Consider the following 72089-nt stretch of genomic DNA (forward strand, 5'->3'; position numbering starts at 1 on the left):
CCAGCTCTTGTCCCTAGTCTATACCTTGACCATATTTTCTTTTTTTATCTACCAGTAACAAATGACTAACCTAGCTATTGTCCCAGTAGTGACGAATATGGGCCTGACTTTGGTGTTGGAACCCAGAATAGAATAGCACATCCATCATCTCCCTTTTCCTCTCTACTCACTACCACCTCCTCCTTATCAGTCAAAAGTATGCAGAAGAGATGTAGCAGATCCATAGCATCTCAACACACACAAAGTAGATTTGCCTCCCAAATGTCAGAGAAATGGTTGGGAAATGGTGTGCAGATATAAATAATATATTGGCTTTTTATTGGCAATTTTTAAGAGCAAAACAACTTGATGATTAAATAGGATCAAGTTAATGATTAAAAATAGTTTGAGGGCAGAGAAACAGTTAATGCTTTTCATTTGTCCATGACTTTACTTTCTCTTGCACAAATGATTACAAGCTGTCTCTAAATAAATGTTTCTATTTCTATTAGTGTTTGAATAAATCTAACAAGATTTTTGGGAAACTAACAGTCATGCTAGCATAAAAGAGTACTGACAAGGAAATAAAAAAACAGTTAAGTAAAATATTTTTATTATTAATTGAATTTTAAACGTAAGAACCCATTGCACAGACTAATTCATTTTAATCAAGTCAACCTTGAGAAATAGAGCTTACAAAGTAAGATCAAAAATGCAAGATCTTCCAGACACTGGAAATTTAGTACCCTGGAGGAAATATGTCTACCTTAGAAAAGTGTATTTAAATCTGACTTTTCAATGGGTATTACTACCTTTTTCCTTTTCTTATTCAAATTAAAGAATACACAAAGTTACCCGTCTTCAGTTGGTTTTCTCAAGGTGATAATGGGCAAATCAGAAGCCACAGAGCCACCCATAGATATGACTTTCTTGTTATTTGCATTTCTTCTCCCTTCATTGCTGCTTTCGTTCGAGATGTTTTTCAAACAACCAGACCATGCTGTGCACCATGAGTTCACATTTTCACTCTCAGCTTCCCATATTGAGAACAAAAGTTACTGGTCCATAAGTTATCTTGTGAGCATCTTTTATCATTTTCCTACTTGCATGGATATACAAAGGAAATAAACAACTCTAATAGAAAGGCGAGATTTACCCTACCTGGAAAACAATATACTACACAGCATGATCAAAGCCAATAGGTATAATAGATCTTCCTAGAGATGATAAGTGGTGTCTTCCCACCTATAAATCATAGGTCACACTATCCAACCTCCTCCATTCCTTGAATGATGGATTTCACAGGGGGGTGTGCATCATATAATCTATATACTAGTAGTTCTTTCACTTTCACCTGAAAATGGAGCTGACAAGGCCATCTAAATTTGGTTTTGAGAAAAGTGAACATAGAAAACTTGCTTAGAGAATCAAGTTGCTGCATTTACATTAGTTGAGAAGCATTTTAGAGTCTACCTTAAAGTAATTGTCATATACTCACTTTAACCTAGATCAAACATGACAGGTCTCTGTTAAATGCAAGACAGACCAAACTGAAGATGACCAAGGATCAGGAGACAAGACTCATTCATTAGTAAATAATAGAGATCTAAACAGCAAGCCAGAAAAGGTACTGCAGACAGGTGGACAGGTAGTGTCAGCAAGAGCCAGCGGGTGATAATAGATATGATCTCTGAAAGTAGAGGAAGTATGACATTAGGAAAATATGAGTTCAGAATTATATTTCACCCTTAGTGTTAGAGACTCAAAAAGTATTGGATTACATGAGATTTATTTTCTGTTTCATGTAATTAAAAATCTAGCAGTTTTTATGGCAGGGCTGGTATGGCAGTTCTTGGCGTCATCAGAGAACCAGTCTCCCCTATTGCCTTCATTTGTCATCCCTAGAGTGTGTGACCCTCTTCCTGAAGGCTACATAATGGTCACTGAAACTCTAACTGTTACATCTGCTTTCATAAAGGAAGAAAAGACTAAATGGGGAAGGACACAGCAAACCCTTTCAAAGAGACTTCCAAGAAGTGCTGACTACTCTGCTTACATGTCCGCTTTTAGCACTCCTATCTGTAAAGGAGACTGTCACATATAATTTTTCATCTTGACACACTGCCATCCCCAAATGTAGGAAAGTTCTGTTTGCAAGGAGGAAGGAGAGAGACTAGAATATTGGGTAGGCAACTAGCAGCATCTACAACAGTTTAATGCAGTATTCAGTGGGAGACCTTCTGTTCAGTGATTCAAGGATTCAGAATCCTTCTACCCTACAAGCTGTTTTCAACACATGGTTCCAGTGATCATCACAAAAGGGGAAAGACAGGGTGAGGAAGACACTACCTGCTTCTTAATCACATTGGCACTGAGTCATATACCTCACTTTTACTCACATCTACAGGTTAGGTACACCCTGGGTGGTAATACACTTCCTACAGTAAAGAAGGGTAACATTGATATTTGGTGGATAGCTAGTCATATCTGCTACAGTAGTTGACATCAGGGAGACTGAGCAACAGAAATAGGAACTCAGCTACAGATACAGGTTCAAAGAGCAGGATACTACTCTATGAAACAACTACTGGAGTGGCTTCACATCTTGGCTGCTCATTAGATTTATTGGATACACCAGATCTTTTAACAAGTATTAGTGCCCAGCCCCAAGCCAAATATGATGGAAATGGGCATCGGTACTTTTTTTTAAAGTCTTCCCAAGTGATTCTAGTGTTTAGCCATAGTGGAGAACCATGCTGTGAGAAGGATACGACTGGACTTTAGACTCAGAAGCATTGAATGTTAGGCAAAGATTGAAGATAGAGACTTAACTAATCTCATAAACAGATTCATGAAATTATGCAGCAAAACAAACTTGATACTTAATTCTAAGATCCTGAACCTTGAGCTACTTGTACAACTTTATCCATATCTGAGGTGAGGCTGATATAAATAGGGGTTATATGGTTCCAGCAGTAAAGTTTAGAGGACCCCCAGGCAGGGAGCCAACCACCACAAAAAAGTTTAACCTTCTAGAATTTTTGAAGTATATGCTACATACATGATGGTCTTTAACAATTTCATGTATTAGCATATTCCCAGTGCCGGAACAGACCCAGACCTAGAGCAGCAAATATTTTTTTAAACTTATAAACTAACAAGTATTTAGGGAGACTATGTACCATATGTACATTGCGATTCTCCATACTAAGAAAGGTGATTTAAAAAGAAACATTGGAAGGATATAAAAAAATAAGTAATAATTGCCTCATAAATGAGAGAGAGAGAGAGGTAGAGAGAGAGAGAGAGGAAGGAGAGACAGAGACAAGCTTTAACACATTAAGCAATAGAAATCAGACAAGTGGGCCGGGCTCAGTGGCTCACACCTGTAATCCCAGCACTTTGGGAGGCCTAGGTGGGCGGGTCACCTGAGGTCGGGAGTTCGAGACCAGCCTGACCAACATGGAGAAACCCCGTCTCTACTAAAAACACAAAAAATTAGCCGGACGTGGTGGCGCATGCCTGTAATCCTAGCTACTTGGGAGGCTGAGGCAGGAGAATCCTTTGAACCCGGGAGGCAGAGGTTGCGGTTAGCTGAGATTGCGCCATTGCACTCCAGCCTAGGCAACAAGAGTGAGACTCTGCCTCAAAAAAAAAAAAAAGAAAAGAAAAGAAATCAGACAAGTGGTTGCCTGCTGCTGGGGATGGATTGATGGTAAAGGAGTATGAGGGAATTTTGGATGTGATATTAATGTTTTATACCTTAATTGTGCTGATGTGTGTAGTTGTCACAACTCATCAAGCTATATACTTAAAATGAGTAGATCTTATTGTATGTGAAGTATAACCTATATTCGTTTTTCAATGCCACATAACAAATTACCACAAACTTAAGGGCATAAAACAACACTCATTTATTAGCTCATGGCTATGTAAGTCTGGTTACAACATGACTGAGTTCTCTGCACAGGATCTCCCCAGGCTAAAATTGAGGTGTCTGGCAAGGTGTGTTCTCATCTGAAGCTCAGGATCCTCTTCCAAGTCCACCTGGTTGTGACATAATCAGTTCCCTGTGACTATAGAACCGAAGTCCCCATTTCTTTTTTTTTTTTTTTTTTGGAGACAGAATCTCACTCTGTTACCCAGGCTGGAGTGCAGTGGCGAGGTCTTGGCTCACTGCAAGCTCTGTCTCCCGGGTTCACGCCATTCTCCTGCCTCAGCCTCCCAAGTAGCTGGGACTACAGGCGCCCACCATCTCTCCTGGCTAACTTTTTGTATTTTTAGTAGAGACAGGGTTTCACCGTATTAGCCAGGATGGTCTCGATCTCCTTACTTCGTGATCCGCCTGCCTCGGCCTCCCTAAGAGCTGGGATTACAGGCATGAGCCACCGCGCCCACCCTGAAGTCCCCATTTCTTTGCCTGATATGACTCAGTGGATGCTCTAAACTCCTAGAGCACATATTTCCTGCTGCATGGACCCCTACATCTTTAGACCCAGCAATAGAGAATTTCTCTTGTATTGAATCCCTGTCCTGTTTCAAATGTGTCTCTCCAGGAAGAGCCCATTCCCTTTTAGGCGTTCATGTGATTAGTCAGTTACAATGACAAATTCCCTTTTGCCATAAAACGTGACATAATCACGAGAGTGATGTCTCACACATTCGTGGGTTTTACCTGCACTCAAAGGGAGGAAATTATAAAAGGGAAAGCGTCATTGGGTCATTTTAGAATTCTGCTTACCACATCCCTCGGTAATATTTATCATAAAAGTAGATTAACACATAGGAAATTAAGGAGAATTTAATATTGACCTTTAGCTACTTATTCCCAAGGCCACATCTTAGAGTTTATTATCATCCAGAATTGCTCAATTTTTGAAATCTTAAATTGAGACATCCTACTATCTGTCTACAGCCTGTTATCTCCCCAGTTTCCTCACTCTGTTTCTTCCACTTTGTTTGATCTTTGACCTTGCAGATCCTCTAGTCCCTTGACAGCTCGATGGTTTTATATCTACTATCATTCTTCTATGTTCACTTTCTTCTCCCAACCAACTTAGATGCTATGATGCATCATTTCACTCTCTTGTTTCTCTCCATAATAACTCCTATTATATTGTGTTGCTATTTGTCTATCTCCGCCACTGGACTGTAAATTCTAAGGCATATACTTACCCTGCTATAAGATAGCATCTAGCAAATAGAAATACCTAAATAAATGTTTGCTGAAAGGAGAAATGAATGGTTGAGATACTAACCATATATATAAAAGGAATTCAGGGGTGGCAGGAAGGGAGAAGCCCAGTGGGCTGGAGCAGCTACAAAAGACTTAATACCTGTGGTAGAAATTGAACTAGGCCTTGTGGATGGAATAAAACTTGAATAACTTGGAGCTAATTGGGGTCATTCCAGGATGAGGATTATTAGTACAAGCACTGCCTTTCACTAATTTTGAGTAAGAATGTGCTTCATGTATGAAGTGGGGCTACAAGAAAACCAATTTGTTTGATTGATCGGGAACAGTGGGAGCGGACAGGAAACTGGGACACGTAGCCGATAAGTAACAGAAAGCCTTGAATAGGAGACGCATTCCTAGTGGGAGACACTGTCATAGATGTCAGCAAAGGTGATTAAAAAAAAAAAAAGAAGTCATGCATAAAATCTATAAGTCTAATAAGGGGAATCTAAAAGCTAGAAAATAGGAAAGGAGTAAACTATTGGGAGCCAGAGTGCTCTATCGTGTATCTAAGACTGGGAGTTATTAATCTGCTTCTGCTGATTATCTTTCTCAACAAGGACAGTTTTCACTAGACTTTCCAACTCTTGCCCTCTCACTTTAAAAGTCTGCCTAGCATCTGACACAAAAAGTACATTTCATTTTTTAAAATTTATTTGATTTTCCATAGGTTATTGGGGAACAGGTGGTGTTTGGTTACATAGATAAGTTCTTTAGCAGTGATTTGTGAGATTTTGGTGCACCCATCACCCGAGCAGTATACACCACACCCAATTTGTAGTATTTTTTCCCTCACCCACTTCCAACCCTTTCCCCCTGATTCCCCAAAGTCCACTGTGTCATTCTTATGCCTTTTTATTCTCATACCTTAGCTCCCACTTGTGAGTGAGAACATAACGATGTTTGGTTCTCCATTCCTGAGTTACAGCACTTAGAATAATAGTCTCCAATCTCATCCAGGTTGCTGTGAATGCCATTAATTCATCCCTTTTTGTGGCTGAGTAGTATTCCACCATATATATATATATATGTGTATATATATATATATATGTGTATAGATATATATCTATATATGTGTGTATATATATCTATATATGTGTGTATATATATATCTATATATGTGTATATATATATATATCTATATATATATATCTCACATATATATATATACACCACAATTTCTTTATCCACTCATTGACTGATGAGCATTTGGGTTGGTTCCACATTTTGCAATTGCAAATTATGCTGCTATAAACATGTGTGTGCAAATATCTTAAAGTACATTTCCAAATAAGTTGGAGATAATATTGGAAAGAAAAATAAAGGGCTGGTTATGGAAAGCCTCAGAAACATGGAAGGGAAGTTTAGATTAAATGTGACAGTAAACCAAGTGGATGCCTGTTTCTTAACCAAGAAGGTGGCAAAATAGAAGCTATGTTTTAGGAACATTTTTTAAGCTGGGAAATGTAGGATGAATTCATCATAATAGATTTTTTTCACCCTAATTTGAAATTAGTGTTGGGGCCGTATTAGCATTTTCTATAACCCAGGAACAAGTGATTTCTTAAATAATATGTCAATTTCTTGAAATAAACCATAGAATTCATCCTTTTTCTGTCTAATTTTCTCAATCCCAAAATGTACTTTCTGTTACAGATACAAGTTGGATTTTAAAAATAAGCAGTTATGTACTAAAATGAGAAGGATACACAATACATTCACGCTTTTTTTGTTTTATTTTATTCATAAACATGGTACTATATATTTTAAAATCAATTAATTGACCTAAAGTGCAACAAATATAGAAATTAATGATTTCTTTAAGGCTTTTCCATCTGATTTGAGGGAAGAGATCAAACCACCAGAGAGAGAAACTTTCACTAAATGATATAATCACATTGTATGATATGGAAAAAGAGGCTTGGTGAAGACTTTAAAAGTTGTCTAATGTGGCCAGGCATGGTTGCTCACACCTGTAATCCCAGCACTTCAGGAAGCCGAGGCGGGCGGATCACCTGAGGTCGCGAGGTCCAGAGCAGCCTGACTAACATAGAGAAACCCAGTCTCTACTAAAGATACAAAATTAACCGGGCATGGTTGTGCATACCTGTAATTCCAGCTACTTGGGAAGGCTGAGGCAGGAGAATCGCTTGAACTCGGGAGGTGGAGGTTGCGGTGAGCTGAAATCACCATTGCATTCCAGCCTGGGGAACAAGAGTGAAACTCTGTCTCAAAAAAAAAAAAAAAAAAGCAACAACAACAAAGTTGCCTAATGTAACAGGTGGGCCTATATTTAAGAATACAGGTTCTATTCCAGCAGACTGCCTCCTCAAGTGGGTCCCTGACCCCCGAGTAGCCTAACTGGGAGGCACCCCCAAGTAGGGGCAGACTGACACCTCACATGGCCAGGTACTCCTCTGAGACAAAACTTCCAGAGGAACAATCAGGGAGCAGCATTTGCAGTTCACCAATATCCACTGTTCTGCAGCTACCACTGCTGATAGATACCCAGGCAAACAGGGTCTGGAGTGGACCTCCAGTAAACTCCAACAGACCTATAGCTGAGGGGTCCTGACTGTTAGAAGGAAAACTAACAAACAGAAAGGACATCCACACCAAAAACCCATCTGTACATCACCATCATCAAAGACCAAAGGTAGATAAAACCACAAAGATGGGGAAAAAACAGAGCAGAAAAACTGGAAACTCTAAAAATCAGAGCACCTCTCCTCCTGCAAAGGAACGCAGCTCCTCACTAGCAACGGAACAAAGCTGGATGGAGAATGACTTTGACGAATTGAGAGAGGAAGGCTTCAGAAGATCAAACTACTCCGAGCTAAAGGAAGAAGTTCGAACCAACGGCAAAGAAGTTAAAAACTTTGAAAAAAAATTAGACGAATGGATAACTAGAATAACCAATGCAGAGAAGTCCTTAAAGGACCTGATGGAGCTGAAAACCACAGCACGAGAACTACGTGACAAATGCACAAGCCTCGGTAACCAATACGATCAACTGGAAGAAAGGGTATCAGCGATGGAAGACGAAATGAATGAAATGAAACATGAAGAGAAGTTTAGATAAAAAAGAATAAAAAGAAATGAACAAAGCCTCCAAGAAATATGGGACTATGTGAAAAGACCAAATCTACATCTCATTGGTGTACCTGAAAGTGAGGGGGAAAATGGAACCAAGTTGGAAAACACTCTGCAGGATATTATCCAGGAGAACTTCCCCAACCTAGCAAGGTAGGCCAACATTCAAATTCAGGAAACACAGAGAACACCACAAAGACACTCCTCGAAAAGAGCAATTCCAAGACACATAATTGTCAGATTCGCCAAAGTTGAAATGAAGGAAAAAATGTTAAGAACAGCCAGAGAGAAAGGTCGGGTTACCCACAAAGGGAAGCTCATCAGACTAACAGCTGATCTATCAGCAGAAACTCTGCAAGCCAGAAGAGGGGGGGGGCAATATTCAACATTCTTAAAGAAAAGAATTTTCAACCTAGAATTTCATATCCAGCCAAACTAAGCTTCATAAGTGAAGGAGAAATAAAATCCTCTACAGACAAGCAAATGCTGAGAGAATTTGTCACCACCAGGCCTGCCCTAAAAGAGCTCCTGAAGGAAGCACTAAACATGGAAAGGAACAACCGGTACCAGCCACTGTAAAAACATGCCAAATTGTAAAGATCATCAAGGCTAGGAAGAAACTGCATCAACTGACAAGCAAAATAACCAGCTAACATCATAATGACAGGATCAAATTCACACATAACAATACTAACCTTAAATGTAACCGGGCTAAATGCTCCAATTAAAAGACACAGACTGGCAAATTGGATAAAGAGTCAAGATCCATCAGTGTGCTGTATTCAGGAAACCCATCTCACATGCAGAGACACACATAGGCTCAAAATACAGGGATGGAGGAAGATCTACCAAGCAAATGCAAAACAAAAAAAGGCAGAGGTTGTTTATCCTAGTCTCTGATAAAACAGACTTTAAACCAACAAAGATCAAAAGAGACAAAGAAGACCATTACATAATGGTAAAGGGATCAATTCAACAAGAAGAACTAACCATCCTAAATATATATGTACGCAATACAGGGGCACCCAGATTCATAAAGCAAGGCCTTAGTGACCTACAAAGAGTCTTAGACTCCCACACAATAATAATGGGAGACTTTAACATCCCACTGTCAACATTAGACAGATCAACGAGACAGAAAGCTAACAAAGATATCCAGGAATTGAACTCAGCTCTGCACCAAGTGGACCTAATAGACATCTACAGAACTCTCCACCCCAAATCAACAGAATATACATTCTTTTCAGCACCACACCATACCTATTCCAAAATTCACCACATAGTTGGAAGTAAAGCACTCCTCAGCAAATGTGAAAGAACAGAAATTATAACAAACTGTCTCTCAGACCACAGTGCAATCAAACTAGAACTCAGGATTAAGAAACTCACTCAAAACCACTCAACTACGTGGAAACTGAACAACCTGCTCCTGAATGACTACTGGGTACATAACGAAATGAAGACAGAAATAAAGATGTTCTTTGAAACCAACGAGAACAAAGACACAACATACTAGAATCTCTGGGACACATTTAAAGCAGTGTGTAGAGGGAAATTTATAGCACTAAATGCTCACAAGAGAAAGCAGGAAAGATCTAAAATTGACACCCTAACATCACAATTAAAAGAACTAGAGAAGCAAGAGCAAACATATTCAAAAGCTAGCAGAAGGCAAGAAATAACTAAGATCAGAGCAGAACTGAAGGAAATAGAGACACAAAAAACCTTTCAAAAAATCAGTGAATCCAGGAGCTGGTTTTTTGAAAAGGTCAACAAAATTGATAGGCCACTAGCAAGACTAATAAAGAAGAAAAGAGAGAAGAATCAAATAAATGCAATAAAAAATGACAAAGGCGATATCACCACCGATCCCACAGAAATACAAACTACCATCAGAGAATACTATAAACACCTCTACACAAATAAACTAGAAAATCTAGAAGAAATGGATAAATTCCTGGACACATACACCCTCCCAAGACTAAACCACAAAGAAGTTGAATCCCTGAATAGACCAATAACAGGCTCTGAAATTGAGGCAATAATTAATAGCTTACCAACCAAAATAAGTCCAGGACCAGATGGATTCCCAGCCGAATTCTACCAGAGGTACAAGGAGGAGCTGGTACCATTTCTTCTGAAACTATTCCAATCAAAAGAAAAAGAGGGAATCCTCCCCAACTCATTTTATGAGGCCAGCATCATCCTGATACCAAAGCCTGGCAGAAACACAACAAAAAAGGAGAATTTTAGACCAATATCCCTGATAAACATTGATGCAAAAATCCTCAATAAAATACTGGCAAACCGAATCCAGCAACACATCAAAAAGCTTATCCACCATGATCAAGTAGGCTTCATCCCTGGGATGCAAGGCTGTTTCAACATATGCAAATCAATAAACATAATCCAGCATATAAACAGAACCAAAGACAAAAACCACATGATTATCTCAATAGATGCAGAAAAGGCCTTTGACAACATTCAACAGCCCTTCATCCTAAAAACTCTCAATAAATTAGGTATCGATGGGACATATCTCAAAATAATGAGAGCTATCTATGACAAACCCACAGCCAATATCATACTGAATGGACAAAAACTGGAAGCATTCCCTTTGAAAACTGGCACAAGACAGGGATGCCCTCTCTCACCACTCCTATTCAACTTAGTGTTGGAAGTTCTGGCCAGGGCAATCAGGCAGGAGAAGGAAATAAAGGGCATTCAATTAGGAAAGAGGAAGTCAAATTGTCCCTGTTTGCAGATGACATGATTGTATATCTAGAAAACCCCATCATCTCAGCCCAAAATCTCCTTAAGCTGATAAGCAACTTCAGCAAAGTCTCAGGATACAAAATCAATGTGCAAACATCACAAGCATTCTTATACACCAATAACAGACAGAGAACCAAATCCTGAGTGAACTCCCATTCACAATTGCTTCAAAGAGAACAAAATACCTAGCAATCCAACTGACAAGGAATGTGAAGGACCTCTTCAAGGAGAACTACAAACCACTGCTCAAGGAAATAAAAGAGGATACAAACAAATGGAAGAGCATTCCATGCTCATGGGTAGGAAGAATCAATATCGTGAAAATGGCCATACTGCCCAAGGTAATTTATAGATTCAATGCCATCCCCCTCAAGCTACCAATCACTTTCTTCACAGAATAGGAAAAAACTACTTTAAAGTTCATATGGAACCAAAAAAGAGCCCGCATTGCCAAGTCAATCCTAAGCCAAAAGAACAAAGCTGGAGGCATCATGCTACCTGACTTCAAACTATACTAGAAGGCTACAGTAACCAAAACAGCATGGTACTGGTACCAAAACAGAGATATAGACCAATGGAACAGAACAGAGGCCTCAGAAATAACGCTGCATATCTACAACTATCTGATCTTTGACAAACCTGACAAAAACAAGAAATGGAGAAAGGATTCCCTATTTAATAAATGGTGCTTGGAAAACTGGCTAGCCATATGTAGAAAGCTGAAACTGGATCCCTTCCTTACACCTTATACAAAAATTAATCCAAGATGGATTAAAGACTTAAATGTTAGACCTAAAACCATAAAAACCCTAGAAGAAAACCTAGGCAATACCATTCAGGACATAGGCATGGGCAAGGACTTCATGTTTAAAACGCCAAAAGCAATGGCAACAAAAGCCAAAATTGACAAATGGGATCTAATTAACTAAAGAGCTTCTGCACAGCAAAAGAAACTACCATCAGAATGAACAGGCAACCTACAGAATGGGAGAAAATTTTTGCAACCTACTCATCTGACAAAGGGCTAATATCCAGAATCTACAATGAACTCCAACAAATTTACAAGAAAAAAACAAACAATCCCATTAAAAAGTGGGTGAAGGATATGAACAGACACTTCTCAAAAGAAGACATTTATGCAGCCAAAAAACACATGAAAAAATGCTCATCATCACTGGCCATCAGAGAAATGCAAATCAAAACCACAATGAGATACCATCTCACACCATTTAGAATGGTGATCACTAAAAAGTCAGGAAACAACAGGTGCTGGAGAGGATGTGGAGAAATAGGAACACTTTTACACTGTTGGTGGGACTGTAAACTAGTTCAACCATTGTGGAAGTCGGTGTGGCGATTCCTCAGGGATCTAGAACTAGAAATACCATTTGACCCAGCCATCCCATTACTGGGTATATACCCAAAGGATTATAAATCATGCTGCTATAAAGACACATGCGCACGTATGTTTATTGCAGCACTATTCACAATAGCAAAGACTTGGAACCAACCCAAATGTCCAACAATGATAGACTGGATTAAGAAAATGTGGCACATATACACCATGGAATACTATGCAGCCATTAAAAAGGATGAGTTCATGTCCTTTGTAGGGACATGGATGAAGCTGGAAACCATAATTCTCAGCAAACTATCACAAGGACAAAAAACCAAACACCACATGTTCTCACTGATAGGTGGGAATTGAACAATGAGAACACATGGACACAGGAAGGGGAACATCACACACCAGGGACTGTTGTGGGGTAGGGGGAGGGGGGAGGGATAACATTAGGAGATATACCTAATGCTAAATGACGAGTTAATGGGTGCAGCACACCAACATGGCACATGTATACATATGTAACAAACCTGAACATTGTACACATGTACCCTAAAACTTAAAGTATGATAATAATAATAAGAAGAAGAATATAGGTTCTATGATATAATGGAAATCTGTTGACATTAGTGGATTCTATAATTGCTTAATTGTGATTTTTTTTCTTACTTTCCAACATAAAAGTTATACTTTTCTAAAGGGCATAGATTTACTTGAGTTCTGAATCTGAACATTTAATAAGTGGATTCCAAGTGTATTTGTATTATAAGCTGATGACCAAAGTTCCCTATGTTTGGAATATAATAACATAACCAAATTTTAATATTCTAATTATGGTCATTATTATATAGTCTCAATAAAATTGTTTCTAAAACAGATGTGAATATATCCAAGTCTGTGAAACCACACAACTTCCTAGATATAAATGCAGATAGACACACTATACTTGTCAATACAAACGGAGCAACTACATGATCAGCTGGGCCAGGTGACAGAGAGGCTGAGCTACTCCTTCAGGCATTAATTTTACTGTCATTATAGTTGACACATTTGCTTCCTTTTCATTCTACTGGGATCACATTCCAGTTGTCAGAAGAGTGTGCGTGGGAGGTAGGATTTACCAGCACTCCCTTAACTACCTCTTACTCCTGACACCAGTGACTGATCACTGGTGAATTCTTTTCAGTTGTCAAGAACTTCTCTCATTCTGTGTGTGCAAGTGTGTGTATGGGCACACACACCCATGGCAAAAAGAAACTTCTGGACTTATGACCCAGTGCTAATGCAGATCCCACTCATTTGGCAGTGAAAAGTAAACACTATATAATATTTATTGTATATATTAATGGATTTTCAAAATCAACATTTGGATAATTGTCTGTGATAGACACCCAGCTACTTTTAATTTATGCCTAGAAAACATTATACAAAAGAAGATACTATGTTATTTTATGGAAGGTATCAAGAAGCATGTGTTTTGGGTCTCTGTTCACATTACACATTATCTGTTTTAGAAAAGTGATTCACTTTATATTTATATCCATGAAAGATTAATTGCTTTTCAGTATTTTTATTAGAAAGAATAGTCAAACATAAGCACACTTGAGTTCTCTCGATTTTAAAAATGTCAACGTCTTCACTAAACATTTTTAAACCTTCAGAAATATGTCTCCCTCAAAATACATGATGATGAGCTCATTCCAAATGCTTTAGGTTAAATTAGAGTAGTATTTTTATTTAGTAAATTACATGGAAGCTTGTACAAGCTATCTTAGTTTAAGAAATGAATCTTCATAAGCGATTTATGATTTATATATATATTCCTACGTTTTATTAAATATAATTAGACTATGTTCAAATATGAATACACTATTAAGACTTAGGATAAGTGACATGCCTTTCCCACTAGCATATTATTCAAATGATATATAGCCTTTTGTGGTCAGAATGATAGATAATGACTTTGTACAAGCTAATTTGAAATCGGATCCTTAATTTTCATTCATTTAATTACAAAGCAGCATTATAAAATCCCTACCAAAATAGTTCACATAGCAGTCCGCAATGAGGAAGCTTTTATGTGAAAGCACATTGTGTAAGCTTGGTCAGTCGCCAGAAGTGGTAGGATTTTGCTGAGCAAGTCATGGCATTATTAGAGGATGCTGGCATCAACAGAAATGCAGATCAGTAAATGAAATGGAGGATAGAAGGAAACCAATAAAGATGGCATATTTTAAAAGTTGAATGTAGCTTATTAGAATACACTTTTAATAGTTCAGTGTGAGTGAAGACCTGAGAAAATAACCTTCCATTTCAGCATAAAAGAAATGTGGTTAAAATTTATTCCAACTGTGCTCTTTTACAGTAATATAGAATCATTTACACTTGCCCATGAAAATGATTTTATTGATAAGCTGGCACTAATGATAAACTAACTCTTCATGATACCAACACAATGACTGGTAAAGAACTTACAGAAATGGTGACTTTAAAGAAGAACTGTGTCCTCTAGGACAGCGGTCTCCCACCTTTTTGGCACCAGGGACCAGTTTTGGGGAAGACAATTTTTCCTCAGAAGGAGGACGGTGGGGGCTTGAATCCATTACACTTCAGATCATCAGGCATTATTAGTTAGATTCTCACAAGGAGCACGCCATCTAGATCCCTCGCATGCGCAGTTCACAATAGGGTTCCTACTCCTATGAGAATCTAATGCTGCAGCTGATCTGACAGGATCCGTTGGTGGCCTGTGGGTTGGGGTCCCCTGGTCTAGGAGAATAAAATAATAGGTAACCTATACTAGGATAAACAATCCAGTTTGTTACTGTGATATTTATAATACCTACTGCAAAACTCAGGCTTTGTAACAGAAATAGCATGGCCATCAAATTTTCTTTTAAAAAGAGAAAATGAATCCTACTAACAATTTTCTTGTTCAATTAAAAGTAATGATACTATTTCATTTTCACAAAGAAATTATCTATTGAGATATTCATAATCAGATATATCATAGGACACATATGTTTGTCATAGCACTTATCAGAAGAGAGATGACTGGGATCTCAAATCTTAAACTCTTCAGGTTCCATCATGGCGCTTGCTCCTGTAGGAGGCTCCTAAGGCATATATATTGCACAGAGGATGCACTGGACAAGCGTACACTGCATTCTAGCTAGAGCTGTGGCCTTAAATCTCTATATAGCCTCAGGTTAAATTGAGTTGGACCACTTGTGAATGAAGATGGCTCTTTATATATCCAACCTCCATCCTAGACTATGACCCAGACTAGAGGTAAGAAGAGTGACTTCTTGGCCTTTTTTCTCAGGATCACTCCACAGTCTTGACATTTCTCTTCCCTCCACCCTCAGGTCTTACCCAGATAGTGAGGAGATGGACAAACAGAACATCTTCCATGAAAAACCTAGAGTAGAACTTGCTTAAAACTGCCTCCTGTGCCCTAGACACTAACCTTAAGTACACTTGGTTTTACCAAAAAAAGGAGTATGAGTGGGCTGTCAATATGGAGGAGGCTCATATCACACGTCTCATATAAGAGCACACCTGAAGCTTGAACTTTTACTTCTTTGTTTCTTACACCTAAAACTCTAGCTCTTGTTCTTTACCCTCATTAGAGAGTTGTTCCTTCTACAAGATGGAGCTGTTGAAGGAATATTGGGCCTTTCCCAGCAGTTAGAATATGCCACTAATCATAATTAAGAGTAAAAGTGAAGAATAATTAAACATCTTGTGTTGGAGTTATTCTTAATTCAGGGTCACAAAATCTAATACTTCACTGACCTGGTACATATAAAGTAGCAGGAACTGATGTTTTTTTTAATTCTATGTCCACTTCCATTACCTAGCTGTTTATTGTATAATAAGCAATTTATTTTCTCTGTATAGGAATATACACATTATGGTACATATTTGGAAAAATAGCAATTGCTAATTGTTCCAGCTTTTAACATTTTTTTTTGTTTTTTGTAGAGACAAGGATCTTGCTATGTTGCCCAGCCTGCTCTCAAACTCTTAGCCTCAAGCAATCCTCCACCTTGACCTCCCAAAGTGCTGAGATTACAGGAATGAGCCACCATGCCCAGCCTGGTCTAGCTTTTGAAGAACTAGTACTGCAGCCAGTCTCTACTATGCAGTTATTTATTTGTTCACTATTAATATCAACACACATTTACTGAGCATTGACATAGTTGTGCATGGCTTCAAAATTGGCTTCTACCTTCTAAAACAATCTAGTATTCAAGATAAACACATTACATAAACAACTTATAAATAATAAAGACTATGATAAATACTATAAGAGATATAGAAGGGATACAAAATATATGTTAGAAAGAAGAGCTATTATTCTGAGAGAAGGAATTTTTATATGGAAGAGGTAGGATTTAAAGAGAGGCTTAAAATACACATAGGATTTCTCAATAGCTGAATTTCACAAATATAGTCTAAACCAGTAATTGTTAATATGTGGTTCAAGGACAAGCAACATCAGCATTACCTGGGAACTTGTTAGAACTGCGACTTATTAGGCCTCACCCAAGATGTAATGAATCATAAACTCTAGGGATGAGGCCTGACAATCTGTGATTTATCAACCTTCCACATGATTCTGATGCATGCTGGAGTTTGAAGGCCACCACTGGTCTAATCAGTCAATAAGCATATATTTATTGATTGACTTATGTGCAAGGCACTGAATAGACATTTCGGGAATGGAAATAATTATAGACACAGTTCTTATTATTCAGAACATTTCACTAACATTAGAATAGTAATCTTACCAGACATACTATAAAAGAAACCTAAAAACACAAAGTTACAAGGCCCAAGGGACTTGGCTCAAGTGCCAAAGTCCAACATGACATGGTGGCAGGTAGAGATTACAGAAACTTCCTACCTAAGGAGAGAGTTCCAGGGTATTCAAAGGAGGATTTTACTAATTTACAACCCTTCCCCTTTGTCAACATGGACATTATCATTGCTTTGGCCCAGATGGCAATCAGTTTTGAGAAATCAGAAAAGAAAATAGATCAGGGAGCCAGAAACAAGGAAGAATAGAGCTAAGGAATCAGAATAAAAGCCAGTTCAGAAGCCAGGATTCGGGGAACAGTAAAACAAACATAAACGGCCACTTTATTTTTCCTCCTGTGAGTTTGTTGAGCTTCCCAGATATGTGCATTTGTAGTTTTTATCAAATTTGAAAAGCACTTGGCTATTCTTTTTTCAAATATGTTTTCTTCCATCTTCAGTCTTTTAGGACTCCACTTACAAGTATGTTAGACTGCCTGATATGGTGATTACTTGATATAGTCACTGAGGCATCTTTTGCTTTTTTAAGGGTTTATTTTCCACTCTATGCTTCAATTTGCATAGTTTTACTGCTATGTCTTCAAGTTCATTAATCTTTTCTTCTGCCATGTCTATGTTGTTAATTCCATCCAATTTCATTTCAGACATTGTATATTTCATCACAACAACACTTCCATTAGGTCTCTTGCACCTATCATTTCTCTTCTCATTATGCTCATAGCTTTTTTAAACCTCCTTACATGTATGGAATATGTATACCATAGCAGTTTTCATGTCCTCATTAATTTAATAAGAATGAGAATAACTCCAACAAGAAGTGTCCAATTATTTTTCATTTTTATTCCTAATTATTTAATGTTCTACTTATATAATGTTTAGAAATTCCATCATCTCTCATTTCAGGGCTTGTTTTCTTCTGCTTATGGGTCACATTTTTTTGCTTCTTCTTATGTCAAGTAATTATTTTACTGGATGGTGGACATTATGAATTTTATGGTGTAGAAGGCTGAATTTTATAGTATTCCTTTAAAGAGCATAGGACTTTATTCTGGCAGGCAGTAAAGTAAGACGAAAATCATCTTTGCTTTTGAGGCTTGTTTTTAAGCATTTTTTTAGCCCCATTACTAAAGTATGATCTGGGATCTCCGCTGAACGCCCTGGATATTCAACAATGTCTCTCTCTTCTGGCCAGCAGGAGCCAAAATGATTCCCAGCCCTGTGTGAACTCTTGAAACTATTTGGCTTACAGCTTCCTGGTAATTATTCTTTTCCTAAGAGTTGTTCTTTGACCAACCTGATGGATTTTCACTCAACATATGCACAGATTGGTTTCAGCCAAAGACTTGAGACTCCTGTGTAGATTTCTGGAGCCATTTCTCTACGTAGCTTCCTTCTATCCAGTATTCTGCCTCAAAAATTCTAGTTGCACTGGCCTCCTGTAATCCTGATCTCTATTTCCTCATTTTAGTGAGATTCCCTCTCCCTGTGCCACTGTCAGAAAAGTGTTTCTACCAGAAAGTTAAGGTGGTTGTAGGTCTCCCCTCATTTACTTTCCTCCTCTCAGGGATCAAACGCCTGTACAGCCTACAGTCCAATATCTGAAAAGTGTTGTTTCATATATTTTGTGCATCCTTCTAGTTGTTTATGAAAGGAAGGCAAGTCCCATAGTAGATATTTTTCGTGGGTGGAAGCTGAAGTCCCCAAAATGCCCACGGCAAAAACATGTGAGAAAAATATAGCCACAGACATATGGGCCTCAAGGATGGGAAGCTGAGAGAGTTGTACTGATACACATTTGGTAAACATATCTTGGAGTAGATAGTTGCTTTCTACTGAACCCTGGTTAGTTTTAAAGGTGTCCTGGCTCCAAGTGACTGAGCATTCTATATGCACTGACATTCATAAATAATTGCTGTAGACATTAAGTGCTTCTGAAGGAATGCCTAATTTATTCTCCTTATTAACAAGTCAGATAAAATGCAACATTTGCATTATCTTGTAGACTTGTCTGCTCTTTATGAGAGGAAACTTTTTATTATAAAAGTAATATACACTTATTATTAAAAAAAACTCAAAGAAGACAGAAATATATAGAACAGAGTAGAATTAAATCACTCCACTCTATCTCATTCACTGTTAGGAGTTTGGTATATATATCTCTCTAGCTAGCTATATATCTATTTCTCATCTATCACAAAAATGGATTTCTCTATCATTTACTGCCCAGTCCCACTGAAGAACCAGTAATAAGGCTTTCCCTACTATATCACGATCATCCTCTGTTTTGGGGTCTTACAAGAGTCTTGGGCTATTGCCAAGGAAAAGCATTCACAAGGAGTAGTTTAGATGGGACCCAGAAAACCTCAGTGCCTGCTTCTACTGGATGAGGATCAGTGAGGACCACAGGCAGATCTTAAAGCAAAATTTTGTCTCATAGATAAAAAATGACATAATTATGGTCCTTAGCATAGCCATTTACTCTCTTGACTAATAGTGAATTTTTGCTGGTATCAATTCAGCTTTCATTTGGCACCCTGACAGTGGTACCAATAGAGTAGTTGGTGTCCCTCAATACCGCTTCCCTCCTGTCATCCATATTCCTCTATGTCTAGTCTTTCTGTGTCTAGCTTATAACCACCTCTAAGGACGTGTCCTTTGCCCCCTTCCCCACACACACCTATACTTCCTCCTGCCCAGGTGACTTTAATCTAATCTCTTCTCAGGATCAGGGATAGAGTGAGTAGACAGGGTTTTTTCTCCTTTTATTTTCCTTTCAAATTTTATATTGTCATGAACTCTATGTTCTGCTTTCCAGAGGGCCTTCCATTTTGTTTTTCTATAGCCTTGTCTATAGAAAATGTAATAAAACAAAGAGTGTAATAAAACAAAAACAAAATGTAATACAACAAAGAGTGTATATTAACTCTTTTCCTTTGAATTCTTGCAGTAACTACACCAATTTATCTCCAAAGCCATGCAAGTGGCTTTGACTGACTAGGGAAAGGGTCAATAAGTTCAGGAAGTGAAAGAAAAGAAGAAAAAGCACAAAGATGACATTCAAGGTTATATTCTGAATCCTTACAAGCCACTACGTATAGAAATGCTTCAGGTTATTATGATATTATTACACCATATAAATCACCCTAATATAGTTGACCAGTCTCTTAATGATGCACACAATGAAAGAAAACTACATTGTATGTGCTTAAACTTTTCTGTTTATTTATGTAGGAAAAATTCCTGAAAGTGGAAATGCTGGATCAAAAGGTAAGTAGGAATAATTTAGGTTTTAGTTCCAAGATGGCTGAATACGTACAGCTCCAGTCTACAGCTCCCAGCATGAGCGACACAGAAGACAGGTGATTTCTGCATTTCCAGCTGAGGTACCAGGTTCATCTGACTGGGGCTTGTGAGACAGTAGGTGCAGGACAGTGGGTGCAGTGCACCGAGCATGAGCCAAAGCAGGGCGAGGCATCGCCTCACCCGGGAAGTGCAACGGGTCAGGGAATTCCCTTTCCTAGCCAAGGGAAGGAGCGACAGACGGCACCTGAAAAATCGGGTCACTCCTACCCTAATACTGCGCTTTTCCAATGGTCTTAGCAAATGGCACACCAGGAGATTACATCCCGTGCCTGGCTCGGAGGGTCCCACGCCCAAAGTGCCTCATTCATTGCTAGCACGGCAGTCTGAGATCAAACTGCAAGGCGGCAGCGAGGCTGGGGGGTGGGCATCTGCCATTGCTGAGGCTTGAGTAGGTAAAGAAAGAGGCCAGAAAGCTTGAACTGGGTGGAGCCCACCACAGCTCAAGGAGGCCTGCCTGCCTCTGTAGACTCCACCTCTGGGGGCAGGGCATAGGTGAACAAAAGGCAGCAGAAACCTCTGCAGAGTTAAATGTCCCTGTCTGACAGCTTTAAAGAGAGGAGTAGTTCTCCCAGCACGCAGCTTGAGATCTGAGAACAGACAGACTGCCTCCTCAAGTGGATCCCTGACCCCTGAGTAGCCTAACTGGGAGGCACCCCCTAGTAGGGGCAGACTAACAACCCACATGGCCAGGTACCCCTCTGAGATGAAGCTTCCAGAGGAATGATCAGGCAGCAGCATTTGATGTTCAGCAATATTTGCTGTTCTGCAGCCTCCGCTGCTAATATCCAGGCAAACAGGGTCTGGAGTGGACCTCCAGCAAACTCCAACAGACCTGAAGCTGAGGGTCCTGACTGTTAGAAGGAAAACTAACAGAAAGGACATCCACACCAAAACCCCATCTGTACGTCACCATCATCAAAGACCAAAGGTAGATAAAACCACAAAGATGGGGAAAAAACAGAGCAGAAAAGCTGAAAATTCTAAAAATCAGAGCGCCTCTCCCCCTCCAAAGGAACGCAGCTTCTCATGAGAAATGGAACAAAGCTGGACAGAGAGTGATGTTGATGAGGTGAGAGAAGAAGTCTTCAGAGGATTAAACTTCTCCGAGCTAAAGGAGGAAGTTCGAACCCATCGCAAAGAAGGTAAAAACCTAGAAAAAAGATTAGACGAATGGCTAACTTTCTACTGTTAGTGTTAACCAGTGTAGAGAAGTCCTTAATGACATGATGGAGCTGAAAGCCATGGCACGAGAACTACGTGACGAATGCAAAAGCCTCAGTAGCCGATTCGATCAACTGGAAGAAAGAGTATCAGTGATTGAAGATCAAATTAATGAAATGAAGTGAGCAGAGAAGTTTTGAGAAAAAACAGTAAAAAGAAATGAACAAGACTCCAAGAAATATGGGATTATGTGAAAAGACCAAATCTACGTCTCATTGGTGTACCTGAAAGTGATGGGGAGAATGGAACCAAGTTGGAAAACACTCTGCAGGATATTATCCAGGAGAACTTCCCCAACCTAGCAAGGTAGGCCAACATTCAAATTCAGGAAATACAGAGAACACCACAAAGATACTCCTTGAGAAGACCAACTCCAAGACACATGTCAGATTCACCAAAGTTGAAATGAAGGAAAAAATGTTAAGGGCAGCCAGAGCGGGTTACCCACAAAGGGAAGCCCATCAGACTAACAGCTGATCTATCGGCCGAAACTCTACAAGCCAGAAGAGAGGGGGGGCCAATATTCAACATTCTTAAAGAAAAGAATTTTCAACCTAGAATTTCATATCCAGCCAAACTAAGCTTCATAAGCGAAGGAGAAATAAAATCCTCTACAGACAAGCAAATGCTGAGAGAATTTGTCACCACCAGGCCTGCCCTAAAAGAGCTCCTGAAGGAAGCACTAAACATGGAAAGGAACAACCGGTACCAGCCACTGTAAAAACATGCAAAATTTTAAAGACGATCAAGGCTAGGAAGAAACTGCATCAACTAACAAGCAAAATAACCAGCTAACATCATAATGACAGGATCAAATTCACACATAACAATACTAACCTTAAATGTAACTGGGCTAAATGCTCCAATTAAAAGACACAGACTGGCAAATTGGATAAAGAGTCAAGATCCATCAGTGTGCTGTATTCAGGAAACCCATCTCACATGCAGAGACACACATAGGCTCAAAATACAGGGATGGAGGAAGATCTACCAAGCAAATGCAAAACAAAAAAAGGCAGAGGTTGTTTATCCTAGTCTCTGATAAAACAGACTTTAAACCAACAAAGATCAAAAGAGACAAAGAAGACCATTACATAATGGTAAAGGGATCAATTCAACAAGAAGAACTAACCATCCTAAATATACATGCATGCAATACAGGAGCACCCAGATTCATAAAGCAAGGCCTTAGTGACCTACAAAGAGTCTTAGACTCCCACACAATAATAATGGGAGACTTTAACACCCCACTGTCAACATTAGACAGATCAATGAGACAGAAAGTTAACAAGGATATCCAGGGATTGAACTCAGCTCTGCACCAAGTGGACCTAATAGACATCTACAGAACTCTCCACCCCAAATCAACAGAATATACATTCTTTTCAGCACCACACCATACCTATTCCAAAATTCACCACATAGTTGGAAGTAAAGCACTCCTCAGCAAATGTAAAAGAACAGAAATTATAACAAACTGTCTCTCAGGCCACAGTGCAATCAAACTAGAACTCAGGATTAAGAAATTCACTCAAAACCACTCAACTACATGGAAACTGAACAACCTGCTCCTGAATGACTACCGGGTACATAACGAAATGAAGGCAGAAATAAAGATGTTTTTTGAAATCAATGAGAACAAAGACACAACATACCAGAATCTCTGGGACACATTCAAAGCCGTGTGTAGAGGGAAATTTATAGCACTAAATGCCCACAAGAGAAAGCAGGAAAGATCTAAAATTGATACGTTAACATCACAATTAAAAGAACTAGAGAAGCAAGAGCAAACACATTCAAAAGCTAGCAGAAGGCAAGAAATAACTAAGATCAGAGCAGAACTGAAGGAAATAGAGACACAAAAAACCCTTCAAAAAATCAATGAACCCAGGAGCTGGTTTTTTGAAAAGGTCAACAAAATTGATAGGCCACTAGCAAGACTAATAAAGAAGAAAAGAGAGAAGAATCAAATAGATGCAATAAAAAATGATAAAGGGGATATCACCAATGATCCCACAGAAATACAAACTACCATCAGAGAATACTATAAACACCTCTACACAAATAAACTAGAAAATCTAGAAGAAATGGATAAATTTCTCAACACATATACCCTCCCAAGACTAAAACAGGAAGAAGTTGAATCCCTGAATAGACCAATAACAGGCTCTGAAATTGAGGCAATAATTAATAGCTTACCAACCAAAAAAAGTCCAGGACCAGATGGATTCACAGTCGAATTCTACCAGAGGTACAAGGAGGAGCTGGTACCATTTCTTCTGAAACTATTCCAATCAATAGAAAAAGAGGGAATCCTCCCTAACTCATTTTATGAGGCCAGCATCATCCTGATACCAAAGCCTGGCAAAGACACAACAAAAAAAGAGAATTTTAGACCAATATCCCTGATGAACATTGATGCAAAAATCCTCAATAAAATACTGGCAAACGGAATCCAGCAACACATCAAAAAGCTTATCCACCATGATCAAGTGGGCTTCATCCCTGGGATGCAAGGCTGGTTCAACACATGCAAATCAATAAACATAATCCAGCATATAAACAGAACCAAAGACAAAAACCACATGATTATCTCAATGGATGCAGAAAAGACCTTTGAAAAATTCAACAGCCTTTCATCCTAAAAACTCTCAATAAATTAGGTATTGATGGGACTTATCTCAAAATCATAAGAGCTATTCATGAGAAACCCACAGCCAATATCATACTGAATGGACAAAAACTGGAAGCATTCCCTTTGAAAACTGGCACAAGACAGGGATGCCCTCTCTCACCACTCCTATTCAACTTAGTGTTGGAAGTTCTGGCCAGGGCAATGAGGCAGGAGAAAGAAAGAAAGGGTATTCAATTAGGAAAAGAGGAAGTCAAATTGTCCCTGTTTGCAGATGACATGATTGTATATTTAGAAAACCCCATCGTCTCAGCCCAAAAATCTCCTTAAGCTGATAAGCAACTTCAGCAAAGTCTCAGGATACAAAATCAATGTGCAAAAATCACAGGCATTCTTATACACCAATAACAGACGAACAGATAACCAAATCATGAGTGAACTCCTATTCACAATTGCTTCAAAGAGAATAAAATACCTAGGAATCCAACTAACAAGGAATGTGAAGGACCTCTTCAAGGAGAACTACAAACCATTGCTCAATGAAATAAAAGAGGACACAAACAAATGGAAGAACATTCCATGCTCATGGGTAGGAAGAATCAATATCATGAAAATGGCCATACTGCCCAAGGTAATTTATAAATTCAATGCCATCCCCATCAAGTTACCAATGACTTTCTTCACAGAATTGGAAAAAACTAGTTTAAACTTCATATGGAACCAAAAAAGGGCCCGTATTGCCAAGACAATCCTAAGCCAAAAGAACAAAGCTGGAGGCATCACGCTATATGACTTCAAACTATGCTAGAAGGCTACAGTAACCAAAACAGCATGGTACTGGTACCAAAACAGAGATATAGACCAATGGAACAGAACAGAACCCTCAGAAATAATACCACACATCTACAACCATCTGATCTTTGACAAACCTGACAAAAGCAAGCAATGGGGAAAGGATTCCCTATTTACTAAATGGTGCTCAGAAAACTGGCTAGCCATATGTAGAAAGCTGAAATTGGATCCCTTCCTTACACCTTACACAAAAGTTAATTCATGATAAATTACAGACTTAAATGTTAGACCTAAAACCATAAAAGCTCTAGAAGAAAACCTAGGCAATACCATTCAGGACATAGGCATGAGCAAGGACTTCATGTCTAAAGCACCAAAAGCAATGGCAATGAAAGCCAAAATTGACAAATGGGACCTAATTAAATTAAAGAGCTTCTGCACAGCAAAGAAACTACCATCAGAGTGAACAGGCAACCTACAGAATGGGAGAAAATTTTTGCAACCTGCTCATCTGACAAAGAGCTAATATCCAGAATCTACAATGAACTCCAGCAAATTTACAAGAAAAAAACAAACAGCCCCATTAAAAAGTGGGCAAAGGATATGAACAGACACTTCTCAAAAGAAGACATTTATGCAGCCAAAAAACACATGAAAAAATGCTCATCATCACTGGCCATCAGAGAAATGCAAATCAAAACCACAGTGAGATACCATCTCACACCATTTAGAATGGTGATCACTAAAAAGTCAGGAAACAACAGGTGCTGGAGAGGATGTGGAGAAATAGGAACACTTTTACACTGTTGGTGGGACTGTAAACTAGTTCAACCATTGTGGAAGTTGGTGTGGCGATTCCTCAGGGATCTAGAAGTAGAAATACCATTTGATCCAGCCATCCCATTACTGGGTATATACCCAAAGGATTATAAATCATGCTGCTATAAAGACACATGCACATTTATGTTTATTGCAGCACTATTCACAATAGCAAAGACTTGGAACCAACCCAAATGTCCACCAATGATAGACTGGATTAAGAAAATGTGGCACATATACACCATGGAATACTATGCAGCCATAAAAAAGGATGTGTTCATGTCCTTTGTAGGGACTTGCATAAAGCTGGAAACCATCATTCTCAGCAAGCTATCACAAGGACAAAAAACCAAACACCATATGTTCTCACTCATAGGTGGGAATCGAACAATGAGAAGACATGGACACAGGAAGGGGAACATCACACACCGGGGCCTGTCGTGGGGTAGGGGGAGTGGGGAGGGAATAGCATTGGGAGATACACCTAATGCTAAATGACGAGTTACTGGGTGCAGCACACCAACATGGCACATGTATACATATGTAACAAACCTGCACATTGTGCACATGTACCCTAGAACTTAAAGCATAAAAAAAAAGAATTTAAAAGATAACATCAAACTGCCTTCCAGAAAGATTGTACCAATCTACACTTTTATAAATAGCATATGAGATTATTAGCACTCCATATTAACATTTGCATCAATATTTGACAGTCTAATAGTATAAAATACCTAATTTTTTAAAATTATGTTTTTATGATGAACAAGGTGAAGAAATTTCTGTATTTGTAGGAGCTGCTTGTACTTCTTCTACGAATTATCTGTTCATATCCTCTGTGCATATCTGATTTGGTTGTTATTCTTTTACTTGTTGATATATAGCAGCTCTACATGCATACCAATATTAACCCTCTAGATGTCATACATTGCTTATACAGTTGACTCTTGAGTAACATGGATTTGAACTGGGACCATGTTGAACATGTTTGAACTGGCAGATTTTCTTTTGCCTCTGCCATTTCTGAGACAGTAAGACCAACCCTTCTTCCTACCCCTCCACAGCCTACTCAACGCAAAGATGATGAAGATGAAGACCTTGATGATGATCCACTTCTACTTAATGAATAGTACATATATTTTCTCTTCCTTGTGATTTTAATAACATTTTCTTTTCTTTAGTTTACTTTATTGTAAGAGTACGGTATATAATGCATATAATATACAAAACTTGTGTTAATCGGCTGTTTATGTTATTGGTAAGGTTTCTGGTCAACAATAGGCTATTAGTAGTTAAGTTTTGGGGGCATCAAAGTTATCTATGGATTTTTGGCTGTGCGGGGCATCAGTTGCCCTGACCCCCATGTTGTTCAAGGGTCAACTACATGTTGTAAATATTTTTTCTAGTTTGACATTTGTATTTTAGCATTATTTACAAAGTCTTTATGCAATGCAAAGGTTAATTCATTCAACAAATATTTATATTGAGAAGCTACTATGTGGCAGCCAGTAGTGTGAGTTGTAGGGACATAGTGGTGAGCAAGACAGACAAGGTCCCTGCACTCAGAGAGTTTACATTCTAACGGAGATGTAGAAAAATAAACAAGCAAACAGAAGATGTACAGACTGTAGTTGTATGATAATAAAAATAGACAGTGGCAAAGAGTAAATGGGAGAGAATGACCAGTTAAGGTCTTACTGAGGAGATGACATGTGAGGTTAGACCTGACAGATGAAAGTGAGACAAGAAATAAAAGCACATAGGCAGTGGAGGGGGTTGCTGGGTTAAGGGAAAGTTATAGTGGGGAAACAGTAAACCAAAGGACCAAAGGCAGGAAAAAGTTTGATGTGTTCAAGGACAAAATGAAAAGCATGGATACTAGAACTTACTAAGAAACAAACAAAATGATATGAATGAGGTTGAAGGAAGGGTAGGTGCCAGATAATGCATGATCTTATTTTAGGCTAAGAGCAACAGAGAGCCACTGAAGAGTTTTTGGTACGGAGTGGTATGGCTTGATTTATGTTCTTAAAGCTCACTTTTTCAGCTATACAAAGAATAAATTAGAAAGGAGAAAGAGAAAGAGTACAAACAGAAAGAAGAGTTAGGCAACTATTTCAGGATACTAGGCAAGATATTATAGTGGCTTAGATAATGGTGGTAGCCATGATGAGAAAATAAAGTGGGAAGGGAAGTTTTTAGGCAATCCAATCTGCTCTTCTATCCTTTCCTGCCACACATAATATAGCTTCATTTTCATCTATTCTCTCATCCTTTCTAGTATCAAGGAATGTCTCTTCTGTAAAGCAAACTTCTCAGGAAACAGCAAAAATCATCAATTCATTTAGCATTTCTTGAACCTCTTAACTTGGTAGAGTCACTTACCTGTGCCACCAGAGTAATGTGTGCAAACTTCTATGAAAGCGTTCGACACATTATGTTTTACATATGTTCACTTGTCTTTCTGTTAGTCCATAGCCTTCGTGAGGTAAGTGATTGATTATGTCTTATTCATCTACAAAACACAGTGCCTGACTCAGTATATGTCATGTAGTAAGTACTTAATTATTAATTATTCTTGAATTGAAGGAATGAGTATTAAATTTTACCTAAAGCATCTATGGAGATACTCATTTATCTTCATCTATTGATGTTATATATAAATAGCTTGTCTGGGAAATTGCTCTGTATTTCTGAAATAAACCCAATATAGTTATGATAGATTATTTCCAGTAATATCAAATTTAATCTACTTATATTTTTCATCTATAAGCAAATTTGGTGTATCTTGTTAACATTTTGTCACCAGGGTTATGCTGACTATAACATATATTGAGTAGGTATACAGACAGGGTTCTTAATTTCAAGCAGCAGAAAATGATTGTGGTTAACGTAAACAAAGATGGAGTTTATTGGAAGAATGACAGATATTTCATAGAATTCATAGAAAGATCAAAGACCTGGGATCAGTATGAATGCAAGAACCACAGGAGGATAGGGCTCAGCACTACAGCCTACCTCATGCCACTGAAACCATCTGTTGAGTACACTACTGGAATTGCTACCATTAGATACTGGATATTGCAGTCAACATCCACGGTAAGGAAGTCTTCCCCATTCCTGCTTCTTTATTTTAGATTCCAAGCTCCTGATCAGAGAATCTGATAAGTTTCGCCTAGGTCATGTACCTAGGCTTGGAGGCAGAGATAATTAGTATCTGGCCTTTTTAATTCCTGTAGTGGAAGCCAAGCCCTGCCTTCTCTCCATACTCATACTCTGAGGAAATCCTCAAACATAAAAAGGAGGTTCTGATGCTGGACAGCCACAAAACATACTCAAGAAACTCTTCCAAAAATGGCAAACAAAAACTGAAGTCCACTCCAGGCGATTATAATCGTTTTGATGATCTTGACTAGACTACTTTGTGTGGGAATTTGTCTGTAAACTTGCAAAGAGAATTTCCTGGGAAAAATTCTTCTGTACTTATGATTTAGTTTAGTCTATGGTTATAGCTCTTCTCATGTTGTCTATAATTTTTTCTTATAAATTATTTTCTAAACGTACTAAAATAAAATACAAGCACACAATATGAAATGCCAACGATTTAGATATATAGAGAGTAAAAAAGTGACAGTTTCTCTTAGACTTTTGCTGACTTCTAGCAACCATTTCTCTATGTAGTTACATAGATAATATGTGTATACATCCACTAAATATATTTTGTATTTACAAAAATAGCATTACCTCAGGCTAGAGAATGGAAGATGAAAAAAATAGCATTATCTTAAACATTTTACTCTGATTTCACCTAGATAGCAAAGTCACCTTTCTATGTTATTGTGGAGACAACACATTTTTAAGGGCTTTATTATAGTCTATTGTATGGGTTATAATACACTTAGCCAATAGTGTCTTGATGGACACTTAGATTTCCAATTTCCTGACATTACATACTATAATGCAATGAATATTCCTGTACTCGTATTTCCATGTTCTTAATCTACTCGATAATTAGAGGCTGTGATGGTATGTTAAGCTTTTGCAATTCTATTTCTGTCCATTTCTCTTTTATTTTTAACATCATCATCATATGCTGAATGAATTTTGATGTTACCTTTTAGTGCATAAATTGCATGACTGAAATATCTTCGTTGTTTTTAATCAGTATAAACTTATTTTGTCCTATTAAATTTTTGTTCTTAAATTATACTTTATCTGACACCAGTATTGACATCAGTTTTTATTTTGAATGTGATCATCATATGTATATTCAGTCATCCATTTATTTTTGTCATTTCTAGATGGTCAAGCTTTGGGAGTATGTCCAACACATGCTTGGATGGGCCATCCCCTTGGTTCAGTATGAGAATTCTCCTCCTCCATCATCTTGTTTCCCTTGGCATTGAAAGGAAAGATCAGGTGAGTATAACAGCACCCTTCTCAAAAGAAATCTGTAAGGAGTAGACACGTCACTTCTCAACATTTAGATACGCCAAAATAAAAGATTTTTAAAATCAGTTGGCCAAATAATTGGAAGAAATAACAGTAACATAGATTGAATCTAATCGGGCTTGGTGCTTTAATAATTCCTTTCCTTCCCACAGGTGAGGTCACAGATGCCTCACAAAAGGCTACTGCCTCTATATTGTAACACATAAAGGTAATATTTCCTGGAATTCTTCTCCTATCCGATGTCTCAGAATGGTTCTTCCATCTTGGCAGCCTTCTGATTGCAGTCATATTGCTTAACTCCTGCTTTTTACCTCTTTTCCCTGCTCTTTTGACGAGGCTCTTTATATGAATTCTTCAGTTCTTCAAACCAGCTTTGTTACCATGGCTCCAGGCTTTGCAGGCCATAGGCTAGACCTACCCTTGCCCCATGCCAAGCCACAGCTTAAAGGAGGCTCCTTGCATCTATGATCTTCAGCATAAAGATTATCCAAGGTAGCAAAAATTCTGAAGTTGATATATGTATGCAAGAGATTTGAAAAAGGAAATAACTATTTGTCTCTCCTGCTTTCTGATCCAGGCAGGACTAATACTAACTATGCCACTAGACTGGAATACAAAAATGGCTCCTCTACCAACTTGGGACCTAGAACATAAGAAGGTTCATATTTAGCCATTACTCAGTACTATTCCTAAACTTCTCCATCATCTGGATGCTATTTTATAATATGTGAGCATTTTTGGCTCCTTTGATAGGCTGAAATTGCCTGTGTCATATCCCCCTTTCTATTGCTTATGTGACCTAGTAGTGTTTTACATGTATAGGCACTCAATAATTGTGTAAAATAAAGAGAAAATAATAAAACAAATTGTGGGAAAAGAGAAAGAGAACTAATAGTAGTGGTAAAGATGACTTCAGGAATTGTGTTTACATAAAATTGGGATGTGGTAAATTGAATGAAGACTTGTCTAGGTTGGTTGGGTTTGGTAGTAATAGAAAAAAGTAATTATACATATCTGCAATATGCTTGTAACCTTAGTTACCTTAGACTCTACCAATGAGGTGGCACAGAATGTGTGGCCTAAGAGAGTCACAATAATAGTAAAATCTAATCAGTCTCCCAGCCTCTAACAGCTGAGTCTCTGGAATCCAATCCTCCTTCCAATCCCTCTATTCTGGTTCAAGAGGGTGGGACAGGTTCAAAGAGGAACTCACATGGTTTATGAATAGCTAGTGATCATTTTCCTCTTCCTATGGCCTTTGTGATCTCTGCCTTTCCTGCTCCAGACCTGTTCCCTAATGGCAACTGCTGCTTCCATAATACCTCTGGATGTCAGCCACAATGTTGTAGCCTTGGCTGCCTTTCCTTTCCATTTCAGTACTCTTTTCTGCCCTTATTTGTATATCAATGTGTTTCTAAGCCACTAATAGTACTGCCTTGTGCTTTCAAGTTTTTAGGATCACTCTAATGCTAAAACTCTTTCATTTGACCTATTATCTGTCATAGCCCTGCACCAACATCCTGACCCTCAGCCTCCAACACAGCACAGATCCGTATGTGCTTTCCTAAACCACCATTTACCCCTGTAACACAGATCATATTTTTCTGATCAAACTAGTTTACTTCACCAACATGTCACCTCAAAGCTAGTTTCTTCCCATCTATTCAACTGAATTCTTGTTCAAGGGAGGGTTCTTATTCTTCCAAAACTTGGGGAGATGTCTTAGTGCTGTGGGTGGATATCAATTTCAACTTATCCAGTATTATAGCTCACATCAGAGTCCTCAAACCCCCATAAAAATAAACCCCTGATGTGTTTTCCCTGTTGGGTATCTAGATATGCCTGGACATGTTTGAATCCACAGTGGGTACTACCACAACTTAGCCTCTCACTCTAGGACTCCTGCCATACTTGAAGAGTTTTTATAATTAAAAAATAACAAACAAACCTGTGAGAACAAAATGAGAGCAAGCATGCAAAAGTGCTTTGCAAATGCAGTGTATTATAATAAGTTCCTTATTGTTTATTTGTTTAGTAGAAATTCATGTCCATGAGGGAACTGAAGGCATCAAATTGGGAAGATTAAAATACTAAAAGACTAGAATGATTAACTGAGGGAGAAATCAAGTTGATAAACACATGGAAAGCAATTCAAAATCTATGCACAGAATAGAGTTTCTGTGGGCCTATTTGAATGCAAGACACACTTGTCAAATGAACAGATGCAAAAGTTGGAAGATGGTTCTGGAAAACTTAAAAAGTAGTAATACTTGGTCTATAGACTTTAGGCAACAGGAACCTAAGTGAAGCTGTACAGCATGGAGTATTACAAAGCTTGACTCCAGAGGTCAACTGCTTGGTTTGAAATCTCAGTCCTACCACTTATGAGCTCTAGATGAATTTTGACAAATTACTTAATCTTAGTTTCTCATCTGTAATAAATTACAGATATATGTGTCATCTCCCCCATAGATTGCTTCTTTTTCTTCTTCTTCTTTTTTTCTTTTCTTTTTTTTTTTTTTTTTTGCAAGTACAGTGGTCCTTCAGTATCTATGGGGGATTGATTCCAGGTCCTCTCTCAGATGCCAAAGTCCATGCATGCTAAAGTCCGTTATATAAAATGGTATAGTACTTATATATAATCTACATACATCCTCCTATATACTTTAAGTTATCTCTAGATTACTTATAGTATCTAATACACTGTAAATACTATGTAAATAGCTATTTTACTGTATTGTTTAGTGAATAATGTCTGTACACTACAGACACAACCATCCTTTTTTCCCAGTATTTTCCATCTGTGGTTGGTTGGATCCAACCACAGATGCAGAATCATGGATACAGATTGCCAACTGTATTATATGAGTCAATACATATAAAACAATATCAGGTCAGGCACATAGCAAGTGCTCAATATAAATAAATTTTACAATTCACCTACTCATGCCATTGTATTTCATAAAAACAAATTGAAGAGGACTATAGCTTACCTAAATTTTCAATAAAGCAGAAATTTAGGGACTTGTATTTTTCAGTTAAATAGTTTGGTGAATGTTACCTGTAATTGAATTGAAAATTACTTTTTTTCTTTAGGTTTAAGCAAAAGTTAGAGAATAGTCCAGAATATTCAAGTGGCTTAAACAATGCACATTATACACAACTAGGTCATTCATCCTTTTGCTCACAATATGGGCAAAAGGACACACTATCACAGAATAAGATCAAGAAATAACAGTTGATATTAAAATGATTAAAAATCTCATTTACCCAAAATGACTGCTATAAATGGAGATTACTCTCACAATTGCTATAAAAAACTATTAATATTCATGTGCACATACAGTTTTATTTACAAATACCAGAGAGTTTACAGTGTACTTCGTTTTAAACAACTGCCATAAATGAAAATCACTTTTGTTACTACTATAGAGAGCTGCATTAATAATCATATGTAGATACAGTTGAAGTTCTGAATATTAGTGAGTGTAACAAGTAATTTGTCCTAAAGTACATCCTTATAAAAGGAAATTACTTTCACAACCACTTAAGAGCTTACTTACTAATCAAACATAGATACAGTTTTTGTTACTAATATTAGTTTATTGCGTAATATTTGAAAGTAATTGTACTCTAAAAACATTTATTTTTGACAATTTTTGAAAACCAAATGCTTAACATAAGTCACAAAATGTTTGCACCATGACAAGACTTTCAAAATGCTGTTTACTAAAACATGAATTTGGAGCAATAATTTTTTTTGATGATCAGATACCAGCAATGCTTATATTCTCTCCCAGAAAGGCATGGGGGTGAGTCAATAACATTTCCATTGGTCTAAAAGCAGGGCTGTCTGCCAGAGTCTGGACTCATAAGCAGCCTGTTGGCCATATTTAGCAGAGGATCCTGCAGTTGATTAGCTATGCTCTGATGATAAATATCCTATCATTGCCATCAAGGAAAATCACTACAGTATACAGAACTTGTAAGACTATACTGTAATTCATGTTAACCAAGCTAGAATATGTACATGTGAAAACCCTTAATATGAAGATCTGGTTTAGTGACATATATCCTCATGGAATTTCGTTAATAGCTGATCCTCACTGCAGTTAACTCAGCCATTTTGAGGGTGATTATCCAGTTTCTGGGTTATCCATGTCCTGCATTTTCTCCTACCACTTCCTTTGGCTGACATCCCTTTGACCATTTCACTGTTCATTAGCACCTACAAAGGATAACTGAAAGCAGATGAACACAAACCACTCAATTATGCTTCTCATTAGCAGCTCTATGGAAGGGTTCTGTCCAGGAGGTGGTTGCAACTATTAGGTAAAATTAGGTTTCTGGATTATCAGCGGGTTTCAATTATCCACATTGTTTCTGTCCCTCATGACCCTGCATAATCCAGAGTTGGCCACATATACATTATTTGCCTTGCCATATGGAGAAAAAACTGGGTCTTTAATAGGAAAATTAAAGATACTGGCTCTCTGTTATGCTGTTTCTGTTGAGAATTTTCTCCCTAGTTCGTCTTTTGTATAGCTAACTAAAAAGTACATGAGGCTCTGAGAATCCACATTAATTACTCATTTAATTATTATTGTAATTGGTAAAACCCTGAAAGTAATCTTATGGACATGTGGATATTTCGCCACATTTCTCACATTTGAAGAGTTTTATGTGAGAGTTTAAACTACTTATTTTGGCAACTCATTACTTATACAAATCTCAATAAGAAATGTTGTTGTCAGGAAGTGCCAGTAATAGTGCTGTTGGAAGTTTACTCTGTGATGCATGAACAAGGGTGAGTCTCCAGGGAAAATAAGACTTGTATATCTCTCTAAATCGTGAAATCCTTTAGTCTATTGTAATCTTTGTTGTTCCATGCATTCAAACATTTGTATTATGACAGTATTAACATTTTAGAAAATAGGGATAATATAATCATAATCCCACCAGTGATAATCAGTTTCCATTTTGTGTTATATGCTTGTAGAACTTTTCTGTTCATAAACAGATTAACCCATCACCCTCCAAGAGGGGTCACATGTAATGCTGTTTTTTTGTTGTTTGTTTTCTTTTTTGTTTGTTTGTTTTGAGACAGGGTCTCACTGTCACCCAGGCTGGAGTGCAGTGGCACGATCATAGGCACTGCAGCCTCCAACTCCTGGGCTGAGGCAGGAGGCTGAAACTCCCACCTCAGCCTCCCAAGTAACTGGGACTACAGGCATGCACCAACACACCGGGATATATATACATATATATATATATATAGTCTTGCTATGTGGCCCAGGCTGGTCTCAAACTCCTGAGCTCAAGCAATCCTCCCATCTTGGCCTCACAAGGTGCTAGGATTACAGGTGTGAGCCACCAGCCTGGCCTGTAATGCTGTTCTCTAACTTCTTTTTTTTCTGTCAATATGATGGAAAAAAAATGTAGGTAGGTTTTTTGTGCTAATATATACACTTCTACAACATCCTTTCAATTGACTCTCTAGTATTCCATTGTATGAGTGTGCCATAATTTACTTAAATACTCTAGGTTTGAATATCTAAATTGTTTCCAATTTGAGTTACAATAGCCACGAGAAACACTCTAGGATATAAACCTGCACATTCTTAATATTCTTGTTCAAAGGATATGGATGTGTCACCAAGCACATTTTTTGCTTGCCAAATGCCCGACCTAATTTTAGCCATACTGAGATTGTACAGATTTGTTATGAGTGAAAACAGCAACATACTTCTTATGATTTAACACTCAGGATACAGTGTAACTTCTGAAAGGGGTTTAGTTTAATATGGTACAGCTAATTGTCACACTGATCTTGTTTTTATTATAATTTCTATTTTATGCACATATAGCTATTTAATCTTTACAGTTTACTGATATCAATTTAAGAGGATAGCTTGGCACCAAGAATACTTAATTTCTCTCAGTGAATTATCACAATAAAACCCTAACTGAATTTATTTTAATGAGCACAATCTACAATGATAATTTTATTATTTCTTTGATATATCATTTGCACAGCTTTCTGTATGTCAATTACAACTCAAGTGTTCTTTTTTTAAAATCCCATTGGCTGTACCTTAAAAATATATCCTCCATCTGACCAGTTCTTAAAACCTCCACTACTGGCCAGGCACGGTGGCTCATGCCTGTAATCCCAGCACTTTGGGAGACTGAAGCAGGTGGATCACGAGGTCAGGAGTTCAAGACCAGCCTGGCCAAGATGGTGAAACTCTGTCTCTGCTAAAAATACAAAAATTAGCCAGGTGTGGTGGCGGGCACCTATAATCCTAGCTACCCAGGAGGCTGAGGCAGAGAATTGCTTGAACCCAGGAGGCAGAGGTTGTAGTGAGCTGAGATCACGCCACTGCACTCTAGCCTGGGCAACAGAGTGAGACTCAGCCTCCAAAAAAAAAACCTCAAGGTTCAAGGCATCATCATCTATTCCCTTGGATTACTGTAGTAGTCTCTTAGTTGGTCTCCCTGCTTCAGACTTTGTCCTCCTTTGGATAAACAATCCACTGCAATGAGCTCAGTGTGCTCTGTATCCTTCATTCATCCACTCTGGAACATCTCATAAACATTCTTAAATCTCACACACCTAACTTATTCAGTCAACAAATATTTATCAAGAGCCTATTATATTACAGACAGTGTTGTATATTCTAGGCATATATCAATGAACAAAACAAGACTTTCTACCCTAATAGAGTTTCCATTCTCTGTGGGAGGGAGCAAGTACATCATAATAAGTAATTTGTGAAGTATATGTTAGAAAGCAATAATGCTATGGGAAAATATAGAGCAAGAATGTAGAATTGGGAGTGCTTGCATGTATTTATAAGTGCTATGTCTGTGTGTGCCTCTGTGTGTGTGTGTGTGCAGTTTCACTATTGTTCCTTGCTACAATGTTATACTTGGATTTGACATATTTCTTGGGCTACATTTTGTATAGGTCAGAGATTCTATCTATATGCAATATCCTGGTTTCTGACATGGCTTCCCCATAACTTGGCTATTATACGTGGTGATCTTCCTGCACTTTCCAGCATACACCTGTCTTCATTCCTTGAATTTACTGTTATTCCTTCTATTGCCTTAACACCTAGTGCATTTAGCTCACTGCCCTCTGAGCCAGTGGAGGAAATTATTGCTTGCGTCTTAAGAATTAGTTGGCGGGACGGGCACGGTGGCTCATGCCTGTAATCCCTGCACTTTAGGAGGCCAAAGTGGGTGGATCACCTGAGGTCAGGAGTTCGAGATCAGCCTGGCCAACATGGCAAAACCCCATCTCTACTACAAATATTGTAATCCCAGCTACTCGAGAGGCTGAGGCAGGAGAATTGCTTGAACCCGGGAGGCAGAGGTTGCAGTGAGCCGAGATTGCGCCATTGCACTCCAGCCTGGGCCACAAGAACAAAATTCTGCCTCTGGAAAAAAAAAATAATAATAATTACTTGGTGATCTTCTACCACAACAACTTCTCCCCTTCTATTTGGTCTTCTCTCTTGTTTATGCCTCGGGCCTGCCAGTGGCAGTCAGTGACACCCACATGCATTCCTTCACTCCAAAAGTTTGATTGAAACTGCCATAGTCAGAAATGAATTATTGACCTGCAAGGAATTAGACATGGTGAGTCAACTGGTTATTTTCTTAGAAATATGTCCAATTCTAGTCAGAACCAGTGTTACTTGGCTTAAATCCTTCCATCGCTGATCCGTAAGATGTCCAAATATCTAAGATGATTCTGGGCTCCCTTGATTTCTCAATTCTGAGACGTTGGCTTACTGTGGAACAATGCTTTAGGTTATCCCTAGGGGTCTCAAGCAAAATGGAATTTCTTTATCTACTGAACAGCCTGACTGTTCAGATAAGAGGAATTTAATTGACTTACCTATTTAGGAGATTCTGCTTTGAGATGAGCTATGGAAAAATATAGCTCCAATGGGAACTTTTCACTTTTCTCTCCTCAAAACTCTGTTTTTCTCCTAGTCCAGCCATGCTCATGGGGGTTTTAAGCGGATTAATTAGTGCTTAAAAAGTACCTTTATAAATGAAAAGCAGCTAAGTACAAAGATAATCTTTTAAACTCTAGATGTTTGCCTTTTTTATTCATATTACAGTTCTAATTTCATACTTTTTCCATAATGTCACCAGATTGTAGGTGAGGTCCCAAAATAGACAGTTACTGGGACTAAAACTGTTGTATGACCCAATATGCAAAATAGTTCTGGGAAAAGAATGCTGAAATTGACTTGATTGTAGCAACGGCCTATTCTTTTAAAAGGATTCTTGTTTATTCGATGTCATAACAGTTTTTCATGGATTTGGAAATGAGAACACTTGTATTTGGTATAGTGCAAAAAAGCTATTTATGTAACAGTCATCACAGATTAGCTATAATGCCATAAGAAAGTTTGTTTCAAAACTCAGCCTTGGAATTTGAGTTTAGCAATAGGTCAGATTAATTTTCATGAAAATCTTGGTATTGTAAGTCCTCGTTCTCCTTCCTTAAACTTTTCATTGCATTTTTCACAAATAAAGCTTGGTGGGTTTTTTCAAGACATTTCTCTTCCCAGACCGATTAAAAAAAATTCATTTGGATTTATAACCAAGTGTCTAGGTGAGAAACAAATCAAAATATTAAACCTACAGGCAATGCAGAAATACCATTGCATTGTAATGATTTTCTATTCTATTTCACCTTTCCCAAGTATCTTGCCAAAAAAAAAAAAAGAAAGAAAGCAAAAGCTATAATAATAATATGAGCTGAAGCTACCAAGTTCTGAAATAGGCAGGTTACTGAAAGGTGGCTCAGAGAGTATGTGGGTGTATCATTGTTTCTAACTTTGAACAAGTTTTAACTTTTGTAGCTACTCTATAATCAGTACATAGACTATAATAAAGGAAGATTTGTTAGTTTGCTGCATCTACCTGAACCGAATGAGGATCTACTGTTGTCCATAATAAAGATAATGATTACTTAATAGTCATCTCAGCTAGCTCTATGCATTACAATATTAAGGAAGCCAAAAATTTAACTGCTCTGTCATATGAATGTATTAATTTTGCAAACATTTTTCTTTGGAGATAATCTTTTGTCCTTTTAGGAATTCTATCAGTATAGTCTCTGAAAAATCAAGTGAGGAAAATTGATATAATATAAGCAAATGAAAATATATATATATATTATTCTGATGTAGATTTCTAATGAGTTGAACATTTATTCTGTAAAGTGTCTTATGAATATATATCTTCAGTAATAAATATGTCAGATGCATTTAGTCAGTTAAAGGAATAAGAGTGAATATACGAGAAGAGCTGGAATACTTGGCAAACTATTTTTTAAGGAAAAATAGAGAATAATTATCTATGATATTCAATAGGTAAACTAAATGGCTACCCTCTAGGGAAAAAAAGCATTTACGTCTATAAAAACAATAGAATTCTCACATTCTTTGGTGATTACATATTAAATTCAGTATCTAAAGGGTGAGCATGTGCCACTTTAGCTGTGGCTTATAAAGTATTTAAGAGGTGGAAAGCTAACAGTAAAAATAAATGACCAACTTTCAGTGTGTATGAAAGGTTAACAGGGCGATGGTATAGACCTACGTTTGACTGGTGGTGTTGCAGTTTCATCAATTTATTAACAACCAGAAGAGGGATGAACATAAGACCGAGTTGAAATGAGGCGGGAATTATAAAACACTCCTGGGGAACTGAGCAAATGTTATCATTGGGCAACAGATGAACAATGACAGATATAATTTAATATCTCTGTGTACAAGTCAATGCACGTTGGAAAAAATTAAACTGCTGCATACTCTGAAAGATTCTGAATTAGCACATCTCCAGGGAGGTAAGAACAAAACAAAACAACAACAACCACCTTAAATGCTGACCACAGACAGCTCAGTGAGATTGTCTGTTCAATGTTCAGCTGTGGTCAAATACCAAGCAAAGTATTAAAACTGCCATGACACAAGTGAAGAATTATTCGAAAGATATAATGATATATCACATACATCATACATCTAAGTTTTGTGATCACAACACACACACACACACACACAAATAATACATACATATATGCATAAAAGTAGTCATTTGGCCTTGTTTAGAGCAAACAAATGTTTTTCAATTTTATTTTGGTATCATGAAATGCAATTAAGGATATAGATAATGTTTCACTGTTGCTTAGTGTCACAAAATAAAACAGGAAAAGAAAATATACGAAACCACAGTTTGTCATAAGTAGATAAGGAAGAGAATATCTAATCATAATGGAAGGCTGTACAAGATAGTGGCTATGAGCATGGGCTTTGACATCAGACACACCTAAATTCCAATCCCAACTCATCTATCAAAAGGCAATCCCTGCCTCTTGAGATTAACCCATTGTGTAGTAGGTAGTAAGTTTTCCCCATAAGAGTTTAAAATAATATAAATTTTCTGCCATATGTATTCTGATAATTTTTATAGAACTCAGTAGGTTCTGTTGGATTGCTTATAAGTTTCTTTAATAAATGTTTGTGCCAAAATAAAACAACATGCATCTTAAAAGTACACAAATCACAAGCATACAGCTCGATGAAATTTCACAGAATGAAAACATCTTGTAACCATCGCCCAACGCAAGAAATAGAGAGTTACTCAAACTCAAAAAGCCTCCTTCATTCCCCTTCCAACTCATTATTCCCCCTGCTTTCCCAAGGTTTTCACTGTTTATCATAGATAGGTTTTGTGGTTCTGAACTTTATATAAATGTAAAAAGAGTAGGTAGCCTTATATGTCCAACAGCTTTCACTTAACATGGTGTTTGTGAGATTCATCCATGTTGTTGCCTATGGTAGTAGTTTGTTCATTTTCATAGCTAAGCATTCAAGTTGTCTGAATATACCTCAGTTTATGTATCTGTTCTGTGTAAATAAATATTTTATTTTTTCTGGCTCTGGTATAATGCTTCTGAGATGCCCAAGTTTCTTGGTGAATATATGTACTCATTTTGTGAGATCTGGAATTACTGGGTCATAATTATTTAGCATATATTTAGATTTAATCAAAACAGACAAGTAGTTTTCCAAAGTGGTTTTACCCATTTACACTTCCACCAGCATTGTGTAAGAATTCCAGTTACTTTAAATCTGTGATGGTTGATTTTAGGTGGTAACTTGATTGAATTAAGGAATATCTAGAGAACTGGTAAAGCATTATTTTGGAGTGAGTCTGTGAGGGTATTTCCAGAGGAAATTGGTGTGAGTCTACATGCACTAAATGGGAAAGATCTGCCTTCAATGTGGGTAGGCACCATCTAATGGGCTGGAGGCCTAGTGTATTAGTCCATTCTCATGCTGCTAATAAAGACATACCCGAGACTGGGTAATTTGTAAAAGAAAGAGGTTTAATTGACTCACAGTTCAGCATGGCTGGGGAGACCTCAGGAAACTTACAATCATGGTAAAAGTGGAAGCAAACACGTCCTTCCTCACATGGCAGCAGCAAGGAGAAGTGCTGAGCAAAAGGGGGAAAGTCCCTTATAAAACCATCAGACATCATGAGAACTCACTCACTATCATAAGAACAGCATGAGGGTAACTGTCCCATGATTAAATTACCTCCCACTAGGTCCCTCCCATGACATATGGGGGTTATGGGAACTACAATTCAAGATGAGATTTGAGTGGGGACACAGCCAAACCATATCACTTGGATAGAACAAAAAGAGAGGAAAAGCAATTTGGTCTCTCTCTGTCAATCCTGGATCTGGAATACACTCTCTTCTTCCCCTGTCCTTGGACATCATAACTCCAAGCCCTTTGGCCTTTGAACTACAAGACTTACACCTGAGTTCTCATTCTTCAGACTTGGACTCAGCCATGCTACCAGCATCCCAGGGTCTTCAGCTTTCGGATGGCCTGTCATGGAACTTCCCAGCTTCCATAACCCTGTGAGCTGATTTTACTAATAAATCTCCACTCATATCTGTATCTCTCTCTCGATATATATATCTATAGATCTATATCTATAGATATATAGATCTATAGATCTATATCTATAGATATATAGATCTATAGATCTATATCTATCTATCTATATATCTATAGATATAGATCTATAGATCTATATATCTATAGATATAGATATATAAGTAGATATAGATATATATCTATATATAGATATATAAGTAGATATAGATATATATCTATATATAGATATATAAGTAGATATAGATATATATCTATATATATAGATATATACATCGAGAGAGAGAAATACATATGGATATATAGAGACAATAAAATGTATATATATATTTTTCTATATAGAGAGAAAATAATATGTATATATATAATATGTAGATATATATGTATGTATATATATTTTATTGGTTCTGTCTTATTAGAGAACCCTGACTAATATAACATCCTAATCAACACTTAATTTGGAAAGTTTTTTTAAAAAAATTTAGTCATTCTGGTAGAAAATATTTGAAACTATGCATCTGACAGGGGATTAATATCCAGAATTTACAAGAAACTCAAACAATTCAACAATAAAAAGTTATCCCTTAAAAAGTGGGAAAAGGATATGAATAGACATTTTTCAAAGAATACATACAACTGGCATATGAAAAGAATGCTCAATATGATTAATCATCAGAAAAATGCAAATTTAAGCCACAATGAGATATCATCTTACACTAGTCAGAATGGCTATTATTAAAAAGATAAAAAATAACTTGTTGCCAAGGATGTGAAGAAAAGGAAACTCACATACTGTTGGTAGGAATGTAAAGTAGTACAACCTCTATGAAAACACAGTATAGAGATTTCTAAAAGAAGTAAAAATAGATGTAGCAATTTGATGTAGCAATCCCACTACTGAATATCTATCCAAAGTTAAATAAATTACATAAAAAAGATATATAAATTATATCAAAAAGATTCCTGCACACATATGTTCATCACAACACTATTCACAGTAGCGATGATATGGAATCAACCTAAGTGTTAACCAACAGAAGACTGGATAAAGAAAATGTGGCACATATACAAAATGGAGTACTATTCAACCATAAAAAAGAATGAAATCATGTCATTCGCAGCAATGTGGACGGACCTGGTGGCCATTATCTTAAGTGAAACAAGTCAGACACAGAAAGACAAACATCACATGTTCTTATAAGTAGGAGCTAAATAATGTGTACACATGGACTTAGAGTGTGGAATAATAAACAAATGGAGACTCTGAAGAGTGAGTGGGATGGGAGAGGGGTGGTTAATGAGAGATTACTTAATGCGTACAACGTGCGTTATTTGGTGATGGCTAACCTAAAAGCCCTGACTTCACCACTAGGCAATTTATGCATGTAACACAATTACACTTGTACCCTATAAATTTATACACTTAAAAAATAAATAATTTTAATTCCAGAAAGGAAAAGTGGAGCTTAAAAAACAATAAAAGGGAGTGCCCATCCCACTTGAAATGTTGCTAGAGTTCATAGATGTAGCTGCTGCGTTCCTAAGCAAGCTAGGGGCTGCCGTGCACCAAAGCAGGAATCCAGGAGGCAGGCAGCTGTGCAATTAACACATGTACTTAAAACTCCCAAACCTGCAGATGCCGTGCACAAGAACCACCTTTAAGAGATTCCAGACCAGAGTAGCAATGTTACCACCAGCTTCATGTGGGGATAGGATTCCAGCAAGACTTCTGAACTACTGGCAGGCATCGGGGTCTCTGCCCTGGAGAAGGAGGAGGCAGTCAGTGAGAATATCCCCAAGGAACTGCTCTAAAACCTGGGCCAATCACACAGCCACCCAAGGAAATGGCTGAATAGCAAAAGGAATGACAAAGACTGTGATCATCAACAGGTCTAAACTAAATGGAGAGAACTTTCCAGGTGTTTCATGGGACTCCCTTCCAGATGAGCTGCTCTTGGGGATATTTTCCTGTCTGTGCCTCACTGAGCTGCTAAAGGCCTCTGATGTTTTCAGAGATGGTATTACCCTAGCATTTGTTGAGTCTCTGTGGCAGACTTTATACCTTACAGGTAAAAATCTGAAGCCAGATGTGATTAGTATGGGCCGGTTGCCTTCCACTGCCAACAATCATTTATGACCAACCATTGGTTGAACATTTCAGCCCTCTGCATATACAGCAGAGGGATGCGTTGAACTCAGTTATAGATGTGTCTGCCCTCCATGGCATTCTGTCTCAGGGCTCCAAGCTGTAGAATCTAAGCTTTCTGGAAGACCTATGGCTTTCAGATCCCATTATCAATAATCTTGCACAGAACTCAAATTTAGTGCAACTGGGTGTTCTGGGTTCTCCTAATCCAGCTGTTCCAGACTGGATGAGCTAAATCTCTGCTGGTGATATGACTTCACTGAAAAAACATGTGCAAATGGCTGTTGCGCATTTGTCAGAGAGCATCACCCAGCTGAATCTCAGCGGCTGCCGAAAGAATATCCTGAAATCCAATGTCTCTACTTTAGTTAGAAGATCCCCCAATGAGGGTCTAGATGTCCACCTAAACGTAAGTGATAATGTCATGCTAAAGCTAAAGAATGACTGCTTTCAGATATTTTCCAGCTCAACTACCTCCAATACGTATCACTCAGTCGGTGCTATGATATACCCAAAACTTTACTTGAACTTGAAGCAATTCCCACTCTAAAAACACTACAAGTCTTTGGAATCCTGCCAGACAGCACCCTTCAACTGTTAAAGGAAGCCCTTCCTCATCTACAGATTAATTGCTCCAAGTTAACTACCACTGCCAGGCCAACTATTGGCAACAAAAAGAATTAGGAGATATGGGACATCAAATGCTGACTGACATTGCAAAAGTCCAGTTGTCTATAAAGTATTTATTGCAAGATGGTGTTTCCCTTTTCTTTGGGACAGGGAAAATAGGCAGGAAGCCCAATTGCTGGAGTGCTTGGCTAGTTTTATTCTCAGTTTTCTCTTTGCCTTCATTCCAGGAGTATTAAGCAATGATTTAAGAGGGAAAACAATGTGCTTTTCTGAAATGACTCTAAAGCTTCTATCACTGCTTTGCCCTTAAGGTAAAGCCTTTCAAAAAGGCTTTTTGAAATGTTGGGAGAGTGAGCCTATAATTTCAAGACACCTTAAAGAGCAAAATTTGAGCCACCTCTTCCAAGTGCACTTCTTATGAAGTCTATTCAGAATCAAGCTTAAAAATTACCACCAGCAAACAATCTTCATAGCCTATATGGTAACTTTTATCTATTTAATTTTATAGTATTGCCTTATAAGACAGTTTGGAAGAACAATACGCTATTTTATTGTGAGGTGAACAGAAAGAGAATCATAGAATAGTAGCATTTGAGGCAATTTCTTCTGGAAATAGGAAAAAATGCATTTTAATTTTGCCTTTAGATTTGAAATTAGGTTAGAGAAACAAATAGCCCCATGTAATTCACCTTAAAACATAAAAATAAATATATAAATAAATAAATAAACAAGAAAAGGTAAAGAATTTGTATAGGATTTGAAAGCTCAAGAGACAATTTTCTATGACAGGTTAATTTGAGGTATCCTTTAATGCTTACTAAGGTACTATGTTTCCAGAATTCTAAATTAGGTGAAGAAATATAATTCTGCTTTTCTAACTTTGTAATCAAATTATATTAACAGGGGTTCTTCAGCTTTTTAAATGACTTGCTTTGTTTTAGAAAAGTAGTATTAACCCAGTCTCTATTCTTGAAAAGTTTCATGGAAGAATTCAGAACTGTAGTTGCCTGCTGTTTTCCTTTAGCACTGGGTTTCTTGAGGTTACTTGTATATTAATTTGGAATCAAGTATTTTAAATTGTCTTTTTTAAATGGTCTCTCACAATAATTATTCAAAACTATTCATTTTATAGGGTAATGGGGCCTAAAATTCCCTAAGAGGAACTGCATGTTCCCTTCAATTGAAAATAAACACTAGAAGCCTGAGCACAGTGGTTCATGCCTATAATTCCAGCACTTTGGGAGGCTGAGGCAGGCAGATCACTTGAGGTCAGGAGTTCGAGACTGGCCTGGTCAACATGGCAAAACCCCATCTCTACTAAAATTACAAAAATTAGCCAGTCATGGTACCACAGACCTGTAATCCCAGCTACTAGGGAGGCTGAGGCGGGAGAATTGCTTGAACCCAGAGGGCAGCGGTTGCAGTGAGCTGAGATTGCACCACTATACTCCAGCCTGGGTAACAGAGCCAGACTCTGTAAAAAACAAACAAACAAACAAACAAAAACAAACAAACACTAGAAGAAGGTATATAGGTATATGTTCCATGCAGTTTCAGCAGGAAGCACTACTTTTACCTATGTAAGAGTTAAGATTCAGGTACTGAACGTTTTGATAGCATCAGTGATTTTTTTTTTTTTAAACTGGTACATAGAAGTAAAAAGATTATACTCTGCTTTTTAAAAATAACAAAAAAAACTAGTTTAAATTGATGAATTCCTCATATGTTCAAAATGCAACAAAAAAAGCCAAAACTCATCATTCCTATTAACATTAACTGTTTTTTTAAATCAAAAAAATTTAATGTTAGGAACAATAGTATGAAATGCCCTTATCTGCTCAGACCTAAGTAGTGTTACACAGGAAATTATTAAGCTTCAATTTCTCAGTAGTTAAAAAAATGCTAAATTCTACTTGAAATTATTGTTTACAGATTAGTGACAAGGACTGGTCAAGGACTCTGACTTCTGGATGCCCTCAAACATACAGAACTCCCAAACTCAAGTCCAGCTATAACCTACTTTGCATAACCTATTTTGCCAACATGTCAGAGTAATCCATATTTTTGTGTGTGATTTCTACTTTTATAGACTTGTTTTAAAATAAAACACATTGTTGTTAAAAAAAAAAAAAAAAAAAAAGAGGCCAGGTGCAGTTGCGCATGCCTGTAATCCCAGCACTTTGGGAGGCCGAGGCGGGCAGATCACAAGGTCAGGAGACAGAGACTGTCAGGCCTCTGAGCCCAAGCTAAGCCATCATATCCCCTGTGACCTGCACATACACATCCAGATGACTGGTTCCTGCCTTAACTGATGACATTCCACCACAAAAGAAATGAAAATGGCCTGTTCCTGCCTTAACTGATGACATTGTCTTGTGAAATTCCTTCTCCTGGCTCATCCTGGCTCAAAAGCTCCCCTACTGAGCACCTTGTGACCCCTACTCCTGCCCGCCAGAGAACAACCCCTTTGACTATAATTTTCCTTTACCTACCCAAATCCTGTAAAACGGCCCCACCCCTATCTCCCTTCGCTGACTCTTTTTGGACTCAGCCCACCTGCACCCAGGTGATTAAAAGCTTTATTGCTCACACAAAGCCTGTTTGATGGTCTCTTCACACAGACGCATGAAATTTGGTGCCGTGACTCAGATCAATCCCCTGTCCTCCTGCTCTTTGCTCCGTGAGAAAGATCCACCTACGACCTCAGGTCCTCAGATCCACCAGCCCAAGGAACATCTCACCAGTTTTAAATCAGGTAAGTGGCCTCTTCTTACTCTCTTCTCCAACCTCTCTCACTATCCCTCAACCACTTTCTCCTTTCAATCTTGGTGCCACCCTTCAATCTCTCCCTTCTCTTAATTTCAATTCCTTTCATTTTCTGGTAGAGACAAAGGAGACACATTTTATCTGTGGACCCAAAACTCCGGCGCCAGTCACGGACTTGGGAAGGCAGCCTTCCCTTGGGGTTTAGTCATTGCATGGATGCCTCTCTGATTATTCACCCACGTTTCAGAGGTGTCTGACCATACAGGGACGCCTGCCTTGGTCCTTCACCCTTAGCGGCAAGTCCCACTTTTCTGGGGGAGGGGCAAGAACCCTGACCCCTTCTCTCTCTGTCTCTATCCCTTCTCTGCTTTTCTGGGGGGCAAGAACACCCCAATCCCTTATTTCCATGCCCCGACCCCTTATCTCTGTGCCCCGATCCCTTATTTCCATGCCCCGACCTCTTATCTCTGCGCCCAATCCCTTATTTCCACACCCTGACCTCTTATCTTTGTGCCCCAATCCCTTATTTCCACACCCCAACCTCTTATCTCTGCACCCCAACCCCTAATTTCTGTGCCCCGACCCCTTTCCCGCTTTTCTATAGGGTAAGAACCCCCGAACCTCTTCCCTCCATGTCTCTACTCTCCCTTTTCTCTCAGCTTGCCTCCTTCACTATGGGCAACATTCCACCCTCCATTCCTCCCTCTTCTCCCTTAGCCTGTGTTCTCAAGAACTTAAAACCTCTTCAACTCACACCTGATCTAAAACCTAAATGCTTTATTTTCTTCTACAATGCTGCTTGACCCCAGTACAAACTCGACAGTGGTTTCAAATAGCCAGAAAATGGCACTTTCATTTTTTCCATCCTACAAGATCTAAATCACTCTTGTTGTAAAATGGGCAAATGGTCTGAGATGCCTGACGTCCAGGCATTCTTTTACATATCAGTCCTTCCCTAGTCTCTGTTCCCAATGCAACTCGTCCCAAATCGTCCTTCTTTGCCTCCCGCCTGTCCCCTCAGTCCCAACCCCAAGCATCACTGAGTCTTTCTAATCTTCCTTTTCTACAGACCCATCTGACCTCTCCCTTCCTCGCCAGGCCGAGCTAGGTCCCAATTCTTCCTCAGCCTCCGCTCCTCCACCCTATAATCCTTTTATCACCTCCCCTGCTCACACCCGGTCCAGCTTACAGTTTCCTTCCATGGCTAGCCCTCCCCCACCTGCCCAGCAATTTCCTCTTAAAAAGGTGACTAGAGCTAAAGGCATAGTCAAAGTTAATGCTTGTTTTTCTTTATCCCAAATCAGAGAGCATTTAGGCTCTTTTTCATCAAATATAAAAACCCAGTCCAGTTCATGGCTCATTTGGCAGCAACCCTGAGATGCTTTACAGCCCTAGACCCTAAAAGGTCAAAAGGCCATCTTATTCTCAATATACATTTTATTACCCAATCTGCTCCCGACATTAAATAAAACTCCAAAAATTAAATTCCAGCCCTCAAACCCCACAACAGGACTTAATCAACCTCACCTTCAAGGTGTACAATAATAGAGTAGAGGCAGCCAAGTAGCAACATATTTCTGAGTTGCAATTCTTTGCCTCCACTGTGAGATAAACCCCAGCCACATCTCCAGCACACAAGAACTTCCAAACGCCTGAACCGCAGCAGCCAGGCATTCCTCCAGAACCTCCTCCCCCAGGAGCTTGCTACAAGTGCCAGAAATCTGGCCACCAGGCCAAGGAATGCCTGTAGCCGGGGATTCCTCCTAAGCCACGTCCCATCTGTGTGGGACCCCACTGAAAATCAGACTGTTCAACTCACCTGGCAGCCACTCCCAGAGCACCTGAAACTCCGGCCCAAGGCTCTCTGACTGACTCCTTCCCAGATCTTCTCAGCTTAGTGGCTGAAGACTGACGCTGCCTGATCGCCTCGGAAGCCCCAGACCATCACGGATGCCGAGCTTCGGGTAACTCTCACAGTGGAGGGTAAGTCCGTCCCCTTCTTAATCAATACGGAGATTACCCACTCCACATTACCTTCTTTTCAAGGGCCTGTTTCCCTTGCCTCCATAACTGTTGTGGGTATTGACAGCCAGGCTTCTAAACCTCTTAAAATTCCCCAACTCTAGTGCCAACTTAGTCAATACTCTTTTAAGCACTGCTTTTTAGTTATCCCCACCTGCCCAGTTCCCTTATTAGGCCGAGACATTTTAACTAAATTATCTGCTTCCCTGACTATTCCTAGGCTACAGCCACACCTCATTGCCACCTTTTCCCCCAGTTCAAAGCCTCCTTTACATCCTCCTCTTGTATCTCCCCACCTTAACCCACAAGTATAAGACACCTCTACTCCCTCCTTAGTGACCAATCATGCACCCCTTACCACCCCATTAAAACCTAATCACCCTTACCTCGCTCAATGCCAATATCCCATCCCACAGCATGCTTTAAAAGGATTAAAGCCTGTTATCACTCGCCTGCTACAGCATGGGCTTCTAAAACCTATAAACTCTCCTTACAATTCCCCCATTTTACCTGTCCAAAAACCGGACAAGTCTTACAGATTAGTTCAGGATCTGCACCTTATCAACCAAATTGTTTTGCCTATCCACCCTGTGGTGTCCAACCTGTACACTCTTTTGTCCTCAACACCTTCCTCCACAACTCACTATTTTGTTCTTGATCTTAAAGATGCTTTTTTCACTATTCCCCTACACCCCTCATCCCAGCCTCTCTTCGCTTTCACTTGGACTGGCCCTGACACCCATCAGGCTCAGCAAATTATCTGGGCTGTACTGCCGCAAGGCCTCACAGACAGCCCCCATTACTTCAGTCAAGCCCAAATTTCTTCCTCATCTGTTACCTATCTTGGCATAATTCTCATAAAAACACACATGCTCTCCCTGCCAATCGTGTCCAACTGATCTGTCAAACCCCAGCACCTTCTACAAAACAACAACTCCTTTCCTTCCTAGGCATGGTTAGATACTTTCGACTTTAGATACCTGGTTTTGCCATCCTAAAAAACCATTATATAAACTCAATAAAAGGAAACCTAGCTGACCCCATAGATCCTAAATCCTTTCCCCACTCCTCTTTCCATTCCTTGAAGACAGCTTTAGAGACTGCCTCCACCCTAGCTCTCCCTGACTCATCCCAACCCTTTTCATTACACACAGCTGAAGTGCAGGGCTGTGCAGTTGGAATTCTTACACAAGGACGGGGATCGCATCCTGTAGCCTTTTTGTCCAAACAACTTGACCTTACTGTTTTAGGCTGACCATCATGCCTCCGTGCAGTGGCTGCTGCTGCCCTAATACTTTTAGAGGCCCTTAAAATCACAAACTATGCTCAACTCACTCTCTACAGTTCTCATAACTTCCAAAATCTATTTTCTTCCTCACACCTGACACATATACTGTCCGCTCCCCAGCTCCTTCAGCTGTACTCACTCTTTGTTGAGTCTCCCACAATTACCATTGTTCCTGGACCGGACTTCAATCAGGCCTCCCACATTATTCTGGATACCACACCTGACCCTCATGACTATATCTCTCTGATCCACCTGACATTCACCCCATTTCCCCATATTTCCTTCTTTCCTGTTCCTCACCCTGATCACATTTAGTTTATTGATGGCAGTTCTGCCAGGCCTAATCGCCACTCACCAGCAAAGGCAGGCTATGCTATAGTATCTTCCACATCTATCACTGAGGCTACTCCTCTGCCCCCCTCCACTGCCTCTCAGCAAGCCGAACTAGTTGCCTTAACTCAAGCCCTCACTCTTGCAAAAGGACTACGCGTCAATATTTATAGTGACTCTAAATATGCCTTTCATATTCTGCACCACCATGCTGTTACATAGGCTGAAAGAGGTTTCCTCACTACGCAAGGGTCCTCCATCATTAATGCCTCTTTAATAAAACTCTGCTCAAGGCCGCTTTACTTCCAAAGGAAGGTGGAGTCATTCACTGCAAAGGCCATCAAAAGGTATCAGATCCCATTGCTCTAGGCAACGCTTATGCTGATAAGGTGGCTAGACAAGCAGCTAGCTTTCCAACTTCTGTCCCTCACGGCCAGTTTTTCTCCTTCACATCAGTCACTCCCACCTACTGCCCCGCTGAAACTTCCACCTATCAATCTCTTCCCACACAAGGCAAATGGTTCTTAGACCAAGGAAAATATCTCCTTCCAGCCTCACAGGCCCATTCTATTCTGTTGTCATTTCATAACCTCTTCCATGTAGGTTATGAGCCGCTAGCCCGTCTCTTAGAACCTCTCATTTCCTTTCCATCCTGGAAATCTATCCTCAAGGAAATCACTTCTCAGTGTTCCATTTGCTATTCTACTACCCCTCAGGGATTGTTCAGGCCCCCTCCCTTTCCCATACATCAAGCTCGGGGATTTGCCCCTGCCCAGGACTGGCAAATTGACTTTACTCACATGCCCTGAGTCAGAAAATTAAAATATCTCTTAGTCTGGGTAGACACTTTCACTGGATGGGTAGAGGCCTTTCCTACAGTCTAAGAAGGCCACCGCAGTCATTTCTTCCCTTCTGTCAGACATAATTCCTCGGTTTGGCCTTCCCACCTCTATACAGTCCGATAGCAGACCGGCCTTTATTAGTCAAATCAGCCAAGCATTTTTTCAGGCTCTTGGTATTCAGTGAAACCTTTATATCCCTTACGGTCCTCAGTCTTCAGGAAAGGTAGAATGCACTAACAGTCTTTTAAAAACACACCTCACCAAGCTCAGCCACCAACTTAAAAAGGACTAGACAATACTTTTACCACTTTCCCTTCTCAGAATTCAGGCCTGTCCTTGGAATGCTACAGGGTACAGCCCATTTGAGCTCCTGTATGGACGCTCCTTTTTATTAAGCCCCAGTCTCATTCCAGACACCAGGCCAACTTGGACTGTGCCCCAAAAAACTTGTCATCCCTACTATCTTCTGTCTAGTCATACTCCTATTCACCGTTCTCAACTACTCATACATGCCCTGCTCTTGTTTACACTGTTGGTTTACACTGTTTCTCCAAGCCATCACAGCTGATATCTCCTGGTGCTATCCCCAAACTGCCATTCTTAACTCTTGAAGTAAATAAATAATCTTTGCTGGCAGGACTATGCTGAATCTCCTTAGGCACTCTAATTAGATGTCCTGGGTCCTCCCAATTCTTAGACCTTTAATACCTGTTTTTCTCCTTCTCTTATTCTGTTTAGTTTTTCAATTCATACAAAACCGTATCCAGGCCATCACCAATAATTCTAAATGACAAATTTTCTTCTAACAGTCCCACAGTATCACCCCTTACCACAAAATCTTCCTTCAGCTTAATCTCTCCCACTCTAGGTTCCCACACTACCCCTAATCCCGCTCGAAGCAGCCCTGAGAAACATTGCCCATTATCTCTCCATACCGCCCCCAAAAATTTTCGCTGCCCCAACACTTTACCACTATTTCATTTTATTTTTCTTATTAATATAAGAAGACAGGAATGTCAGGCCTCTGAGCCCAAGCTAAGCCATCATATCCCCTGTGACCTGCACGTACACATCCAGATGGCCGGTTCCTGCCTTAACTGATTTCATTCCACCACAAAAGAAATGAAAATGGCCTGTTCCTGCCTTAACTGATGACATTATCTTGTGAAATTCCTTCTCCTGGCTCATCCTGGCTCAAAAGCTCCCCTACTGAGCACCTTATGACCCCCCACTCCTACCTGCCAGAGAACAACCCCTTTGACTATAATTTTCCTTTACCTACCCAAATCCTGTAAAACGGCCCCACTCCTATCTCCCTTCGCTGACTCTCTTTTTGGATTCAGCCCACCTGCACCCAGGTGATTAAAAGCTTTATTGCTCTCACAAATCCTGTTTGGTTGTCTCTTCACACGGATGCACATGAAAGAGACCATCCTGGCTAACACAGTGAAACCCCATCTCTACTAAAAATACAAAAAATTAGCCGGGCATGGTGGCGGGCACCTGTAGTCCCAGCTACTGGGGAGGCTGAGGCAGGAGAATGACGTGAACCCAGGAGGTGGAGCTTGCAGTGAGCCAAGATTACGCCACTGCACTCCATCCAGCCTGGGCGACAGAGCGAGACTCCATCTCAAAAAAAAAAAAAAAAAAAAAAAAAAGAATTGCACATATACAGACTGAGATGCATTCTTCTGTGAAGGATTCATGAACAGAACAACTTCACAACAATACTGAATCATGTAAGGGTAAATACCCAATTATATTCTGATGACAGAAAATGAATAATGGTTCCTTTTCTGTAAGTGAATGGAAATAAAACGGTTAAAATATATATAGAAAAAGTAAATGTCACTTCTGCTTCCATCAAGTGACCAGGCTTGATGATGTCTCTATGTTATATGTTTCTAAGGCAGATTGTATGTTTGCTTTATGGCAATCATCAATATTGAAATAAAATAAATACTTTAGAAATTTTTAGTTATTCTGGTGGGTATTGTCATTTGCTATTAAGGCATGTCTCTTGATGTTTCTTGTTTATGAAAAAAAAAAACAGGAGAAACAATGGTGGGAGTCTTTGATTATCCAAATTAAGTAAAATTAGGCAGGTTGAGTAGAATTACTCAGATTTACCTCTACTGCTCATTGCATTTCTCGGGCTCAAGTTTCATAATTGAAAGTTTTAAAAGTAAAGCAAACCCGAGCAAGTTATTTTGTGGGTATTGACAAACTGATTCTAAAGTTTATATAGAGAGGCAAAAGATCCAGAATAGCCAACACAATACTGATGGAGAAGAACAAAGAAGAAGACTAATACTTCAAGACTTACCACAAGACTACACAGTAATCAAGACAGTAATCAAGTATTGGCAGAAAAATAGACAAATAGATCAATAGAACAGACTAGAAAGACCAGAAATAGACCAACACAAATATACTCAAGTGAACTTTGACATAGGAGCAAAGCAGTTAGGTGGGGAAAAGACAGTCTTTTCAACAATGGTACTGGAACAACTGAGTATCCACATAAAAAGAAAATGAATCTTAACATAGACCTTACACTCTTCACAAAAATTAGTTCAAAATGGATCATAGACCTAAATGTAAAATGCAAAACTATAAAATTCTGAGAAGATAACATAGGAGAAAATCTAGATAATCTTGGGTTTGGCAATGATTTTAAAGATACAACACCAGGGCTGGGTGCGGTGGCTCAAGCCTGTAATCCCAGCACTTTGGGAGGATGAGGTGGGCGGATCACAAGGTCAAGAGATGGAGACCATCCTGGCTAACACGGTGAAACCCCATCTCTACTAAAAATACAAAAAAAATTAGCTGGGCGTGGTGGCGGGCGTCTGTAGTCCCAGCTACTCAGGCGGCTGAGGCAGGAGAACGGCGTGAACCCAGAAGGAAGAGCTTGCAGTGAGCTGAGATCATTCCACTGCACTCCAGCCTAGGCGACAGAGAGAGACTCCGTCTCAAAAAAAAAAAAAAAAAAAAAAAAAGGTACAACACCAAAGACAAAGCCCATGAAAGAAAGACTTGATACATTGAACTTCATTCAAAATAAAAACTTCTGCTTGGTAAAAAACAGTCAAGAGAATGAGAATACAAGCCACAGATTGGGAGAAAATATTTGCATAAGACATATCTGATAAAGGATTGTTATCCAAAATAAACAAAAGACTCTTAAAACTCAACAGCAAGAAGTCTAACAACCTAATTAAAAATGGGCAAAAGATCTGAACAGATGCCTCACCAAAGAAGATATACAGATGGCAAATAAGAATAAAAAAGATGCTCAACATCATATGTAATTAGAGAATTTCAAATAAAAACAATGAGATACCACTACACACCTATTAGAATGGCTAATATTCAAAACACTGACAACATCAAATGCTGTTGAGGATATGAAACAACAGGAGCTCTTATTCATTGCTGGTGGAAATGCAAAATGGTGCAGCCACTTTTGAAGCCAGTTTGGCAGTTTCTCAAAAAACTAAACATACTCTTACCCATATGATCCAGCAATCATACTCCTTAGTATTTACCCCAAGGAGTTGAAAACTTATGTCTACACAAAAACATGCACACAGATGTTTAGAGCAATTTGTTCATAATTGCTAAAATTTGGAAGCAACCAAGTTATCCTTAAGTAGGTGAATGGATAGATTGTCATACATCCAGCCAATGGAGTGTTATTTAACACTAAAAAGTAATGAGCTATCAAGCCATGAAAAGGCACAGAGGAACCTTAATGAATACTAGTAAGTGAACTGGCTAGCCATATGCAGAAAACTGAAACTGGACCCCTTCCTTACACCTTATACAAAAATTTACTCAAGATGGATTATAGACTTAAATGTAAATCCCAAAACCATAGAAACCCTAGAAGAAAGCCTAGGCAGTACCAGTCAGGATGTAGGCATGGGCAAAGACCTCATGACAAAAACACCAAAAGCAATTGCCACAAAATTCAAAATTGACAAATGGGATCTAATTAAAGAGCTTCTGCACAACAAAAGAAACTATCATCAGAGTGAACAGGCAACCTACAGAATGGGAGAACATTTTTGCAATCTACCCATCTGACAAAGGTCTGATATCCAGAATCTACAAGAAACTTAAACGAATTTACAAGAAAAAAACAAACAACCCCATCAAAAACTGGGCAAAGGATATGAACAGACAGTTCTTAATAGAAGACATTTATGCGGCCAACAAACATATGAAAAAAAGCTCAACATCACTGATCATCAGATAAATGCAAATCAAAACCACAATGAGATACCATCTCATGCCAGTCAGAATGGCAATTATTAAAAAGTCAGGTAACAATAGATACTGGTGAGGCTGTGGAGAAATAGGAATGCTTTGACACTGTTAGTGGGAGTGTAAATTAGTTCAACCATTGTGGAAGACAGTATGGCAATTCCTCAAGGATCTAAAGCCAGAAATACCATTTGACCCAGCAATCCTATTACTGGGTATATACCCAAAGGAATATAAATCATTCCACTATAAAGACACATGCACACGTATGTTTATTGCAGCACTATTTACAGTAACAAAGACATGGAACCAATCCAAATGCCCATAAATGACAGACTGGATAAAGAAAATGTGGCACATATACACTATGGAATACTAGGTAGCCATAAAAAAAGAATGAGTTCATGTCCTTTGCAGGGACATGGATGAAACTAGAAGCCATCATCCTCAGCAAACTAACACAGGAACAGAAAACCAAATACCATATGTTCTCACTCACAAGTGGGAGATGAACAATGAGAACACATGGACACAGAGAAGGGAACAACACATACCAGGGCCTGTTGGGGGTTGGGGGCGAGGGGAGGGAACTCAGAGGATGGGTCAACAGGTGCAGCAAACCACCATGGCATACATATACCTATGTAACAAACCTGCACATTCTGCACATGTATCCCAGTTTTTTTTTTAGGAGAAATTTTTTAAAAAAGAATATTGCTAAGTGAAAGAAACCAATCTGAAAAGGCTACATACTATATGATTCCAACTATAGGACCTTCTGGAACAGGCAAAACTATAGAGAAAGTAAAAAGATTGGTTGTTTCAAGGAAGTGGGAGGAGGGAGGGATACATAGGTGAAACACAGGATTTTTAGGGCAGTGAAACTATTCTGTATGATGTTATAATGGTGAATACATAGCATTATATATTTGTCCCAAACCAAAGAATATACAACACCAAGAATGAACCTAAGTATTTACATTAACTATGCACTCTGGGTGATAATGCTGCGTCAATTTAAGTCCCTTTCTTGTAACAAATGTGCCAGTCTGGTGCAGGATGTCAACAGTAGGTAAGGCTGTGGGTGTGTAGGTGTAGGGGGTACATGAGAACTCTGTGCTTTCTGCTCAATTTTGCTGTGAACCTAAAATTGCTGTAAAAAAAAAAGTCTATTTTAAAATATGTAAAGCAAAAGCTTATGGTTTCTGAGAGATATACTAAGGATGTGGCCATTGTGTATTTTATCATAAGAGTATTAAAAGGCCAGTAATTACAGGAATTTTTTAAAGCATGCAAGCTTTTATATAGACCCATCATCTCAATTAAAATGATGTTCTTATTGTTTTCATTATGTAAGAATTGGAGGCAAAACTGGGTAGGCACTTGGGAGGCTCTATTTATTCCCCACCATATGGAGTAGGGCTGCTCTTTAGGTAGGTAGCCACCTACATGGTGAGATATGAGAGATGCTTAAAGGCTACTTTTAACCTAAAATTTCACCTACTATTCTGTCATGGTATCTCCTTCCTCTCCTAACCAGAAATGGATCCTGCCTGCTTCTCATTTTTAACACATCTAGTATCTAGCCCATGTACTGATTGACACATACAAGATGTACAATAATTGTTTAATAAATTAGCTGTCGATTCTGAATTTTTTAAAAAAAAGGACAAACAGTCCACAACATCTTTTTTTTAAAAAAGTTGTGTATTCTTTCATTTCTTGAATTTGACAAAGCCAAATTATTTAAGCCTGAATATCTCATAACTTTCTTTTAAATTACATTGTTTAGCCAGGTGTGGTGGCTCAGGCCTGTAATCCCAGCACTTTGGGAGGCCAAGGCAGGCAGATCACAAGGTCAGGAGTTCAAAACCAGCCTGGCAAACATAGTGAAACCCTGTCTCTACTAAAAATGCAAAAAATTACCCGGGCGTGGTGGTGGGTGCCTGTAATCCCAGCTACTCAGGAGGCTGAGGCAGGAGAATCGCTTGAACCCGGGAGGCGGAGGTTGCAGTGAGCCGAGATCATGCCATTGCACTCCAGCCCGGGCAACAGTGTGAGACTCTGTCTCAAAAATAAATAAATAAATAAACAAATAAATAACATTGTGTATTTTGCTTCTTACAAGGGCAAATAACATGATTTTGAAACAAATAGAATGTTTCAAACTGGGTTGACAGACCAGTTGACTTTGAATTCACTGATGTTGCAATTAGGCATGCTAATCCTCAAATGGGCTGATTTTCATATTTGAGGTATAAAGCATATATGTAAATAAAATGTATGCATACCTTTTATTTAGTGTTTCTCCTAGTAGAAATGTCAGATGGCATTCCAGAGCCTTTAAATATAATGAAAACTAAATTAAAGCCTATTTCTACAAGTCTGGCTTTATTTCTTATTCTTTTCCTTACTGTTATACACATCTTAAGGCATCATTGCCTTCCTGTATCTTCTTGCTTCCATGCAAAGTGGCAATAGTGTAGATCTTCTGTCATTACAGCCACTACCTCACCACCTGGTCTGGCCCCAAATCACTCTAATGTTTGCATAGATGTACACCCATTTCATTCCTGGCTTTCTGATTGGTGAGCCTTTTGTTCTATACTGATATATAACTAGACTACTTTAGAATTAAAATAGTTTGAGATTCTGCAAAGTAACCTAGAAAATGAAAGGTAGAAACAATAATTGAGATAAATCAAAAACATATCATACATTTGTATAAAAACGATCTGTGATGAAGTAGTAAGGAAAGAGAAAAGTTAAAAGATAAATGAGTCCTCGTCCTTCTGGGTATAAGATGAATATAACCTGGGATCAGGAAAAAATTCCCCTTAGGGTGTTTTATTACCCAGTCCCATAGAGTGTAGGATTTATGATCTCCCCTTCCTCCCGTTGAGCACTGTGTAAGAAAGATGTGAATTAAACAGATGGCTAAAAATACAGTTGATGCCTAGGTTTCTAAGCTTTGAAATGATAATTCAGCAAATACTACCCTAGTCTCTGACTTTACTCCAAGAAGTGTTTTACAAACTCATTTAGGAGCATGGCTTCCCAAAAAAATAAGTTTTGGAAGGTAATTCTTTATTTTTGTTTTTCCTTTGAAATGCCAATAAAGCTCAAATGACTACAGTCAACAACTTTCTCATCCATATTTCTAGCTTATAAGAACCGAGTTATTCCACAAATATCTCTCTCCCATCACACCAGTATCTGCCCATGTATTAGAAGCAGTCTTCCACTGTTTAAGAAGAGGAACAGCAGGTTGGGCATAGTGGCTAACACCTATAATCACAGCACTTGTGGCCAGGTGTTTGAGACCAGCCTGGGCAACATAGGGAGACTCTGTCTCTACAAAAAATACAAAAATTAGACAGGCATGGTGGCAAGCACCTGTCATCCCAGCTGCTCGAGATGCTGAGGCAAGAGGATTGCTTGAGCCCAGGAGTTCAGGTTACAGTAAACTATGATCACACCACTGCACTCCAGCCTGGGTGACAGAGTGAGACCCTGTCTCAAAAAAAAAAAAAAAAGAATTGCAGCAACACATATGTAGTAACAACAGCTTTTCCAAGTCTTTTACAGTGTCCCCTTTAGATGAAAGTAGCAATAAGCCAAGTCCTATTAAGATGGAATGATTACTGTTCTGTAGCTACTTTGTCCAAATATGGGCTCCTGGTTTATGCCATTAAGTTCAGAAGTTTGAACTATACCAACCTTTTCCAGTCGTTGTCACTAGACTATGGACATCAGCATTTTTACTGTTAGTAGGTACATAGCTGACAACAGGTGATAGTCTATACTCTGTCTTTAATCCAGGCTTGGCCTAACAAAAGAGACAACATCTAAATGGAAAAGAACCAGGGTAGTTTTGATCTCCTTTGACATTGCCAATGCTTTATGTTATTACTCTCTAGGCTGACTTGAAAGAACACAGACCTTGTGAAAACATTTTAATGGAAGGAGGTATCAAGTAAAACTCAGAATTGTAACATTACTTAGCAATGCCTGGAGCCTGCATCTTCCTGCCACCATTATCACAATAAACTCATAAAGGTGTAAAACTATGCAGAGCTATGTCAGACACATTAAAATAACATCTGCTAAATGACTCTTATGGCACATTTCTTTCCTTGTTATTCTTTCCATTCATCATTTTCTCCTTACCTAGTTTTGAACTGGGCTGAGATAGAAAACAAAGAAACAAAAAACATTACTATAGTTCCTGTAGTACAGCTGTTTTGGTATTATCTTTTACATATTTTTTCTATCAGTGGTCTAAGAAATATTAAAGGACAGCATAAGCATAGTAGTATGCAAAGAAAAAATACTGTTATCCTGATCTCAATCTACTTGTGAATTTTTGGAAAATAATAAGTTTGTATAAATGTCAACTTTAAGAGTTGAGGCTGTAATATGGTTTGGCTCTGTGTCTCCACTCAAATCTCATCTTGTTGCTCCCATAATTCCCACATGTTGTGGGAAGAACCCAGTGGGAGATGATTGAATCACGGGTCTCACAAGATCTGACGGTTTTGAAAATGAGAGTTTCTCTGCACAAACTCTCTCTTTCCCTGCCACTGTCCACGTAAGACGTGACTTGCTCCTCCTTGCCTTTCGCCTTCAACCATGATTGTGAGGCTTCCCCAGCCAATAAACCTCTTTCTTTTGTAAATTGGCCAGTCTCGGGTATGTCTTTATCAGCAGTGTGAAAATGGACTAACACAGTAAATGGGTACCAGTAGAGTGGTGTGCTGCTGAAAAGATACCCGAAAATGTGGAAGTGACTTTGGAACTGGGTAACAGGCAGAGGTTGGAACAGTTTGGAGGGCTCAGAAGAAGACAGGAAAATGTGGGAAAGTTTGGAACTCCCTAGAGACTTGTTGAATGGCTTTGACCAAAATGCTGATAATGATATGGACAATGAAATCCAGGCTGAGGTGGTCTCAGATGGAGTTGAGGAACTTGTTGGGAACTGGAGCAAAGGTAACTCTTGTTATGTTTGAGCAAAGAGATTGGTGGCATTTTGCCCCTGCCCTAGAGATTTGTGGAACTTTGAACTTGAGAGAGATGATTTAAAGTATCTGGCAGAAGAAAATTCTAAGCAGCAAAGCATTCAAGAGGTTAGTTGGGTGCTGTTAAAGGCATTCAGTTTTATAAGGGAAGCAGAGCATAAAAGTTTGGAAAATTTGCAGCCTGACAATGTGATAGAAAAGAAAATCCCATTTTCTGAGGAGAAATTCAAGCCAGCTGTAGAAATTTGCATAAGTAATGAGGAGCTGAATGCTTATCCCCAAGACAAGAGGGAAAATGTCTGCAGGGCATGTCACAGCAGCCCCTCCAATTACAGGCCAGGAGGTCTAGGAGGAAAAAGTTGTTTCATGGGCTGGGCACGGGATCCCCATGCTGTGTGCAGCCTATAGACCTGGTGCCCTGCATCCCTGCTTCTCCAGCCATGGGTGAAAGGAGCCAACATAGAGCTTGGGCTGTGGCTTCGGAGGGTGCAAGCCTCAAGCCTTGGCAGCTTCCACATGGTGTTGAGCCTGCCAGTGCACAGAAGTGAAGAATTGGGGTTTAGAAACCTCTGCCTAGATTTCAGAGGATTTATGGAAATGCCTGGATTCCAGGCAGAAGTTTCCTGCAGGGGCAATGCTCTCATGGGGAACTCTGCTAGGGCAGTGAGGAAAGAAAATGTGGGGTTGGAGCCCCCACACAGAGACCCTACTGGGGCACCACCTATTGGAGCTGTGAGAAGAGGGCCAACGTTCTCTGGGCCCCAGAATGGTAGATCCACTGGCAGCTTGCACTGTGCACCTGGAAAAGCCGCAGACACTCAACGCCAGCCCATGAAGGCAGCCAGGAGGGAGGCTGTACCTTGCAAAGCCACAGGGGCAAAGCTGCCCAACACCATGGGAACCTACCTCTTGCATCAGTGTGACCTGGATATGAGACATGGAGTCAAAGGAGATTATTTTGAAGCTTTAATACTTGACTCCCCCGCTGGATTTCAAACTTGCATGGGACCTGTAGCCCCTTTGTTTTTGCCAATTTCTCCCATTTGCAATGGCTGTATTTACCCAATTCCTGTACCCCCATTGTATCTAGGAAGTAACTAACTTGCTTTTGATTTTACAGGCTCATACATGAAAGAGACTTGCCTTTTCTCAGATGAGACTTTGGACTGTAGGCTTTTGAGTTAATGTCAAAATGAGTTGAGACTTTGGGGGACTGTTGGGAAGGCATGATTGGTTTTGAAATATGAAGATACGAGATTTGAGAGGGGCTGGGACAGAATGATATGGTCTGGCTCTATGTCCCTACCCAAACCTCATCTTGTAGCTCCCGTAATTACCATGTGTTGTGAGAAGGACTTGGTGGGAGATGACTGAATCATAGGGGCGGGTGTTTCCCTTCCTGTTCTCATGATAGTGAATGGGTCTCACAAGATCTGATGGTTTTAAAAATGGAAGTTTCTCTGCACAAGCTCTCTCTGCCTGCTGCCATCCATGTAAGATGTGACTTGCTCCTGCCTTTCACCTTCTGCTATGATTGTGAGGCCTCCCCAGCCACAAGTCCAATAAGCCTCTTTCTTTTGTAAATTGCCCAGTTTCAGGTATGTCTTTATAGCAGCATGAAAATGAACTAATACAGGCTGTATAATTACTACTTCTGATAGATACTTCTACAATTGGCAAAACACTTAAACTTGCTTCGGTTATCAGAGATATCAGAGCTTGGATAATCACGTAACCATTGTCTCCTTCTGTATTTCCTATCTTGGTGAATCATCTGGTCACCCTAGACAGAAACCTAAGACTCCTTTTTGAGATAGCTATCTCTTTAGATTCACACATCCAATCTATGTTGATTCTACCTCTTTGATATATTTTGAATTTTTTCTAAGGACCTGTAATTAGTAATTTCAATCTTTTCCATATTCTCATTTCTACTATCTTAGTTTTGGTTTAATCATCTGGATTATTTAAGTGTTCTGTCTAGTCCACCTGCCACCATCAGCCTCTCCTCCCCAAAATGGTCCTAAATATTCTAACAAAAGGATCTTTCTAAAATGCAAATATTAGGTCATTAAAAATGTATCGGCCAGGCACAGTGGCTCACACCTGTAACCCCAGCATTTTGGGAGGCCGAGGCAGGTGGATCACTTGAAATCAGAAGTTCGAGACCAGCCTGGCCAACATGATGAAACCCTGTCTCTACTAAAAATACAAAAAAACTAGCTGGGCGTGGTGGTGGGCACCTGTAATCCCAGCTACTCAGGCGGCTGAGGCACAAGAATCGCTTGAACTTGGGAGGCGGAGATTGCAGTGAGCTGAGATTGCACCACTGCACTCCAGCCTGGGTGACAGACCGAGACTCTGTCTCAAAAAATAAATAAATAAATAAATAATTATAAGTGATGCTCCCCAACCTTTACGATAAATCTCATACTCCCTAACATGGGTTACAAGGAACTGGTCTTTACTTACCTCTCCAACTTCATCTCTAGCCACTTTCCCTTCATAACCCCAACCAATTTGGTCTACTTACAGTTTCTTCACCTTGAAGGCGTCTAACTCCATTAACTCCATGCCTTTGCACATGGTATTGTTTCCCATACCAGGTATGCTTTTCTTCAACTCTCTTCTACCAAATATCAGTTTTGTTTTGTTTTGTTTTTTTGAGACAGGGTCTCATTCTATCACTCAGGCTGGAGTGCAATGGTACAATCATAGCTAACCGCAGACCTGACCTCCCAGGTTTAGGTGATCCTCCTGCTTCAGCCCAAGAGTAACTGGGACTACAGAAGCATGCCACCATGCCTGGCTAATTTTTTGTATTTTTACTAGAGATGGGGTTTCGCCATGTTACCCAGGCTGGTCTTGAACTCCTGGGCTCAAGTGATCTGCCCGCCTCAGACTCACAAAGTGTTGGTATTACAGGCGTGAGCCACCATGCCCCAGTCCCCAGTATTCTTCTTTATTATTTAGAATTGTGTTTAATGACACATAATAGGCACAACAGAAAAGTGACAACAGTAGCTTAAACACAAATCCAAAGGAAGTAGAAGTTGCATGATATAATCAGAGTCTGAGACTCCTACTATCTCTTTTATTTTACATTATTATAATGAGGCTTCAAGATGATGGTTCCATCTCTAGGTTTCATATCTGCATTCCAACAACAAAGAAAGAGAAGAGCAAAGAAACTGTCAGTTGAGTTTATTTTTATCCGGAAAAAAAATGACTTTCAACAAAGCCCCACTCAGTAGATTTTTTCTTATATGGTCACTAGGCCTAGAATGCTGTATAAAGGGGTAAGCAGATTTTATAAAAAATTCAGAATTCTGTTTGTATGTAAGAAGGGAAGAATAGATATTGTCTGCCACATCCTTTTACCTGGTTATCTCTTAACAAGATTCAGACCAAGCTTCACTTTCTCTTGGAAGTTTTTCATGACATCACAAGTCCAGGTTCGGGGTCACCCTTTGTTTTCCCAGATTAGTGCATGGAAAACAGAAGGCACTCAATACATTTGGTTAACCGGATGAGAATGAAAGTCCCCTCTCTTCTTTGTTCTTTCAGCACACTATTCTGGAATCACCAGTTTAGATGCTGACTCCTTCACAAACCTGGAAGTTTTCTAAGGCCAAAGCTGTGCTTTATTTACCTCAGTATTCCACAGTATCTGAAATACAGTAATCATTTAGTAAATGTTTGTTGAATGAATATGTGATTGAACACATTTTAAAATGATATTTTATAAGCAAGTGAAAATATTTAGAGACACAAAGATCAAATTCATGCTGTGTTGGGGAATAGTAGCACAGATCTACCTGAATAGAGGTAGCACAGGAATACATTAATCTCAGTGTCTAGCTTAGAACCCTAAGAGCTAAAGAATCCCAATAGCTAAAGTCATTGAATTTCTGCTTATGGGTCAAACTCTGTCCCCAACTTTTCTGAAACCATAATCTCAAAGATCAGTACTACCTACCTTTATTTTAGGTTTCATTCTGACCTCTTTCTGTTGCAGAACCTTCTCCTCAGTTCAGTTAAAAACTGGGTTCTTGTCACACAACCAGGAAAGATTAGGCTCATGGACACATAGAAGGGTGAGAACAAAAAAGGAAAAAAACTCAGCAAAGCTAGAGGGGTTCCTGTTAACAGGCCCCATCTCACTGATTGAATCCCAGGTTACCACCCAGGAGCAGGAGAGGCCAGGCTTCTCCCCCTTGCAAATGGCAAGAACTTCCCAAGGCCCCACCCCATCCTCCCAGTGCGCAGGCCAGGCGGAGGTTCTGCGGGGAGCCGTTTTTACTTGGCTGTGTCATTGCCTTATTATAACCCATCTTAGCTTCATGCGTAAGTTGGAATCCATGTTTAAAATTTCTCTTTCTTTATGATTTGAGTCTGTCTGCTTTTTTTTTGGGGGGGGGGGGATGGAGTCTCGCCCTGTCACCCAGGCTGGAGTGCAGTGGCGTGATCTCGGCTCACTGCAAGCTCCGCCTCCCGGGTTCACGCCACTCTCCTGCCTCAGCCTCCTGAGTAGCTGGGACTACAGGCGCTCTCTACCACGCACGGCTAATTTTTTGTATTTTTAGTAGAGACGGGGTTTCACTGTGTTAGCCAGGATGGTCTCGATCTCCTGACCTCGTGATCCGCCCGCCTCGGCCTCCCAAAGTGCTGGGATTACAGGCGTGAGCCACCGCGCCCAGCCTAGTCTGTCTGCTTTTAACCTTATCCTCATGACTTGTTCCTTGCCATCTGATGTAATACCTCTTTTATACCAAACATTGGCCCTGCTGGACTTAACATAGCATCTGGGCTCTGTTTAACTTATCTGTACCTCCTTCTAATGCTTGCTATTGCAATGTCTAGACTTCCTGACTCCCTGCTGCCTGCTACCTGTAAGACTGTTTAGATTCTCAGCCCAAACTTCTCCCTCTTTGGCCCATTCTATCAGTGAGAACAAAGCCTGGTTCTGACGTGTGGGTGGGGCTGGGTTTACCTAAGGAGCACTTTTTCAGAGAATAACTGGTGTGTCAAAGAGGGAAGCAGACATTTGATAAGAATTGTGGGAAATATTCAGATAGTTGAATGAAACCAAATTCTTATTAAATATATGATTGTCTGGACTAATTTGCATAATGCTTTCTATCTTAGGAAGCCAACAACTCTATTTTTCTTTTTCATACAAATGGTGGCTACTATTAACCTTACTATTAGTGACTTATGAGTGTAGCTGCAGAAAAGTGTACATTTAGTATTTTTTACAACACTCAGTATTGCCTTATTTTCTCTGGTGGCAGTTGCTAATTAAGTGGAAGTGTCAGTAAGAAGACAGCTTAAGGATACATAATAGCTAGTGCTGGGATAGATGTGCCAAAGTATGCCATCCCTTACCCCATGCTGCTCTGTGTCTTAGGACTACAACTAAGTGCAAGTGGAGTGGACATGTGCAATTCTTCCATTCCTATCTCATTACTCTCCTGTGAGTTAAATCTTTATTGAGAGCCTGCTAGGTGCACAATCCTGTGCTAGATGGAGGAATATAAAAAATGAGACTGGGAGGCCGAGGTGGGTGGATCACCTGAGATCAGGAGATTGAGACCAGCCTGGCGAACATGGCAAAACCCCATCTCTACTAAAAATACAAAAATAAGCCCGGCATGGTGGCATGCACCGATAATCCCAGCTACTCGGAAGGCTGAGGCAGGAGGATCACTTGAACCCAGGGGGCAGAGGTTGCAGTGAACCGAGATTGCACCACTTCACTCCAGCCTGGGCGAAAGAGCGAAACTCTGACTCAAAAAAAAAAAAAAAAAATGAGACAAGGTACCTGCCCTCAGGAAGTTAACCATCTAATTGACTGGAAGAGGAGACAGTACTCTCAGTCATAATTAACAGGCAAATGTTTCAATAACAACAGAATACCACTGTATATATAAAATCTCAAATTCCGTTTAAGTGCCACTAGGAGCTATGCTCTCTGGTGCCCCCATTAATAGAAAAGCAAACCAGCCCTACCTTCCATGGCTTTTCACAGTTGAAGAAATGTTACCATAAAATAATGGGATGGTTTCACAAAATACACACCATGAAAAATACAAACATTTCCTCCATTCTTCAAATATCACCGAAAAAATATTTTTTCCTCACTTTTAAAAAAGTCTAAATGCCTTTTCAAATAGTGTCTACTTTGTGTACCTTGTTCTTGAATTTCAAATGCATTCCTAACATAATTTAACAATGAATAATAATTCAAGAGTCAATTCTGATACTGTTATAGGAGAACTGCTTAAGCTCTAAGACAAATAAACAACAAGAGGTGTTTGAGAAGTCAAAAAAAGTTCTTACATTTCAGATCTTTCCTATTCTTCTCATCCATATTCTCCCACTGAAAAAGATCTTGTTCCTGCCAGTTGGTGGCCTGACCTTAGACCAGGTTTAATTAATTAGCAATCTTCTCCAGCTGTCATCTGGCCTTATTTGCCTAGACCCTAACCACAGCTCAGTACATTACTGAAGCTGAGATTCAAACCATGAACTTTTTGGTCCACCGAGCCAGAGTGACTCAACAGCCAATCAGATCTACCTCCTCTTTCCACTGTGCCGCAAACCTCATCACCCCTGATAATGGAGGCCAAGTTTAACTTCCCACATGTAGATCGGTGTTTGTCAAAGTGTGGATTCCAGACAAGTGTCCTGCACATAACTGTGGTGTTTATAAGAATGCAGATTCCAGGGCGCTATTCTTAGAGATTCTGATAGAGTAGATATGGGATGAGTCCTGAGGATATGCATTTTCAAAGGTTACACTTCGTGATTTTCCTTGAGACTCATTGATTGATGGTGCAAATACAATTAGGGAATGAGACCTAAGGCCTATAGGACCCAACTTAATATCTCAAAAGGTCAAGATGGAAATAATTCAATTTGCTGGTAACAATGTGAATAGAATTACTTAGGAAGCTTGTTAAATATACACATTCCTGGGTCCTAACCCCAAACTAAAGGAATCATAATCATAAGGAGGGCCTGAGCATCTGTATGTTTAAAACGACTCAGGTCGTTCTGATACATTTTAACAGTTGAGATCCTTTGTACCAGATCAATTACTTCAAGGTATCCAGCAACTGGCAGAGTAAAAGAGGTAACTTGCTGAAGACCCAGGAACCTATTCCCCATTCTTGGAGTGTACCTATTTTAAATGACAAAGATACATACATTTTTGCGGTGCTTAAGGGATACCTTACATTGAATGTGGTTGGAGTAAACACCCTGCAGGCTTTGGAGATGGAAGGAAGCAAAAGATACTATGGTGGGAAGTAGGTGATAACAGGTCCTGAGATAGCCAAATGTTTATGGCCTCACTCCCTCTATATTTATAGCAACCCGTCCCAGCCCGCCAATCCTCCCACCCCATCTTGAAGGGCTGAAGGTGGTTAAAGAGTGCTTCAAGGGCTGGCGTGGTGGCTCACACCTGTAATCTCAGCAATTTGCGAGGCTGAGGCGGGCAGATCACATGAGGTCAGGAGTTCAAGACCAGCCTGGCAAACATGGTGAAACCCTGTCTCTACTAAAAATACAAAAATTAGCCAGGCGTGGTGGTGCACGCCTGTAATCCCAGCAACTTGGGAGGCTGAGGCAGGAGAATTGCTAGAACCCTGGAGGTGGAGGCTGCAGTGAGCCGAGATCACACCACTGTACTCCAGCCTGGGTGACAGAGCGAGACTCCATCTCAAAAAAAAAAAAAAAGAATCCTTCAAGAAGAAGCAAGTACCTATGTGGAGACAGTAGGGTTTTGTCTTAGCCATTTTTACTAGTCCTATTGGTTCTGTACAAATCAGCAGAATACCACTTCACTAGCTCCTGGAGCAAAGTAGGACAGCCTAGATAGATACATAGTCACGTCACATTGCCGCATATGTTCTCACGCTATCTGCTATTACTCTGTGCTCATTAGTCGCAGTAACACATCTAAGCAAGCAGGTACCATGCTCTCCTGGAAAAAGAGAACACCTTTCATGCCATCCTACTGTCTATAGTCTATGACTATCTATTAATTCCCTCTCTCTTTTCCCTCTGGGTCCGGAAGGGTGCCTTAGCCATAGAGGTGACAATCAAGTAGAAGAGTGAAACTAATTTGAATCTACTACTGAGAGTCATGATATCTTAACACATGGTTCCAGAGTATAACAAAAAAGGACCTCCTGGCTAAAGGAAAGTATATGAGAACTCTTCCCAAAGAGCCTATTTCAGTCATTCTCCTGGAACACATCATAATCCACCTCTAGGCTTTATATTAATAGCACCAAACTCTCTCCAAATGTCCACATCCACAATCCAGCCACCTCCTGGACACAATCTAAATGATTCACTTGCATCTCTAACACTACATATCAAAAACTAAATCTATCTCCTCCAAACTAATTTGTTAATGATATTACCATCTTCCCAATTACTCAGGCTAGAAACCTACAGGCTATCTTCAATTCCTTCCTTGACCTCATCCTCTACCTCCAATTAAGACTTTAAACCACTACTGGCTGGGCACAGTGGCTCATGCCTGTAATCCCAGCACTTTGGGAGGCCAAGGCAGGTGGATCACGTGAGGTCAGGAGTTCAAGACCAGCCTGGCCAACATGGCGAAACCCCATGTGTACTAAAGATAAGAAAAATAGCCAGGTGTGGTGGCACGTACCTGTAATCCCAGCTATTTTGGAGGTGGAAGTGGGAGAATCACTTGAACCTGGGAGGCAGAGGCTTCAGTGAGCTGAGATCGTGCCACTGCACTCCGGCCTGGGCAACAGAGCGAGATGCCATCTCAAAAAAAAAACAAAAACAACAACAACAACAAAAACACTTTAAACCATTACTGATCCAACCAAATAATGACTAAGACACTGGGGAAAAGAAAGTAAAGAATGGGTAGGAGGAATGATCAGGAGACATTTGATAGGATTTACCTTCCAGAACATACAATAGCAACAGTCTCCTTCATGTCTCCACTTATACCTTCCAGGCCTCCTCCTCCTAATTCTTCCACAGGCTTGTTACTCTCCTGTCCAAAACCTTTGCTTTCTCCTCAATCTTACCTTCAGCTCCTCCTCTTGCACACAAAATGACTTTTTAGTTTTTCCCACTGTTTCCCTACTTATAACCTAAACTTTAGCCAAATTATACCATTCCTTCTTTCCTGAACATGCCCCTTGTTTTCCTTGCTCAAAGTTTTTACTAATGCTCTTCCTATTGTTTGAAAATTCCTTCCCCCTCCATCTGTTAAATCTATACTCATCCCTCTGGGTTCAGCACCAATGCTGTAATACCTCCTTCATCCTTCAACTGAATGTATTCTTTCCTTCTCAGGACTAAAAAGGGCCTCACATTTTAAAGCTGCTTATTGCATTCTGCCTTATCACACTTTTACTTCCCCCACCTAGGGGATGGAAGGCTTATATTTCCACATGGTACCTAGCAGTGCCTTTCCTATAGCAATTACTTTAAAATTGTGTGGAACGAATGAATTTCCCCTTTCCTCAATTGCCAGGGAAATTCCCTACATGAAACCTCTTGTATTAGTAACAAGAGAAGCTTTCATCCTAGCACATACCTTGGTTTCTTTCTCTGTGCTCGTGCCTATCTCTATTCCTATGTAAATCCCTATGTCTAGCTCTCTCCATGCCTCTGTCTGTTTTCTCTATCATTGTCTTTGTCTTCTCACCTCCTTCCCTCCTCTATCTGGCACTGTCAATCTGTCTTTTAGTGCCTTTTTCAGTCTTTTCCTTGTTGCTGTAGGTATGCCTTTAACTTTATCCCTGCTTTCTCTTCTACTGTCTGTCCATTTCTGTTTCTTGTTTCTCTGACACTTACCTCTTCTAACATGGAGGTCAAACTCTGAAGCTCTTTCAAAGCCCTGCTTAAACTGAAACTGATAAGAGAGTGTTCTTGGGTCTTTTCAAGTTGGAACTCAAAAAGGAGGCTTGAAAATCAACATTCCAGGGACAGGTGATGTCCAGTGCCTATGGTAGAGGGTATGAATTGGAATGTTCAGACACTATGAATGCTTAATTTACATGATAAGGCATAAAGATATAAAAGGTGACCCACAACAGCTAATCAAAATAACAATGCTAATTTCTCTAACTCTGGCTTCAAAGATAAGGACGTGTTAGAGAGCAAACAAAAAATTCTTGAAACCCATTGACCACTTTGGCACCTTGCCCAGGAGACTCTAAGGATTCATATATAAGTATAAAT

The 72089-nt window shown here is 39.3% G+C and overlaps 1 pseudogene; it reads left to right on the forward strand.

Moving 5' to 3' along the window:
* The first annotated feature begins 14489 nt into the window (after positions 1 to 14489).
* LOC129024147 (S-phase kinase-associated protein 2-like) lies at positions 14490 to 45414 on the forward strand (annotated as a pseudogene).
* The last annotated feature ends 26675 nt before the right edge of the window (positions 45415 to 72089 follow it).

The sequence above is a fragment of the Pongo pygmaeus genome, chromosome X, assembly GCF_028885625.2.
Source record: "Pongo pygmaeus isolate AG05252 chromosome X, NHGRI_mPonPyg2-v2.0_pri, whole genome shotgun sequence".
NCBI classification, from domain to species: domain Eukaryota; kingdom Metazoa; phylum Chordata; class Mammalia; order Primates; family Hominidae; genus Pongo; species Pongo pygmaeus.